The following is a 63,187-nucleotide window of genomic DNA, read 5'->3' on the forward strand; positions in this document are numbered from 1 at the left end:
CTTTGGCTTTTCCAAGCATGGCAGAAGTTTCCCAGACAGAATGCTTTGCTGGGAGTCAGGCAGCTTGATTAAGTACCGGTAGACTCCTTTAGAAAGTTGCAGTATTCCTCACAAATAGATCATATCTTTCCATTCAAAAATGGAAGTGACATTTGCAGGTTTGGTCAGACCTTTTATAGTATTGGGTAATTTTCACTTAAAATGTTTTCTGCACATTTCAATGGAATTTTTGTTTGGGGGGGGGGTGTTCAATACAGTCAGCATTTTCAGAAGAAAAGAAACAAAACCATTTTCGAAGGTTTTTTTCTTTAACTAATGTCAGCATTTTGGACTCCAGATTATATACAGGGAGTTGATCTGTGGAAGAAAAAGGTCTATTTTACCAGAGTAATTTTTTGATTAAGGTTACTGTTTCAATAATAATGGCTCCCCGTTGATACCAAAATGGAAATATCACTGGAGGATCTCCTAATAAGAATACACTGTTTCATAATATTTCCTCAGTTTTATTTGATTTTGTGCTTATTTATTATGCTCCGTATGATGGTTCCTATAAAACAAAGCTCCACAGCCAGCCTTGTCCTGCAATCAAGAACGGCTCACCTAAACTTTACGTTTAAATTAATCAAGTCCAAAGAGAGAGCGATATCTGTCTGCAGGTTTAAAAACAGGACTCGTTTCAACAACAGGAAAGGGTTTTCTTCTAAAAAAAAAGCAAGAGGTGTAAAAATGGATTTCCACTTCTGTCATGACTGAATTTAAGGAGAACAATCCATGAATGAGAAAGGATTTGTTCTGCTGAGGGAAGAGGTTGCTGCCAATTAGCAATCTGGGCTGCTGGAGTCCAGGGAGATAAACTGAAGAGGAAATATTTCATTTATTGAGAGGCAGGATTGACTGTCTGCGAATGCTTTTAGACAAGATAACGATTGAACCTGGCCTCTGCACAACTCTCCTCTCTTTCTACAGGGACAAGGGCAGAGCATCCGCGGACTGTCTCTCACTGCAGAAAGGAAGAGTAGCCTAAGACTTGAGATAATACAGAGAAAGGAAAAGACGTGGCTGACAGTCAGGCTAAAAGCCTGTTCTTGGAAACAACGAGGGCTTAAGCTTTGAATAAAACCCAGACAATTGATGGGGCCAAGGCTTGGTGTGCTGTGGGGGAACAGACCTGCCCATCACCGGCCACCTGGATCCTTCATGAAGGGAGGATGGCTGTACCCAGCACCCTGCTCCCAACCAGCCCCAGCTCATTGCCACAGAAACCATTTGTGCCATTTTGGTCCAGGCCCCCGTGTTGATGCTGGCCATTTTCTGACGATGTCCTGACCCCAGGTTTTGCTTTGGACCATTTTAAACAATGTCCCCATCATGCTGAAATTTCTCTTTTCAAACAAACACTCCATTCTTTTTTTCCTGTCCTTAGCAAAATGTTTTCCATCCCTCCAGGTCAAACTCTGGAAATTTCCCTTTGAAAAGTTGGAGAGTGGACAGGGTGGAAGGCAGGGATCAAACCTGAAAACATGGCGTCACCTCCAAAGACAATGTGTCCAAAGACAATGTAAGCTCGGGGGGGGGGGGGGTGGGAAGAGAGAAAGAGGAATACGTAAGAGGATGTCGTAAGGGGGTTTGCCTTTTTTAATCATTCACATTGAAACATTGGCATGATTTGCCCTAATTTCTAAGCAAAATATGTATCTCTGGTGCTAAGGAGAGACAGGTTGTCACAGATGTGGAACAAGCGGGGTAGAGATACTGGCGGTGCACATCGCTAACGGAGCCGCATTAGCATATTGGCATTTGGGCTGGTGCCTTATCTCGGGCTGACTTCTGAATTAAAAGTAATTCCAGGTACTTTCCTTCACCTGGAGCAGTTTGTGACTTTATTATTAGGATTGATTTTTGTCCTACTGAGCTCTGCCTTCCCCCGCCGAGCGGCCGGAGAGGCCAAGTCCTGCCCTGGGGAGAGGAGGGGGCGGCCGTGAATGCACAGCCTTGTCTCCCGAAAGCACCCGCGGGGAAGGAGGTGCGGGGCTCGCTGATAAGGGATGGGAGGGGAGCAGAAGAAAGACCCGATGACGAACCTGGCCCAGACAATGAAGTGCTATCCGGGCACGCAGGCTGGCAGCCTTGGAGTGCACAGCCCAGATAACGAAGCGCTGCGCACGTGCACAGCCTGTGACCACCTCCCGTGTGATGTTAGGATGCTGCTGTCCCCTCCATTGCTTCCCAGCATCCCCATTCCCAGCCATGGCTTCTGGGGGATGCCAAAATCTCACTCCAGCTCTGGGTCCCTCTCTCCAGCCCCCCCGTGATGTGCAGACAGCCTTCCTCCCTTCCTCCTATGACAGCTCTGGGATCCTGCTTCTACAAAGGGCTCTCGTCCCTCTCATCTTTAAAAAAAGAAGATTCCCATTAAATACTACAAAGCATTTATTGGCCAATGGGTAAAATGAACGGGTTTCTTTAGGACTGCAATGATCATTAATGAAACTTCAGGGTCCCTGTTGGGACCGTGGAGTAGAATAAATGACCTCTTGCTCATCATTGTCTCCCTGGTTTCTACGATTCTGCACCAGAAATGATCCAACTGCATTTAAGGAGAATCAGATTAAAAACAGATTAAAGTAAAAGCACCTCATGCCCCTGTTCTGATTTAGCTGTGATGAAAAACAGACCATGAAGTAACTTGATAATGGGAGGAAGCTCATTTAAATATTCCCCTCTCAACAGAAAGAGGTTTAAGAATTAAATGAATGAGGAGATTTTCCTTTTAATGAGATTAGCCTTTTATAATTGCTCCTTATGGACCACTCAAGAGATTTGGAAGGAAAAAAGTTATAAAACATACCTGGAAAACATTGCATTAGAAACCAGCAAACCCTGGCCCTTCACCATCAGTTCCAAAAAGTGAAATTCAAACTAGTTTTAACTTAGAAATCACTCATCTAAAGTGGCTGCAACTCCTCCAGATCCTCTCTGCAATTACATGGCTTTGTAAAGAAAGCAAAACAGAGGCTTGAGATTTGCAAACCTTAATACATTTGCTAAAAATTCTCCCCTTTCCCCATGGAAACACAGATTTTATTTTTGAGTGTCAGCTGTCTGGCAAGGCCATGTGATTTCATTTCATCTTTCCAAATTTCAGTCCTACCAAAAATAAAGACTGGACAGAGCCGTCCCTTCTGGGTTTGAAATGCCAGCTTGATTCAGAAGAATTACAGTGAGATTAGACTGGAAGTTTTGTGTCTGAACTTGAAGCATTTGGCTCCAAAGTCCCAGCTTTGGGCTGTGTAATAATAACACAGTAAGGACATATACACACATATTGTTTCATCCCTCTCAGATTGTGATTTATATTTAGTGTCAGGCTCTTTTGGATGAGCTGAAACTGATATTCAGAGCAGGCTTTTCTTACAAAGTGGGATTGAGCAGTTGCTTTCCCTGTTCCAGTTGATGGCAGCAGGCAGTAAATGAGATCAATAGCACTCTTTCTTAGCAAGCGTTTCTCCATGCGCTGCGTATTCACAGCAATCGTCTGGCTCCTTTTCTTTCCCTCTTCACCTGCAGCGGTTGCGATGAACCAGCATTGGGCAGCCGGCAGTACCGGGACACAGGCACCTCTCAGCCCTGTGCTGCAGGATGGATCTTGCACCTTTCACATTGGGATCCCTACATCCCGTTCCCAGCCATTCTCTCGGGATACACAAAAGCTACTAAATACAGGGAGAGACTCCGCTCCCTGAAATTTGGCTGCCTTGGAATTGAGCACGACATCTATGTGAGCTGTCCTGTCCTCCCCGCAGTCAGAGGGGAGAGAGGCGTTTCCAGAGGATGCTCTGCTCCACTCCAGGAGGGGGTTTTAAGGCAAGTGGGATGATGAGTGTGCCAGGAGGCCACTTTCTCCCATCATCTCCTGCAGGACCAGCTCGGAGCAGACTCCTCGCTGTCAGGGGCTGAAGTCAAGAGAGCTGGATCCCGACCAGGATCTGCTGGGTTTTGCTAAGGCACAGCCCAGTGCAACCATGCTGAATACTGGAAAGCCCCGCTGGCTGTGACACCGGGGGGTCAGGCTGGGTGACACAGCCATGCCCCACGGCAGCTGGTGCTCACAGGCAATGGCCAAAGCAGCTCACCAGGGCCATTGGCCGTTTGGCGCAAGGCAGTGGTCAACATGTCAGTGGCTGCTTACCCGTCTGCTAGAGCTGCTCAGCCCTTTTCTGTCAAACCATTAGACTTTGAAGAGGATTTTTCCTTCCAGTTTCATTTTGTTATCAGAAGTCAAGTGCATTTCTACAGCTGTTAGGATTGGTTTACTTTGATTTATACTTCCTTTCCATGTTTGCAAAGGCAAACAGACGCCATTTTCTAAGCGTCTCTGCTACCCACTAACTGCATTCTCTTTTAAATCTGTGCTGGTACCAGAACCAGGGTGGAAAGTGAAAAGTGCCGTTAATGAATCCAAAATTTCATCTCTGTTCACCCACCATCTGATGCTGTGTGCTCCCCCCTGAGCTCAGCAGGGCTTGGGAGACACTCTTAATCGTGCATCAGATAAGAGGAACTCAGCTTAACCATTCTTGGCCTTGAATGCATACCAACGGGCTTTATGTTAATATTTGCAAATAGCTTCTCAGAGGAGAAAGATATCTCCCAAGCTTCTCGTCTTCTGGGGTTCTCCAGGCAATGGAGGGGGACAGATGCAGCCGTCGGCTGTTAGCACAGCCCAGGGATGGGGGCAGAGGCAGAATCACAAATATTCAGCTTAATGCACCCAGCTGGTGGGGAAGCTGGGTGAGGTCCTGGCACCCCGGAGCACTCAGAGAGCACCCTGGGCAGTCTCCTGAGGGGAACTGGGTGACGTTTTTTTGGTGAATCGAGAGGGATGATTTTTGCTGAAAACCAGACTTTCCGGAGGGCTGGAGCTATTTGAGAATTCAGGTCAAATGCAGAAAGGAGTCTTGGTGGAGACGAAAGGAGGGTGTTTTTAGAGAGAATGTCAAAACATTTTCTCTCTTTTTTTTTTTCCCCTTGTTACAAAGTAATTTTTTTTTTCTTCAAAAATTGCCCTAATTTTCTGGAGACACTAAAACAAAACACAGACAAACAAACCCATCTGCACAGGATTGAGTGGAAGATGGGGGCTGACTGGAAACCACATTTTCCTATCTTTGTTTTCACTCGGGGAGCACAGGAGGCTCAGGGAGAGGAGGCTGCTCTAAAGAGGAAAAAACCCTTCTTTTTAGTTCACCCAAATCATTCTCCACAGCCAGAGTGTTAGTGAGGCAGCTCCCTCCTGGAGCAGATAGAATGGAGTAGCTGGGACAATGTCCTGTCAAAGAGCCCTATTGCTAGGACTCCGGGGTGTCCGAACAAGCAAAGTTTGGAAGCTCCGGTTCATCAGTTTTTCAGGAAAAAAGGAGGAATTTCCACATTTGTTGCTGGGGTGGCGGTGCCTGCTCCCCGCCATCCCCACTGAGCCGGCTGCCTGGGGAGTGATGCCTCCCCATCCCTGTCCCCATCCCCGTGGCACGGCGAGGGAGAGGCTTTCATTCCTCCCTTGCTGTCACCTCGGCACCATCTACCCCTGCGAGAGACTTGGCAATTAAACTAATAAACAAAGCAAGCAACACTGCGTGCGGAGGCTAATGTACCATAATGCTCTGAAACACAGGCAGCCGCTGCCTCACGCTGAGCAGCGAGAACGTATTTGAAAAATGTATCTTCCTCTGACAGCAGTTATTTCAACATTTTCTTTCTTTTTTTTACTTCAAATAAGGCGTTTACTTTCCCCCAGCTCATAATCTTGTTACGGAGAAGAGCAGAGGGCAGTGGGAAAAGGCAGAACAATTACACTTTTTAACACAGTCAAGGTTGGTGGGATTTAAATCATAGGAAAACAAACAGAATTTAACTGCCTGGCTGAAGTCACATTCATGCCGTGGGTATTTATGGCAATCATCACAAACAACAGGAGGCGATTAGATGTTGCTGAGAGCCTGAGTGCCAGCTGGGGAGCAGGGGCTGACTCTGCCCATGTGCTCTTTAAAGCAAGGATCGGGGGGCGTGCATGTGCATCCCTGCATGTGCCCAGGGGCGTGGGGTTGTGCTTGGTCTGTGCATTTGGTGGCTATCTCAGAAAGACCTTTGCTGGGCTGCTGGGGAGCTCCCCCTTTAGCAACCGCCCCATGAGCCAGGTGAGGACACAGTGTCCCTCGACGTGTCTCTGTCTGCACGCTCCGTCTGGCATGGGTCAAGACCCAGCTTACTCTTTCCCTGCAATGTCGATTTGCTAAGGGACACCTAAGTGAACCCGTTTCTGGAAGGAGGCAGCCTGGACACCTTTCCATGCAGTTTGGGTGGAGTGGATATGGCTGGGACCAGGACACAGCAGCCTCTAAATACTGACTGCTGGTATTTTACTTCCCTGAGCATCTCCCCTCAGCCATCCGAGCAGAATCCTAATGGGTCAGTTCCCCAGCAAAGCCACCTCATCTCCACTCCGGGAAAATAAACCCCATACAGCCAGAACCACTGAACTGTTTCAAAGGATAAAATCCATTTAGAAATCCCCCTTTTCCAATTCCCAAACAAACATGCCCATGTTAATAAAGCAAAATGCTCTCACCCAGAACAGCTCCGGCAGGGGAAAGGGTTTTAATGCACGAGCGGGAGGGAAAATCAACTTGCAAGAAGAAGAGCTCTGGCTGGGTCCCCTGGGCCTGGGCAGGGGCACGGTTTATACTCAAATTGCTCTTAAAAAGCAGAAAGAGAAAAGCTCTCTGAGAAGTCTGACCCTTGGGCACCTCAAAGATGGGGGCACAAACTGTATGATATACTGACTCAGAGGAAAGAAAAGGGGGTGGAAACAGACTGAGTCTCATTTTGGAGGTGGAAAGTAAAGGAAGGAAGAGGACAGACAGATCATCTGCTGGCTGGTGGAGTTGGATTTAAACCCATCTCAAGGCATAATGGCTCCAAATGGGACCCATAAGTCACCCCCAGTGGGAGCAGCTTTCAGCTGGACCTCAGCATCCCCTTAGCCAGCTCCCTGCTGTGATCATACTCCGTGCTTGGGTTTATTTGTGTTGGAGGCTCTGCAAGGAAGGACGAACATGAGAACTCACTGCACCTGAGGAACCAGACAAAATAATTAGCAACAACATCAGTGAAAATAAATTAAACGTGCACCAAAAGAATGGGAGCTCTCCATTCCCCACCTCTGTCCTCTAGACAACACTCTGCAAATGGAGATGTTGGAGACAGAGGCTGATGTAAAACTATTTGTTACAATGTGAATATTGAAATTCCAGAGGCACCAAGCACATCTGCACAGATGGGAAAATTATAGTTACTGCGCTTGGGTTGTATGACAAGTAATTTTTTGCACCCCGAAAAACAACTCAATTGTGGGAGGAATGTGTCAGTCGCAATTTTGTAACTTAATGAAATAAATCAACCAAATGGAAAGAAGACATGAAGATGAGCCCACACAGTCTCGTGGGAACACAAAGGCCACATGAAGCCAGCTGCTGGGAAGCCGAGATCTTGTCTGGAGGACTTCGGAGCCACCCTTGGGGTGATGACAATAGATTCCCCAAGTGAGGAAGCGTCTTTGAACTTTCTCCAGGCTGTGGGGCTGAGGTTTCAGGAATGCATGGCCACTGAGCTACAAAAAGGCCACTTGTTGCTCAGCTCAGCAGTGATCTCAGGGGACTCTGGATGAAGTCCTGCCCCTCCCGACCTGCTGGGATGCTGCTGTGTCTCCTAAGAGGACACAACAAAGCAGAAACTGAAAACCTAGGAGGCTGATATCTGCAGGATGAGCAGAGACTGACAGCAGGAAGAGTCAGAGCCGTGCAGAAAGGCTGGGAGAAACATCACGGCTTGACCCTGCAAAGATGAGGCGGCACTCCTGGCACTCATTTAAGTCCAGGTAGACTGAGTAAACCTAGAGTAGAAGAGTCGGAGCAAGGCTTGGCAAACCCCACGCTGCTTCCTTGTCATGTAAAGGAGGCAGAAAATGTATGGCAGGTACACAAGGAGCATCTTTCCACAGCAGAAGCCCAGGACAGCACATCCTTTGGCCAAGGATATGTAACGCTGCCTGCCTGAAATAATGGCCAAAGGCCCACAGCACCCAGCTCTCCAGAGAGGAGATTTTACAGCAGGAAATCGATTTCCAGAGGCTCCCTCATTAATTTTCATGGCACCCACAGTGTGGTTTTAGAACAAGAAGAATTATTAATGTTCAAAGTTACCCGAGCACTGTCGGGAACACAAGGCCCTCCGAGAGTCAAAGTGGGGGCTGGCAAATTGGGGAAGGAAAAGCCAGAATTGAGCGGGTGCATCCTTCAGGGCTCAGCTGGGCTTGTCCTCAGAGGCAGGCAGAGGGAGAAAAGCAGAAACCTTGGAGAAAAGGTCCCCTGCCCCCTTGATGCCTCTGCTGTTTGGAAGGAAATAAGTAGCATAGACATTTAGCTTTTAAAAGGGGAGAACATTGTCTAATTGCACTGGTTCGGGGCTGCCCTGCTTCTGAGCCACCCCAGGCTTCCAGGGAGCAGGACAGCAGGCAATTAGGAAGGGCTAAATATTCACAAGAGTAGAGCTCGCCACTGGCTGGCGACACTGATCTTGCCCTTGAAATCACATCTGAGCTTTGGTGACATCTCAGCTAATTAATGAGCAAACCAGCCCAAGTCTCCCAGATTGAAGTATTAGTTCTGGTCAGACATAAACCAGTATCCCCAAAACTGTCCTGAACTATCTCCTGGCTAACACAGGAGAGGGGATAAGAGCCCAATAGCTGTAAAGGCATCTCTGTCCGGCTGTCCTTCATCTGTCTTTGCACGTTCCAAAGCATCTCGGTGCTTTTGGGCTGCCCCCCGCCTGCAGCCTGCCCCTGCCCACCCCCAGCTATCCCTAATGCCAGCCACTTCCTTGCACCTCCAAACACAAGATCCAGGCGCAGCGAGCTGGATTTTGCTGTGCCAGGGGATACTCACTGGCTGGCACCGCATCGCCTGTGATCTCGCCCCGTTGGAGCAAGAGAAAATAAGTACCATTTGTTAACATGCCAATCGTTCTTTACACTGGCTGATTAAAAAATAATTACCCGCAGCCATTATTGAGCACTCTTGCAAATGAGCTGTGGGAAGCTGTGACCGTGCGCTTAGCACACAGTGTGTCTTGCTTGTTTCAATATTATTTTAATTAAGTATCTGGGTAAAAGGCCTTTCTAATGTAACTTTCTTTTCATAAGCAGAGAGCAGGGCTCCATGCTCGGCTGAGAGGTGCCGGACTGGTATAACCCGGCGTTGCTCCAGGCTGCTTCCAGCATGGCGGCACAGTAGGAGCCACCGCTGCTTCGAATTCAAGAGGACTAATCTTAGGCAGACCCACAAAGCAAGAGAGCTCATCTGCACCCGAGGGACACAGCCGCAGCAGATAGCTGGAAGGCATGACTGCCCTCGGACCGATCAGCTGGGACCACCTGGCTTGGGCTGGGATGAGGATGGGGTGGAGACGGTGGCCAAGGACATCTCTTGTGGCTGGGGTACTTTGGGCTGGTTCTCCTGCAGGCACAGGGGACCGGCACTGCCAAGGTGGGCTGGCCCTCCTGGCCAGGCGAGAGGAGAGGACCTCAGTTAGAAGAACTCTGGGAGAGCTTCATCCCACTGCAGGACCTCAGACCCCCAGCACAGCTTCACTTACCATGGACTTTTTTGTTCCTTCCACAAAATATTTTGCAAAAGAAAACAGAGAAGGGGTGGAAGAAAACCCGTGTGTGATGCTTATCCGTCCAGCTCCCGCAGCTGCCTTTGTGCATGACTCAAAGCAGTCGCATCACGCAATTCCATCTCTTTCTTATTTATGTGTTTTCCCCTTCCCGCATCCCAGACGGGGCTGTATTTAGCAGACCACATAGTCACCATCATTTATTTTGGGGGGGTTTTGCCCTTTCACATGTGCTTACATTCTCTCACGTAGCATTTAAGCTGCAGCATTGGTTTCAATTATCTCTCGTTTGCAAGCGAATTAACTTGGCAAACACATTTCAGATCCTCAGCTGGTGTAAAACTAACATTGCGCTGGAGAAATCAAATTACCGCACAGATTCAAGCAGCACAAAACAGCCCCAGAGGTTCCTCTTGACCTCTCAACTCCCTCTTAGCAGTCAAAATTTCCTCTCCAGTTATTTCTATCAGGATAAAAAGATACCCCTGAGTGGATGGACTCTGAAGTCCCTATAGACCTGGCCTCCCCATTGCAGCCAGGCTGGGGGGCGATGCTGAGCCCTGGGCTGGGTCCCTGCTGCAGGCTCTGTTTTGGGGGATGCAAAACCTGGGGAGGAATGAGATGTCAGGAAGGGTGCTGCTGTAACGGGCCATCATCACAAGAAGAGCTTGCAGCAGGGTGGATGAATGATCTCTGACTGTTCTTTCGCAAAGAGTCAGACTGGCCGTGCTTTACTCCTGGAGCAACGCAGAAATGACATAGCTTTTTGATCAAATGGACACTTGCATTTCCCCAGACAATTCTTCTTTGTGAGCTGAGAAATGTACTAATTCCAATAGATGCTCCAGAAACCTGAAATCCTGAGCTTCAGACTTTGAACAGAAAAATAAATAAAAATTGCAGGGGTTTTCCCTTGCTTCAACAAAAACATATGTTCTCGCCAGACTTTTTTTGATGGAAAAAATAACACATTTCCCAAACAGCTCTAGTTACTGCAGATGACTTCGTTTCTCATCTCAGACACTGCCGTGGCAGGAACGTAGAAAGCAGAATTGATTAGAGCAGGTTAGGTTAAATAGGGAGCCTGGTGATGAAAAGCTGCTGCCGCTCTCTCTGCATCCATTCAGGGCCATTAGCAACCCTCTCAGCCAGGGCTGCTGCCCTGTTGTTGAATTCTGCTCTAAGGAGCCGCACCATGTGTCTCAATTTCTTCCTGCAGCTCAGTTTTCAAGCACATTTTGCCCCTGCGTGTGCTTCCCCTGCCAGAGGTGGAGCTCCAGAAAGAGAGGAAGGAGTTGCCGTATACATAATTTGGCAACGCACTTTGGAATCCCTTGGGATGAAGCTTGCTGGATCAGTGCACTCTACTGTTATGAGGATGTTGATGACTCTCCTATTGTCCCCTGAAAGCCAGGCTAGCAATTTCTAAAGCCTTTTTCTTTTTCTTTTTTTTTTTTTTTAAATGCAATAACCCTTCCCTGTAGCTTCCTCCAGGCAATTGCTGTTCCCAGCATAGACTCACACTGGGTCACCCAGATAACCTGGAAAGAGCCCTTTGCCAGTCCCTCCTGTTCTTTGACATAAAACTACTATATCTTATTCGCCACCACATTAAGCTGGCTGAGAGGGGAACAGGGTTGTGGATGCAGTGCAGTTTGCTCTGACAGTCTCTTTTTTTTTCCTTCCTTGGATAATTTCATGGTCCATTGGTTTCCTGCAGCTGCTCCCCGCAAACGCACACACATCGCCATGGTATATGAGCTTCCCTCTCGCTAGTACAGGCACGGGGCAGACTACACATGTAGGGGTCACGCTTGCTCTGGGGGCTCGGGAAAATCGGCTCACTCGTGTCCAGGGGTCTGCAGATCAGGATCCCCAGGGATGCTGATGTCGCCCTCACTTGGTACATGCTAAATGCAGGTGTGGAAGTGCTGACCTGAACCAGTGGATGAGGACTGGCCCCAGGGCTACTGCAGGAGCTAAAGCATCCCATCACAGCCTCTGGGCTGCCCCAGCTCACAGCAGCTCGCCCCGAGCAGCCAACAGGTCATGGTGCCTGCAGCATCCTTCCCTTGCAAGGAGAGCAGCTGAAGCATCTTATGAGGCCCCTGCCCTGGAACAGAAGACGCGATCTGTCCCTTATTTTTAAATCATCTAGGGTTAAAAAAAAAAATAATAATCTGTGCAAGAGGATTTTGCGGCTGTATTAGAGTGGTCAGTTCTGAAACTTGCAGAATTGAGGAGCTGCTTCCCAACAGTGCAGTCAGTGCTCAGAAGCTGCGACCCTGAATTTGCAGGGACAGGCTGTCCCATCCCTCGGGGAGAGGCTGGGGGCAACAGGACAGGCAGTCCCTCTTCTGTGGCCTCACCGGACGGGCACAGTGTGGGTGGAAGGGACTGATAAGACTGATGTCTCTCCAAAATGACAGCTTTTGCTTGGAGTTCGCTTTCTCTCCCTGACAATTGAACTTTGGGAAAAAAAAAAAAAAAAAAAGGCCAGAGCAGAATGTGAATCCTGCCTGGAAAGGGAAAAAAAAACCCAACAAAAAAAAAAAAAAAACAACACACAAAACAAAGGGAGGGGGGAGATTTGGTGGATGTAAAACAAAGAAATGTTATTCATGGGCATTATTGATTAAGTTTTCCTCACCAACACATACGTAAATACTTATCTCTCAAATGAATAAGAGGCTCTGTAATGCCGGCGGGAAGAAGGGAAAAGATTATTGAAAACGTGAGGGTCAGAGAAGCGTCCGGCTGCAACGGATGCATTGAGAAGATAAACGAAGATGTCTTTGTCAACACATCGGTCTGCCAAAGACCAAGTATGATAGAAGACAGCCATTTTCGGGCACTGGAAGCAATGCTTGGGCTTTGATAACAATGAAAGAGAGATTATGGAGCAGATCCTCACCTAGGCTAATTCGGTGCCAGGACCCCAATCACAGGGCAACTACACCAATTTACATCACCTGAGGATCCTGCTCGCTCTGGACAAAACAGCCCATCAGCAGAAGGGCAGAAGTGGAGATTTATGGCAACCTCTGTAGGGCAGGGAGAAAAGGGAAGAGCAGCAATGAGTGGGATCAAAGGAGAAACAGAAGAGAAATGGGAGCTCTGACCCATGAGCACCACCAAACCTGCCAAGCCCCTGGATACCACACCACCCCCAGTGCTGCCCTGTCTGCTGCCTCTGCTCAAGAAGTGGGAGGGCACATGGGTCATTGCCTGCAAACAGCTCCTGCTGCGGCTGGCTAGGACACTGAAGAAAGGTGCCAAATCCAATGAGGCTAAATCTGGCCCGTGAGCCAAACCCACAATCTCGTGTAGCACCATGAAACCAGGTTTGGCAAGCAGAGCTGGGACCCCCCCACACCTGAAAGGACAGGAGCAGATGGGAAGGTTTGGTGCTGAGCATTTGGTGATATCAGGCCAGCAGCTCTTGAGCCATCTGAAGGCTGTGAGGGACCATCAGGATAATCTGTTCTGGCATCCAGCATCCCCATGGGATCAGCTTGTGTATCCTGCCCACAATTCATGGCTCCATCACCATGACTTTCTCTCAAGGCAGCAGGACTGTCTCAGAGACATATTCAACCTGCTCAGCACAGCTCAGGTCTTAATCTTTCTAATCTCTACATCTGCCACCATGTGGGCAACAAATGCTGGGCACCATACAGGCAGGATTTCCATTGAATGAGACATCGCAGCTGCTGTGCTGACAGATGCTGACAGTGGATGCCCAGCAAGGAGTTAAGAAGAGGGCAAGCTCCCCCAGCATGGAGCGAGCTTGGCAAACACCAGCATTGAGTTTGTAGGGGTGTGCAAGTGGAGGATCGAGGGTGCACGTGCACCAGGAGACACTACAGATCCCCCAAAGAAGCTCTGCTGCTTCAGGCCAGTTGCCAGCCATCAGGTCTGCCCAGCTGTACCCAGAATCAGGTCCCTCCAAGCTCTCTCAGCAGGTGTGTGGATTTTGCAGCTATACCCCACACACACAGGGTTTGCTCCTGTCCCCTCGTGTGGCAGCAGCCAGAGCCAGGTGCTGGGCCTGTCTGTGTTAACGTCCCACTCGCCCCAAGCTGCAGAGCTGGCTTGCCGTCAGCCAGGCCAGCCATTTCCATGCAGCTCCTTGTGCCTCAGTTTCTCTGTCTATGAGCAGGGACATAAGCTACATCCCTGAGGACCCAGGTTTGCTGCGACACCTGCTCAATCCACTCACAGTAGAAAATTTAAAAAAGACTTCAGGGCTTTTCCTGCCACCTTCTCTTAATGCCTAAAACACAGGCAGCGAAGCTGATGTTAGCCCTGATGAGCGAAGGCTCAGGAGCTGGAGCAGGGCAGCCTCTAGTGGCTGCAAGCCAGGAAATACGGGTCCCCAAACCCGCTTTTAGGGCATGTTTGCTCTCCAAAACAGCCAGACTGACTGAGCCATGGCCTGTGTTGCTGCTGCATTGCCCCGTAGCCCATAAACATTAGTCCTTGGACTCCCTCTCCCTGGTTTATATCTGTGCCTCCCTGCTGCCACAGCCATCTCTCACACACTGCTTCCATTCGCTCCTCCGAACGCCTCCAGCCCCACGGGCTTCTGGTCTGCCCATGCAGCCACAGGTACCAAGAGACACATGTCCCAGACCTCATGAATATGCCACACGACATGTCCACAGGGCTTGTTAGCACCACTGAAAATAGCTCCAGTCCCAGCACAGATTTGGCCACACAGCTGATTGCGGTTAGCCATCAGATCTGCGGTACGGTCTCTAATTGCAGGAACTGACTATTGACAGTGGATCCATCCAAATTCATTAATGCCCTGTCTGGAGAAGCAAGGCCCTTTCTGCTGCAGGGTGGTCTGGCCCTAGGGGATGCACAGTGGCCTCCATTGCATGGGAAGAAAGGCTCCCCAGGCCTGCCCTGGGAAGGGATGGTCAGGACATGAACGACCAGCCCTACTCCCATCATTGCATCTATGGCCAGAACTACCAATGCCTCCCCTTTTCTGTCTTGATCCCCTTCTGCCAACAAAACTTTGTCTTCCAAGTCAAAGTCCCATGCTTTGCAGCCATCCCCCAGTTCCGTCGCAGGCCTTCAGCTTCCCCTCCCACAGGACATGAGTAGAACAAGCCAAGGGAGACAAAAGTCCTCCTGGCTGCCTCCAAGAGCCATTTGGCTTCGCCTCAGCACATCCCGCTCCCTGCCTTGTCCCAGTTCTACTGGTGTGAGTCAGAGCTCTCCAGCTAATGGTTGAGCACCAGGGTGGGGATGAGATAAGGCAAGATGTAATAGCTACAGCTGCACCAGGGACCAGGCTGTTTGTGGGACATATCAGAGGACAGACACCTAGACAGACATATAAATCAATTGGGCAGCTGATGAAGCAGAAGAGGAGCTCTTTACACACCACTGTGGGATGGTCACTTGCCACGAGTTGGACAGAATATTTTCCTGCCCCATGTTTCGGGGCGATGACCAGTAACACAGCACAGCATCAGCACAACAGACTGGCTAACCGCTGGCTGCTGATTCATCAATTATACAAGCAACTTAAACACAGTTTAGGTCAATAATTCAGGCAGTGACTTTACTTTTAGAATACCCTAAAATGAAAAGGGGTGGGGAGAGCAATCAAGCAAAGAGGTTTCTGCAGCAAGGAGCCCCATACTTCATCCTAAGTACACATCCCCCTGCCGTGCTCCCACTGCGGCTGCTGGGGAGCCCACATCTGCCATCAACCTGCCCCACTACGTTTTTGTTGGAGAGCTCAGGCTGTGGTGTAAGATTCAGAGACAGGGCAAGGGTACATCCAAAAGTAGAAACAAGGAAATGCCTCGAGGACTGGAAATATGGCAGATAAATCCTGTTCATGAATGCAAGAAGGTTTTTCCTCCCCACCTTCAGCTTTGACCATTTCACTAGGAGATGCAGTCTCCTAGCTAAGCAGCACTGGCCCACATGCAGCCATGCAGAGCATCAGAGATGTTCCTGCTGCTCTGGACATCACATGGGATGTCCTTAGCTGCAGCAGCGCCAGGCTGTATAGCTCCCAGACACTCAATATTTAGATTATGGGATGAACAGTTCCCAGTCTACACATTTTTACACATATTGTCATTCCCTAACTACAGAGGAGGCCCTAGTCTCACAAGGGGAGTCAAGCTGATTATCAGTTGGGACTAGATTGTTACAGGGCTGGGAGCATCCCCTGTTAGAGGCTTAGAGAACAGACAGACTGAATCACATCTGTGCAGCATGAATCACGTGGCCAAAACCAGCCAGGGAGCATGGACATATCAGAGAAATTTTTGCTTCTCCCTGCTGAATATCACCTTGCTCCTTTTGACCATTTCTCCCTTTTGTCCAGACAAAATAGAAGCTGGGCATGTCCCAAAAGCCTTGTAGGATTATTTCTTAAAACCCCAGATCCTGCTCTTTGCTACTCTATAACTATTCTTTTCTGAAATCATTTATGGTTTCAAAGGTGTGACACTTCAGAGTGACAGATTACAGCCACCCTCCTCAGAAAATGTATCATAGGCAAGATAAGGCAGGACAATGGACAAACAAGCCACTGAAGAAGCCAACGAGGTTATAAGGGAGGAGATAAGAGTAGGACAGGGACAAGATACAAACTTTTATCCTCTGCATTCACCAAGACATTTGTCCCTTCTTCATTGAAGCAGACCTTCTCCAACTAGCAGCATCTGCACCAAATGACCTGAACCTCTGCCTGGACAGTGTTGATGAGAAAGGCAACAAGCGGAGGGGGAGGCCGTTTTTCAGCCAGACGTCTGCGTTCTGCCCCCAGGAACGCTTAACATTGCCTGTGCTGGCTCTTTGACACTGAGGCATCAGCAAAATTAATGGCTGTGCTTCTGAAAGGGATTTAAATGTTAGTAATGAAGAGGGGACATTAACAGTCATTTGGGGTTTCATTCACCTTGGATGATTACAAAATGCCATGATGGGGACCCATCAACTGGGAGAGGGATGGAGATGCAAGAGACCCTGGGCCAATCTTATCTTAAGTGTACCAAACTGGTTCTGTCTTCCCTTTGCTCCCTTTCCCCAAAACCATAGTGGGTCCAGATATTTGGTTTGTCAAGAGCATGGAAAGATTTTGTATTGGACCCATATCTCCCCTGATGTTGCACAGCTTTCCAAGTCACACAGATTACCTGATCTGTCCCCAAAATTCAGTCTCCTGCCGAGGCTGTATGTTCAGCTGTTTGAAAGTACAGAAGAATTTCTCTTGATCAAAACAGGAAAGGGGCCAATGCAGTTTTGTTTCCATCAGAGAGGCTGTCAAAGCTGTTCAGAGGAGGAGCAGGAGCTGTATCCAACTCACCTCATTCATCTGACAACAGTACCAGGGAGGAATAAAATCAGAACCCTGGTGGTCATAGGGTCTGTCAGCTCCCACACCATCTTGCCCCGCCATCAGTGCCAACTCCTTCCCCCACTCAGTGAGGCAAACCACCCGTGCATCCCGTTCCTCACTTCCCAGTAAGCTCAACCTGCAGAGATGCTGCAGACAAATGAGCTTCCCAGGAGGCTGGTCCTGTTACGATCAGCTCACGTATCCAACACCTGGATGTCTCCAGACGTTGAGACACAGCATATTTGGCTCCATGTTCATTGTCTGTACTGCACTGTGGGCAGAGGCGTTCGAAGACAAGACCTCCTGGCCCGAATCAGAAGATGTGTGCCCTCTGAGTTCTCCTCACTCACTTTCTGGTTGCTGAACTTCTGGAGTCAATCTCAGGCCACTGTTTTCAAGCTGTTTTCCATGATTATAAAGCATAAAAAGTCCTTTTCTTTACTAAAAGCTTAGAGTCGCAAGAATCCATCTGAATCCGGAATCCGAAGCTTTAGAACAAATGCCCATTCTTGCAAACATCACAATAAAATTATGTGAGCCAGCGATACTTGAAATAACACCCAATTTATCTTCCTATTTCCCCTGTATGATTATGTCTTTCATTTCACTGGGGTAAAGAGCCTTGAAAACAAATGAGTCCGTTTGATTTTTGTTTTGTGGAGAAGTTCATTTCCTGGCTCTTTTGCTTGCTTGTGATGTTTGGCTGACAGTCTATGTGTTTTCTGAAAAATGGAAAGACTTTTGAAACTTTGGGCTTTGTGAGCCAGGAGGGCGAGTTCCCTGCACCCTCCTGCCACCTTCCAATTTCACAGTCTTCCACCATGCTCCCAGCTTTCCTTCTCACAACCTTCCCGTCACTGAACTCAACATGGCAGATGACTGACAGCCTTACAGTTTGGCAAGATTTGATCTGATAGCAGTACTTTAAAATGTCAATAGCAAATAAATCACTCTCAGCATCACATGATCCTGTGCTATGGTGGTGGGAGTGGAGGTTTGCGAGCCCTTCCCTAGGAGGAGGGGCTGATGCCAAGGAACCAGCACAGCCAGGACACAAGCACAGAGGTTTACCCCCTGGAAATAAAGGGACTCAGACCCTTTTACCCCATCCTGAGGAATAACCTTGCATCCTTGAAGTCAAGCCCCTTGACTTGCTTTTTGAGGTGACTCCACCAGGTGATGGAGCAGTCCAGGGATTGTTGAACCTTTCCCTTCACCCAGACCTTTGGGTATTTTCCTCCATCCCCTAGGTCTGTCCTGCAGATGGGAGTTCATCACCCTTGCCAGAAGGTTAATTGTATCTGAGGGCATCCCCAAAACTTGTACTCAGCACCACTTTCCATATCTGTGGGAGAAGCCCTGCATCACTCCAATTGAAAAATCTCAGTCTCCCCTTCAGCCTCTCCCAAACCCTCAGCACCTCATCTCGCCCATGCAGCAGCTACCATGCTCTCACATACAGTCTTCTCCAGTCTCACGAGGAGATACGGCCAATTTAGCAGTATAATGAATGTACCTACATAAAAGTTCTGATTCAAACACTTTCATTAGATTTAGTCACTGGCTCCCAATACAAAATGATGGTGACACCAATTCCTCCTCAGCCTGAGTGACTAATTATGACACAGAGGCAATTAGGCTTGGTTAAATGATCCATGTCCCTTCAAAATAATGGTCTGTCAAACTGCATTTGCCCAAAATAATCTAGGATTGACTTGACAATCAAAATATCTGTTTCTTCAAAATTAATAAAAACCCAGAGCTCCTCGTTTCTCCGTGGTGCAGCTGCAAAATGAAAGGGCTGCCTCACTGCACATGGGGGAGGATGGGCCACCCCAAGGGAGGTGGGAACAAACATTAAAAGGCTGGATGCTGTTAAAGGCAACAGCTGGAACATGGGAAGATGGGACAGGCAGGGGTCTCTGGTCATCTGCACCAGGCTGTTACTGCCAGTCTCCTCATCAGAGGCCCCGAGCCACCAACATGAGCTTTGCTGGTTGCATCCTGAGGGCAATGCTCCATCTCTGGGAACTTCCATCTAAAGAAGCCCTGCAAACAGGCATCTGTGGCCCATGAGGTGATCCTGCAAAACCCATAGCCCCGTGGGTCCTGGGAAGTGGATTGGCCACCTCGTAGGAACACCTTGCAGAGAACACAGTGCTCACAGGGACTGCATGACACTGTCCGCCTTGGGGACAGGGACACTCAGGAGATGGGACCTGAGTTTCTCCAGGACTCAGACAGCAGATCCCAGAACACCCTGCACTTCCCTATTCAATATCCTAACCCAGAATTAATAAGGACCAATCCTCAAGTCTGTTACGTAGTTATCTGCCTCCACACAGGGCTCTTGCTAATTAAGCACAGTGGGTTAATTGGAAGAACCCACACAGACCTCCCTAAGGAGCAAGCCCCAGGAATGAGCACCCCCTCATCCCTGCTGCCCCATCCCACCCCATGCTCTGCATCCCCCGGAGGGTTCATTAACTCTTGCTGCACACCCACTACAGTGGAGGGCACCCGCCTCCGTGGGACCCCACCGAAGGATGCCCTGACAGCTTAGCTAATTTCTACATCACCCCCAAATTGTGCCAATGCAATTTCCATCCACTCTGCACAGCTCACCGCACCCAGCTCTGAAAAGGGAATTACAAAGCAATTACCCACGTTAATAGAAGCAGATACTCTGTCCTGCCTGCCTTGCTGCTGTCTTTCCACTCCCAAGAGCTGATGGCAGGAAGGTGCCATGGAGTCACCTAAGCACAGCTTGTGACCTGCCTCCATCTGCATCCCACGTGTTCACGCTCATTCTTCCATGGGCAGAGTCCACCAAGGTGGCTTTTCAAGGACTTTCCCAAGTGGATTCTCATGTCTGATGCTGGTGAGTTCTCCCCTTGGAGACATCAATTTGGGTCTTTCTCCTCCCCCTTACATTGAACCGAAGAGGAACTTAACATCTTTGAGACTCTGCCCCGTGACAGCTTTGGCTGAAATGGGGCAATTGGCTCAAGGTGCCTGGGGCTGGGGTGAGGGACAGGGACCCAAGCTCCTTGTCTCATTCCTGGGACATGAAGCTGGAAAATGAGGGCAAATTACCACCTGGGAAACAAGAAGTGGCACTGCCTCCTCCCAAAACACTGGTCCATCCCACACAATTTCCTCCTCCATGCAACTGCTTAAATCAGTGTGGACTGAGGGCAAGGGTCCGGGGGAGGCTGAGCCTCATGCTTGCATGCTAGACAAGCCCTTGCCGGCAGCAGAAGATGGAGGAGGGATCCCTAAAACTTATATGATTTTGTACATGTGACAGGAGGGAGTCAGAGCTGACGGTGCCATAGGTCTCTAACCCTGTGCTCCACGGTGAACTCAGCTGCACAGTCAGAACGGACAGAAATAGCAACTTACTACTGGGAGAGATTTTTCACCAAACTGTCATTTCATCTGTGACTGTCTGGGCTGATCTGCAAAAGACGACTGTAAAATACCTCCAAAGATGTGGGAATAAAAACCACAGTCCTCCACCAGAAAACTAAAAATCACTGCTCTTTTAGGGATAGTGGTTTATTCACATTAGTGGTCAAAGCATGTTATAATCTTTTTCCCCCCCAGTTTCCCCACCATGTTGCAAGGAGATTAATTACTTGTATTCCTCATTTTCCAATGAGGTAACAGGCCTATCACTTCTGCTCTAGCTAAGCCTCTCTGCTCCAGGTACCAGTGGCTTTAGCTCTTAGGCTAAATGGATCAACATTTCATCAACACTGAAACTCAGGGCAGTTTCTTTCAATTTATTCCTAATTTCAAGGCTTTCTTCTTCTGACAGAATGACCCAGGCAAGTCTCCTAGCCCTTGGTATCCAGCCCCTGACACCCTGGGGCTCCCTCACACTCCCAGACTCCAGCACGGAGAAGAACCACAGCTCTAGGCATGGCTGGAGGTGGGCAGGAAGGCGTTAAGTCTGGAGCTGCACTAGCTCTCCCCCTCCTGCAGTGAGGACTTCATCCTTTATTTATGGGCCAGCCTCCTCTGGATAGGAGACATTTAAATTTTTCAGCAAGGTCTCTGTCCCATCACCCAGGGCAGTTTAAATTTTCACTCGTTTCATCATGCACAGACATCAGCGCAGGCATCAGCAGGAGGATAATAATTATAGCAGGAAAAGGATAAAAAAAAAGTCAGTTCTGCAATGATTATCCCCTATGTAAAATAGAATTATGTATATTTTACAAGATGAAAATGATCAGCCTGTTGCACCACTCAGCCCTACCTGCACACAACAGAACAGGGACATTGAAAGAGCATCGTTAAGGTGTTGTCTCAGCCAAAGGACATTGGTGCTGAAAACAACCACTAAATGTGAGAAAGCCCCACGTAGCACTCAGCTGTTTGAGCACGATGTGACCAATAATGTCCAATTGCTCATCAAAAGGCAGCTCAAGAACAGAAAGTTGTTTGGCATAGGAGTCTCCAAAAAGACAGAGTTGTAACATGGGATGTTTCCACGTAAGGTGCTGACATCTAACTCTTAAGGGCTCTGATTTTCAAAGACTTGTGAAAACCCAGCTTGGAGACAGCAGGAGAGTTGTTATAGTCCACGGGAAGTCCCCAGGATGCCTCCTGTCACCAACCACACAAAGAGCAGAAGCCACCACTGCCCCAGCTGCCAAAAGAGATGCTGATAGGGGAGAGCTCATCTCCTCACCAGACCGGGTTTGATCACCAGGCATGCTCAGAGAGATTGGTTTTATGTGTCAGAAAAAGTTCAGGCTCCCAGCAGAAGCTCCTGGGCAATTTGCACAGCTCAATATAACAATTTGCTCATGGGTAATGTTAGGGGAGGGAGAAGCAATGCTGTCTGAGTGCTAAAAAGGAGAGCTGGTCATTGCCTTGCCATCAAGGCATTACTCCGTGATCATTTTGCCAGATTTGATTTAAACAGCTAATTACTGCTGCAGGAGAACAGAGAGACGCTGAGCTGCACAACAGCAGGAAGACCGTGTCCAGTCAAAAGGAAGGGCAGGAAGCGCAAGTCGTCCCATCCCTCCTCATTGCTGGGGAAACTGAGGCATGGAGAGACAGTGACTTGTTTCTGGTCACACAGGGAGGCTGCTGCAAGGGCAGAAATAGAAATCCCATCTCACAACCCCCAACCTGGGAAACCCAACTGCTTTGCCTTCCCTTCCAAGCCACCTACCCCCATCCGCTGGAGCTGTGCATTTGCCTCCTCCCCCCCCTCCAGGCCACTGCCCCACTTTGGAGGGCTGCAAATGGTCAAGTTTTGTGGACTCAAGTTCCTTAACAGCATAGCAAAGAGGTGGCACAGCCCAGGGCAGTCCTGCACAGAAGTCCCTGCTTCCAGGCCACCACAGCAGAGGGAAAGGGAATACCCCTGGGAACCTCACTTGGCACTTCTGGAAGGGGAGGCAAAAAGTTTGTTTGTTTTCTTCCATGCACTGGAAGCTCTCTAATTACACTAGACTGTTTCTCATAGAAGGGTGTAATTAAAAGTGAATGGCTCCAAGTCCTTTATCATCATGAATATTAAAGAAAGATAAACACTACATCAATATTCATTTAAGCAGAAACAGAAAATGAAAGGCAGGACTCGATCCCGGCTGGCACTCCAGCATTTTATAAATGAAATTACACAGCTAGGGGAAAAAAAAAAAACAAAACAAACAAACAACTCACAAACAGTAATGACCTTGGCACAAAGCAGCTGGGACAGGCTGCAATCAGCAGCCACCCCATGCCATGTCCTTCCTCATCACCCTGTCCCCAAAGTTAGTTGCTTCAGAGGAAGGTACAGGACATTCCTAGGTTGACAGCTCCAGCACTAAGTGGTCCAGGAGCTGGGACTCATCTCATCTTTGCTCACAGTACTCACGCACAAGTGTTTGGTGTAGATGTACAGTTCAAAGTGGATGCTCTTATTGACTACACCAATAGTCCATCGTGCTCCAGTGCTGCCATGGGTGACCCAAAACCTGCTGAGTGAGCCATCCCCTCAGTCCTGTAACATGTTCAAGATTTTCTCACTGGGAAATAGATCTAAGTCACATTTGCTGTCCACCTTCTCCCCCTCCACCCCCAGTTCCCAGTTTTGCTTCTCTTCTCCAGTGCTCCCCCAGCATTGATGAGACATGAAGCATAGCTCACTGCTAGCAGCTACTGCAAGCAACGAGGCTGGATGGTCCTTCAGTCTCTTGTTAATGGTGCTGGAGTCTCATCAGTGACCTGTTTGTGTGGGTTTGGTATCTTTATCACTGTTTATAGCATGGTAGCACACAGCATCTTCACCCACCTACACTGGCTATAGATACAGCTCATCCCCTGCACATTGCACCCTCCAGCCTCCAGTCATCACAGACCAGCTTTCCCCAGGGAGCCCAGACTGGGAGCTGAGCAAAGGTTTGCATATCCCAGTTCAGCCCTCACAAGCATTATAAAGATACCATTAAGGAGAAAATGGACATAGCTGGCTTGCAAGAAAATCCTCCGTGGCAAGACAAGCCTACATCCTTCTCCTGCAGGAGGTCACAGGTGTCCCCACCCACACCACCAGGCTTTCCTAAGGACCAGGCACACCCCATCTCACCCAGAAAGCATCCCTCAGCTTTCTGAGCTGCTACTCACGCTCCTGCATGCCCTGAGCCTGGTGCCAATGGAAACAGCAGAGGAGGGAGAAAGAGCACAGGGATCATGGAGAAAGAAAGCCCTCCCAAGGCTCAGTATAACAACACAGCCCCCAGCTGCTCTGCAGCTATTTATGCAATTTCCAGGCTCCCTCTAACTGGTCCCCAGGCAAATCCAGTGCACCTGAGTTAGACCAGTGAGCAGCATTAACCCTCCGTTTCCAGTCACCCTCAGCACCCTGCTCTGCGATGGGAGCACAGTCCTGAGCCATGCCCCGAGGCTGCAGAGCTTTGTCTGAGGTATAAAACTGATGTTTAAATTTCTTCTATCTGTAAGCAAGGGCAAATGTGTGTCTGGGTCACTGCCTGATGGTGTCTCAGACAGGCGCTGGCCTCAGACTTCTCCCCGCACCAGCCTGCCCCCGTTTCATTTCTGCACTTGTAATGTGCTCTTGGTACCTGTACTCTGCCCCACGAGTGGCCGCATCCTGACAGCGGGTGAAATCACCTCTGTGAAAATCATTTTGTGATGCTAGAAATATTTGGTATCAATTTTTGTGCTCAGATACACCCCCAAAGAGCTCACTCATGAATGAATAATGCAGAAATTGCTCTCCACAAATACAGCCCAGGGCACCATCCCTCTCTGCCCGCTGCTGCCCTCAGGACTAACAATCTTCTGTTTCTCCCAAACCTCATCGTCAGCTGAGTTTTTGTGTCTTGGAGGGGTTGGTTGGGGCATGAGTAAGAACCGAAACGTGACTTGAATGACATTGTAAATGTGATTGTGTGCAAAAACACAAGCCACAGCAGATTTTGAAGATAACTAATGGCCCATTGCTGGGTCTTATAAATGCAGGTGGGTTGTTAAAATCCACCCAGCACTCCTGTCTCCAGCTATGTGATCTATAAGCTATATTTCCCCTCCAGCCTACAGAACATGTTGTGGATTGCCTGCCATTCGCGAGGTCTCTGTACATCTCCTAACGACAGGCGGCGGATGATTAACAGGTTGTTAATGAGAGCAGAGCTGGTGTTTGTTGATAATACTCCACAGCGAGACCCACGCAGCCCACATGAAGAATGACTGCTCCCGGGCTGCTTTGGAGTAATGCACAGAGGCAGGCAAACAGCTTGCAGTCCTCTCTCCGCATCCCTCCTTCGCCGAGTCCTCTCCTACCCCTCTGTCTGTGCATTGCCATGAGTTTCCAGTCTTCATATTGCTGCTCCAAGGGATGGTCCGTGGAAGGGTTAAATGTCCAGACCTTCCCTGGATGAGGGTGCTCAGAGGGCTGGGACAGCTGGCCCTTCAGCTGGCCACATTAAAGGCAGCAGCTCTGGGAAGCATATTTATCAGTTAGCGGAGCATTGACTTCAATGTTTGTATTGCCATTACGACTAATGGCTCAGCCCTTCCAACGCCAGAGCATCTCACGTGCCTTGACAGTCATCTTCATTGTGAGAAATTGAGGTAGGGGACATTGGGCCCCCACCATGGATACCACACTCTGTGTGAGGTGTGGCTTCTCAGGTGAGGCACACATCCAGCTGTGGCCGTGGGGACCAGTAACAGAGTGTACACTAGCATCAACAGTCGAAGGACTTGTCTGAGACACCTTCTTCTTGCCACCCCCTCCCCATACATCTGTATTACCTTCCAGTCTTAGCAGCTCAGCCGCCATGTCCCACCCCCAGAGGTGGCCACATGTCAGAAGCAGGAGGGATGATTCCTGGAGCGACTGAAAGGCCCTGCAAACATGTGGCTTTCCATGCTGGCAGCAGCAGGGGATGTTTCCACTTCTGGCTAAGTGCAAATGAGTCACTTGGCACTGGTGCCTGTATAGGATGATCTGCCTCATTGCTGAACCAGTCCAGAGCCAGGGGTCTGCCATCCGTTTTGGACTCTCCAAGTCCAGAAGTGCTGGATGTCACAGTGGTCTTTCTCCATATACCAGACCTTCCTTGGGTCTTTTTCTTTCCAGGCCATGTTGCTTGAGGTAGCCAACATCGAGGGGACAACACCACCAGCCTTGAAAATATTTCCTACCAAGGACACAGACAGGGGCCTGAAGCATAAATATGCATTGGTCATGGCACACGTGGGCACAGAGCCCCAGTGACACACAGCAAATTGCCTGCCCACCCCAGCTCCACCGAGGACCAAATGGCACCACCAGGAGCCATCACTCATAGTAAATTGCTCCCTGGTCACCATCCTACCTGGTGCCACCATATTCCAGACCCCAGCTTAGGTGGACCCAATGCATCACCTGCTGGGACAGGATCGTTCATCACTGCAGCTAGCAAAGATCTGCAGGCTTCCCTATCCACCACAGCCTCACCATCACCATGTCTAGAAATGATTGCTGTAACCCAGGGGAGAGGTCTTCCCCTTGGGGAAGCTTTGAAGGGTCTACTGGGCCCAAGGGAAAATGGGCATCCATCTCCTCTGGTGGCAGAAAGCTTTGGGTTCCTCAGGCTTCCCAAGAGAAGGAGGCTGCATTTAGGGCAGAGAGTTATGCACCCAGAACAGGGGCTGCAGACGCAAATGCTGGGAGCTACGAGCTACAGGAATCACAGTGAACCCTGGGCGTGTGAGCAGGGGCTGGTGCTATCAGGGCCAGCAATGACTCACATCGTGGTTCAACACCCACCAGCTTCAGCCAGGCCAAACTTCTGGAAATTAAAAAAGAGAAGGAAACAATGCTCTGAGATTTTTCTGGGTCTTTCTTTTTTTTTGCCCAGGGAAGCAAGGTCCTGCAAACAAACTGTTGATAGAGCTCAGCCGGCTCACGTTATCTGTGCTCAGGAGCATGGCACAGCGTGCAGTCCCCTCCAACGCCACGGATTTGCTATCATCCCCTGCCACCCGCGTAATCACTTCAGTCACATCACGCTCTGCCCCCGCTGCAATTTCACGGCCGCTCGGTCAGGGGGAAATCACAGCAATTTGGGCTTGTCTGAAAGCATTACAACTGCGCACTGCCTTTTAAAAGGACACTGGTTTGCACGGAGAGGGATTGACCATGGTTGGACCCTTATAGGGTCCAGAGCTCCCCAGTGATCTACTTGCCACCACGAAAAGGGCTTGGACAAGTAAAAGGGTGCTGGGTCTGGGCACTTGGGGATGGAAAGCAGACCCCTTCCCATGCCAAGACCTCCCCTGCACTGGGGAGGGTGTGGGGCATCAGGCTGTGAGGCAGGACCGTAGGCTTCAAAGCCTGTCGCTGCCCCAACTTTCCTCTGGACTGCTCCAAAAAAGTTTCAGAGGTCTTTTTCTCTCAAAGGTGTACACGGGATGCTCTGCTGCCTGCTTCCGTGGGTACTAAATGCCTAAACCCTTCACAAATCTTGTGCCTGTCCTTCAACAGTGGTGTAGGCACAGCCAAGCCTGTATCCCATCACGGTGGATGATGCTTCAGCACCTCAAATCTCACACTTTCAAAAGCATTTAGGGGCTTCCCTTCCAGCGAAATACAAAGGTGAGCAATGCCAAAATACCCATCGAAGTCAGGGCCAGTACACATAGTTAAATACCAGCACAAAATCACAGCTCTGGGAGCTGTCAGGTACCAGTGATGCAGTGGCTGGGACCCAGCAATAGGAGAAGATATAGTTGACTGGACCAATATATGACACAACATCCTGATTTCTCTGGTTTTGTTTCAGTGTTATATGCTTTTTTTCCTCTGTGCACCTTTTTGGGCTCCCCCAAGCATCCTCCAGGCTCAGCAGAGGAGGGAATGCCAGGTTGCTGAAACAATCCAGATCATCTCGTATCACTTATGAAGGTGCTCTGACAGTCAGGGTGCATCCCGTGACCTGTGTCTCACCATATGCATGTAGGGCCAGAGGATGGGGCCGAAAAGGGGAAAAAGAGGGCTCAATATTTCCATCCACAACATTATGGATCTGATTTTCTCTTGCAGCCAAATGAAGCATCGATTTATTGCAAATAGCCACTGGGCTGTGCTGATAGTGCATTAGATTTTTTTTTTTTAGGTACCTTCTAGTCGATGCTGGTCCTACCTCAGCAAGTTACCTCTGCAAAGGGCTGTGGCATGAGCCTTACCGCAGGGCAAATGCCAGAGGAGGCCAGCGTGGCCCAGGGGCAGGGAGGGAAAGCTGGGTGCAACTCATCTGTCCCAAAAAGCCATCCCACCTCTAAAATTTCTCCTTATCCAGCCCATCTGGCAGAATTACCCGTGAGAGCTGCCTGCAAGGAGCAGTTCTGAAAGCCCCCCGGAGGCCCAGCGGTCCCCGAGCTGCCCCGGCGTCCCCGGGGACCCCCGTGTCGCACCGCGCTCGGGCCGCTGTCCCCGCCAACCTCCCCAAGCAGAGACTCAAGTGCCATCTAGTGGCACGCGGGGCCCCGTGGGACAGACGGACGTCCCCACCTCCCGGGCAGCAAGCCTTCCCCTGCTCACAGCCTCCGGGCACGCTGCCTCTAAGCTGCTCTGCCCTCTTCTCCGCAGAGCCTCCCTTTCCCATCACCCTACAGCCTCCTTTTCCCACCTCTGTGTAGCCTCCTTTCCCCATCTCTATGCACTTTCTTTTCTCCATTGCCATATGTCCCCCTTTTCCCATGCCCATACATCCTCCCTCTCCATCTCTCCCGGTCTGGGCCACCTCTGCCTGGGACCGTCACAGCGCACCGTGCAGCAGACTCCAAGGGCAGGGGACAGCAAAGCCTCTGAAGGATTTGTCTGATCCCAAACTCACAAAGCAGGGAGGTGGATTTGCAATGGGACTATCAGCCCTGTTCAGTTTCCTGAGTGTCTCTGTTGTCACCTCCATGTTCTGTCCCCCAAAGACAACCCCAAGGTGGGTCTTGCTGCCTCCCTAGCACTGGGGCTGCAAAGACAACCTGCAGCAGGGTGCTGTGGGCCCCACCAGCAGCCCCCCAAGGATGGCTTTGGTGGGACCTCATCAGTGGTAAGAGCCACGAGGGGGCTCCAGGAACACATCTGAACCGGAGGAGAGATGCCAGGAGCAGAGCTTGCATCTCCTGGAGGATGGAGGAGAGATGCCAGGAGCAGAGCTCACATCTCCTGGAGGACAGGGTCTCCTCCAGCATCCAGGGCGGAGGAGAGCTGGAGAGATGTTACAGGGTCTGCCATAACTTTTGTCCCCATCACATACATCATGCCAAGGAGCTGTGCACATGTTGCAATGTGCCCAATACAGGGCCTGAGAGAGGCTGTGGTGTGGGCTACGCTGGCCTGCCCCAGGGGGCAGCAGGGCCACAAGCTCTTGCCGGACACTGGTGCTCAGTGTATGATCATTTACACCAGCTGTGGATTCATCCCACAGTCTTATTCCTGCAGGTCCACATTTATGCCTCACAGCTGTTTTTTCCCTGTCTGTCTCCACTGAGTGTAGGGGTATTATTTCCAGGAGGTGAATTTGACCCCAGCATTAAAGAAATGCTTTGGATAACACTGCTGAGCTCACTCCTTGGCGAGCATCATGGACATGCAGAAGTAACTCCAGGGATGACCTCCTCAAGTATGGGAGACATATGGTGAGAAAGCAGGTCCAAGTCTGTCTGCTGGTTTGTCACAGTCTGACTCCACTGTCCCATCTGCCCTTGGGGAAGAAAACACTCACCATTAAAGACTTAGCATGCCCTCTCCTATTACTGCATGGTGAGGCCTCAGATAACATTTTTGCACGTCCCCAGTAAGGTGGGGACAAGACTCAACACCCCTGGCATCACTGAGATAGCTATGTGTTAGCTGGATGTTTTAGGTAAAGAGCAGGTAACAGCGTACCTGAGACAAGGTGACCCTTGCCCGGCACCCTGCCTGGCCAGCACCAGATCCTCCTCTCAGTGACCTTTTTTTGCCTTTACTCTTGGTGGACACTTCACACAGCCGTGTGAATGACCAGGCCTGGCCACAGTGGACCCTATTCTGGGACAGCTGGGAATAACACTGGAGAAGGCATTGCAGCCGGAGCAGATTCTCCACCATCTTCCTTTTGCAGGCCCCTGTCTGTCTCCCCACCGGCAGACTCTGCAGCACAGGGTTTATATTGCTACAGAGGCTGGGGACAACCTGGAGTGCCAAGCCCACACTGCTGCCAGGTGGCACCATGGCTTAGTGGGAAGAGCCCGGCACGGCAACCCCAGACCCACGGCAGCAGTGGGGTGCAGAGTCCATCAGGGCTGATCTGCTGTAACCGAGGGAGGCAATGCAATTACCCAGGCCAGCTAATTAGAGCTCCAATAGGACTGGTTTGGAGTCCTGAGCCACTTAGCAGAGGTCTGGGACACTGCGGGTGTTGGGGCTGGGGTTTGGAGCAGGAGGGAATGGGGATGCATGAGGCTGCAGATAGCTTTAGACACTTGGGGACAGCAGCAATGAGGCTGTGGCCATTCAGCCACTGCCTCCCAACTTTCTTTAGGAGCCCACACTGTCTCAGGTCAGATTTGGCCAGAAAAACCCTGATTTCTGAGTTGGTCAGCGTGAGCCTGCAGGGAGCTATGATTCTGCACACCAAGGGGTTTGGGAGGCTGGTGGATGGGGACAAGCACTGGGGCAAGGAAAACCCCCAGAATATGGCAGTCTGGCAGGGAAATCAGCTCAGAGGGCTTCTGATGGGATCTACAGTGATGCCTCTTGGGCATCCTCTCCTGCCCTCCAGAGCCTACAGGGTCAGCATGGATGCTTTAAGTCCATGCTACGCCCAGCAACATGGGCCGAAAACATGCGGAGCTTCTGTTGCTGCTTCACGTGTCCCAGTCCAGCCTCGCAGTGTAAACACAGACTTTGACCCTCGGTGATCTGGCTTGAAAGAGGCATCAGCAGGCAAAGAAAATGTCACTTCAGAATTAAAACTCCTCCTGAATTAGAGGAGCTGTTCCAAAAAGCTATAGAAAGCTGTCGTGATGGAAAAATGAGTGTATGAAGGACCCACCCTGCAGAACAGGCAGGGAAAAAATAGATCACAATGTATTCAGGGCTCAGACAAGACCACACTTGCCTGCAAAAATAAAGCCTTGCATTTGACACATTGCTTACATATTAATTAGTTTGATCAGCTTGCCTGGGTGTGTTAACATGAGTGAGAGCTCGTGTCTGTACAGTGATGAGCTGTTAAAACTTCCCAAATAGAGCTACAAATAATGGCAGACTGAGATCTTCCCTTTGACCAGAGCCTTTCTGCTATTTCCCTAGTGCTTTTCCACTCATATTTTTCTATTTTACTTGACTGAGTCTCCGAGGTACCATTTCTTCCCCAGCACAGAACCAGAGACCCACAGGAGCAAGAGAAGTGGCTTCTGCACGGGAACCGTCACCCCCCGGAGCACAAAGACAAGAAATGGAAAATGAGGAAAACGCTATTTTCTTCACTCTATCCCCTTCCCTCCCAGCTTCTCCGGGATGGCTGAAGGGGCTGCAGCCGCCGCAGAGGCTGGAGTCAACGTCGCCCCTTTAACGGCGGCGCCGCAGCCTGACATCAGCGAGCTGGGGAGTCTGGGGAGGGCTGGGAGCTGCTGCTCCAGGAGTGGTGCCAACACATCCCTGTTTCCCTGCCTCTTCCCTCTCTTGTTTGTGCCTTTTAACACGCCGCATATGTATCCGTGCCTGCCAGTGGATGTCTGCAGGGTTTACATTAACCAACTCAAGCTGAAGTTGGTAAACAGCTATTAAAGTTTTGCTCTTCATGTCTCCAAGGGTGTCATTTCTGGATTCGCATCCTTTGACTTCCTACGGGCTGTTCCCTTGTTTGCAGCCCAAATAGATCTTCTTCCCGCTTAGCTATGCAGACAAGAGGGGTTTGGGTTGGTTTGTGCCTGGCACGGGGAAGGGAATGAATCTCCTGTGGCTTAGTAGGGAGTGTTCATGTTTTACCTGTTTCCTCGACAGGAGGGAATCAGGCTCAAAACCTGGAACTTCAGTGTTTAAAGTTCTCACTCCTGAGCAGAGTCCGCAGCTAAAGCTGCTCTTTTGCCCTAGGACAAAATGCTGAACCCAGCAATTCCTCAGTTCTGCAGGAGGCTGCAAACTAGGTCTTGATTTTATTCGGACTGTCACAACTCAAAAGTTTCTTGGAAACCAGATTCCCATCCCAAACGCTGCGCAGCACTGAGCGGAGAAGCCAAAAGCAAGTCCCGAGCGCCGTTCCCAGCTGCAGCACCACCACTAAAGCTATTTATCCCCGCACAGGTTTTTTTTCACACGTTCTTGCCTTCTGTTTTTGCTGGAGCCTCCGACCCTATTGAGAGGCAAATGTTAGCCATCTGGCAAAGCAGGCTGTAGGGGGAAAAAAAAAAAGAGAGAAAACACAATGTGCATGGGCACACACACACACACAAAACTCTGGAGATTAGGGAAGACAAAAACTTCGCTGAATGCCGCGGCTTTTGCTGGAGCGCACGGGCAGCCCCGCGGCGGGAGAGGAGGGAGCGGCGGGCGGGCGGCGGCGGGGAGGACGGCTCCAATGCAGGCAGGTCTGCCTGCGTGCCTGTGGGGATGTGGGGAACGGTTGCAGGCAGGGGAAGGCGTGACCTGCATGGAAAATGCCAGACAACTCCAGACGCACACACACATAGGCGCGCACACGCTCGCAAATCTCCGGACAGAGATAAGGCGGACGGCGGAGCGTTTGGAAGGAGGCAAAGACGTCCCCCGCAAACCAACCGGCAATCTTCCACGCCAAACCCACCGGCAAACCCTCCCGGCAGCAAAATGAGGTGAGTACCTCCGCGACGGGCTGACCCTGGGGTCCCGCACACTGTGGTCTCGGGGCACGGCCGGGCAGGGGGGCCGTTCTCTCTGATGACGGTAGCTTCAGTTTCCCCATCTGCCAGTGAACGAGGCGTTGCTCATGCCTCAGCTTCGTGCTGCAGCCCGGCTTGCGTGCCGGCATCCCGGCAGAGCCAAAGGGAAACTCGGGTGACGGGCATGCAGCCCGGGCGTACCGCTCTGCCATGGTCCATGGGCGAAAGGTGCGAGCGAGGCTGGACGTGCTGCATGGGCTGCAGGTTTCTGCGCACGCCACAGTCGTTTATCACTTTTACGTGAGGTTAAGACTTTCCTGGCATGGAAAAGAAGTTTGATGTTGTTTTGCCTCCCCTGTTTAAAGGGAAAGCAAAGAGTTGCACCGGCAAACGGCCCATTCAAGTCAAGGCGGTGATGCCCATTTACACCAGCTGAGCATCCAGCCCCGTGCATGTACTCTGACCAGCGGAGAAACAGATTTTCCCTTCACACATTTTTGTGGTTTCAGACAAGCTGTCAGAAAAAGGCATGTTCAACCTCACTCTGCTTGAAAGAAAAATCGATCCAAATTTCTCAGCTCCCATTAACTTTGCTTTGTAATGAAGAACTGGGAAAAGTGATGGCACTACACAAATGAGCCCCAGAAATCTACTGCCCTGGTTTTGAAAGAGCACAGACAGGTTAAAAATAATCCACTTATATAGCTTCAATTTCCTCACCAGCAGACCTAAATCAAGCCCTGATTTTGAAACCGGGTGTACGTGTACATGAGAGTAGTTCCAGCGCCTGTAATACACACCTACAAGCCTTTGCCAGGCCTTAGTACCTATTTTAGAAAGCGGAAATTTTTGCCTCTAATGGCTCTAATTTCCTGCATGTTTCTTTTCCTTTGTGCACTCCACTGGATGTAAAGAGCCTGAGGTCTGCTCCTCTTTCTGGGTCCCATGCAATGGCACAGGCTTTTGTGTTTGCACCTCCAGCACAGGTGGTGTTCTCCCCTTGCACAGAGAAATACTCAGTTTATGCTCACTTTCGTCCCTAAATGGAGCTTGAGGCTGGTGGAAGGTCAGCTGGACTGCCACTGATTTACCTGTCCTCTCTGCCCTCCTCTGGGACAAACAAGTTGGTAACAAGTTGGGACAAACCCTTTAGGCTGAGATTTTTTTAAAAGCTGAGTTTGATGACAAAAGATCTCTAAGGATCTCAACCTCTGTGTGCTTCTCCATCTGGGGTGAGCGGTACCCGAAGAATTGAAGAGAAAAAGAAGAAAGGAAAAAAAAGCAAAAGGAAAAGAGAGCAAAAAGTGATGGGCAGGGCAGGGCAGGGCAGGGCAGGGCAGGGCAGGGCAGGGCAGGGCAGGGCAGGGCAGGGCAGGAAAGGAAAGGAAAGGAAAGGAAAGGAAAGGAAAGGAAAGGAAAGGAAAGGAAAGGAAAGGAAAGGAAAGGAAAGGAAAGGAAAGGAAAGGAAAGGAAAGGAAAGGAAAGGAAAGGAAAGGAAAGGAAAGGAAAGGAAAGGAAAGGAAAGGAAAGGAAAGGAAAGGAAAGGAAAGGAAAGGAAAGGAAAATAAGAAGGAAGAAGAAAAGGAGCGGAGAAGAGACGAGAAGACAGAAGAGAGGAGAAAAGAGAAGAGAAGAGAAGAGAAGAGAAGAGAAGAGAAGAGAAGAGAAGAGAAGAGAAGAGAAGAGAAGAGAAGAGAGAAGAGAAGAGAAGAGAAGAGAAGAGAAAGAGAAGAGAAGAGAAGAGAGAAGAGAAGAGAAGAGAAGAGAAGAGAAGAGAAGAGAAGAGAAGAGAAGAGAAGAGAAGAGAAGAGAAGAGAAGAGAAGAGAAGAGAAGAGAAGAGGAGAGAAGAGAGAGAAGAGAAGAGAAGAGAAGAGAAGAGAAGAGAAGAGAAGAGAAGAGAAGAGAAGAGAAGAGAAGAGAAGAGAAGAGAAGAGAAGAGAAGAGAAGAGAAGAGAAGAGGAGAGGAGAGGAGAGGAGAGGAGAGGAGAGGAGAGGAGAGAAGAGAGAAAAACAGAAAATAGTGGAGAGTAACATGCTGGGCTACACTGCTGGGGCCCCGGTCCATCCTTGCCCAGCTGCAAAGTCGTGTGCTGTTTATTGAGAGTCAACAATCGCAATTTGGCAGGATGAGGCTAAGCAGTAATAATAATAATGATACTTAGCAGTTATTGCCATGATGCTTTCATTAAACCTATTTAGAAAGCATCATTATTTTATTAAGCGTCCTTATGTTTATTCTTCCATTAAATGAATATTTGCCCATCAGAGCCCCATTAGTTAAAGGACGTGTTGCCAGCGGCTGCTGCTCCCAGAAGCGTGAGAAACACCGAGCTCCTGACGGCACCCGGAGCTGGCTGGGAGCTGTGGAGGTGCCTTTGCATCGCGCGTGGCACCTGCGTCACCCACCTTTCAAAGGAGCTTTCCCCTCCTGGGAGCCACGTGCAGCTCCCACCCTCACCTCCACCTCCCCGCGGCTTGGCAGGGGGTTTGCTCATGGTGACACGGTGCTGTACCTCCTCTCCCACCTTACACGACCCACTTGGGAAAAGAGACTGAGCCTCAACAGGTTTTGGCATTGCCAGAGTCTCATTTCATCTCCTCACATGTGTTTTCCAGGTACCCCCTGACCTGGTCCTTTTGTGCCTTCCTGCTCTGCCTGGCGGATGCAGTCGAGCTGACAGACATGTTTGGGGAGATCCAGTCTCCCAACTTCCCCGATTCCTATCCGAGCGACTCGGAAGTGACGTGGAACATCTCTGTGCCTGACGGATTTAAAATCAAGCTGTACTTCATGCATTTTGACTTGGAGTCATCCTACCTCTGTGAATACGACTATGTGAAGGTGAGCTGTGATATCACGGGGCAGATGGTGGGGTAGACAGCAGGCCTGTTTGGCCAGCTGAGAGAGGGTAGGGCTGGAAAAGCTGGGAACAAGCTTTTCCCCATTTGGGGAATGTTTTTCCCCATTTATTGGGCACAGGAGTTGTCAGTCCAGTGGACAATGGGGGGAGCACAGGTAAGCTGACAACATCCGTTGGTCTAACGGTGAGTGGGACACCAGAGCTTACCCACAGAGGACCAGATTTCTGAAAGTATTTGGGCACCTAATTCTCATTGGACCCAATGAGATTTACACACCTAGGGGCTGATGAAACCCTTGTGGCAAAACCCCCAGTGCCACTCTGATGCCAGCCGCACACAAGGAGGACCCCTGAGCTGGGCACCCTTTGCCAGACCATGGCCATGGGTGCACCTTGCAGCCAGCCTGGATCCCTGGCTGTGGCTTGCAGGCTCTTGGGACACCCTGTCCAGCCCTCAGGGAAACAAAAGGGAAAGGTTAGACCTGAGCTTGAGGCTCAAGTTAGGGTCTGCAAGCAGAGCCTCCCCCAAGCCGCAGGGCACAGACCCAAAGGCTCCCCTGGGTTCAATGCAAACCCATTTCACATCTGAGATAAAATTTCAGGGCCACTGCTAGCAAATACCTGCAGCACAAACAAGCTATGGAGGTTCCCAGGGAGCTGTCACAGCCAAAACCACAAAAGATTTCAGTCTGCTTCATTGCCGGGCAGTAACCCATCAGAAACTGCGGTGGGCCACACACTGCAGTGCCACAGAGCATCCTTGCCTCTTGCACCACAGGTCTCTCCAAGCAGGGCTCTCCTTCACATCCAGGAGGCTGGGTTCTCCCTATCTTTGAACTTGGTCGGGTTTGGTGCTTTCTAGCAGACCAGCAGTAGCAAGCAGGTGCTTTCTAGTTTGCCTGGCTGAACATGCCTTACCCCACCACCAGGCACAAGCCTCACCCTGCCCCTCCGCACAGAGGCAGGTGGAGGTTGCACCCAGGTCTGGAACAGCAGAACTCAGCCCTGGTGCTAGCTGCCAGCTAATTGAAATTATTATTTTATTCTTGCCCTAAGAAAGCAAAGCAAACATTTGTGGTTTTTTTTCCTCTAGGATCTGTTGTTCACTGCTTTAATTTCCCCTTTGTGTTGGCACTCATTCTGCTACTAACAGCTCTCATTGAGGTTTGATTAGTTCTTTCTGCTTCTCCTGGATCTTCTCCAAGCACAAGGGCCAGGGACATATATAGAGATATATTGCTTTAAAAACCCAATAAGCTCAAGGAGCGGATTTCTTGGAAACTTTCCCCATTCCAAGCTTTACCCCTCCTCCCGCCCTTCACCCCCTGCTCATTTTTCCTTTTTCATAAGACTCCCTGTTATTTGGCCATGGTGCCAACTTGGCACCATAGCTCTCCCTGCCGCTGGATTTCCATAAGAAGGCGATATTTTTCACAGGGATTTAGATCTCAGCTGTATAAATTTGCTTGGGGCTGTAACTCAGCTTGCGGAGCCTCCACCACAGAATTACATTTCAAAAGTGCTGAAAATGGATAGATTACGGGAGATCCGTAGGCTATTCTGCTGAGTAGGGGTGCAATCTTGATGCTGCTGAACTACCAGCTAAGAAAATGTTAAGGAGAGCAGCAAATTACTCCATGGCTATTTTCCTCCTTGGGTCTGTGTGCCCAGCCCTGTCTGCATCAGTGCAAGATGTAAAAACAGCATCAGCCCGCTCTTTGACAGAGGCCAACAGTGCATGGCTATGGAACATAATTATAGACCCAACACATATAGGTGCTTCTCTGTAATACTCTGCCAGTCCCGCTGAAGATGCTCAGAAAGCCACAGGTGGTATCTTTGCGTTCAATGACTCTCAACGGATTCCCCCTCCATGAACTTGTACCATTGCTTTCTGAACTCATGGGTGACTTGAATCTCTGCAGCATCCTGTGGCAGAGAGTTGCACAGGTTAAACCTATACGTAATACGCCTCTCTGTGTGTGTGTGAAGAAACACCTTCTTGTTTGTTCTGACCATGGCTCTCCATCAGGGTCTTCATCATCTTGACTGCCATAAGAAGGAGGTCAAAATGGGGGCTGAACAACCCCAATGCAAGGTGGCCACCCAGCCCAGGACAGGCAGAAAGCCGCCATGCCCCAGCCCTTGCTTTCCAACCTCCTTGGCTGCCCACGCGCCCAAGCTCTCGAGCGGTGTAGAAAGTCACCCTGAGTGGCAAGCTCACGGCGAGCCGAGCTGTAAACTCGCGCAGATCTCTGCCTTCGGGGTGGTCTTCAGAAGGGAACAGTTTCCAGAGCTCTGAAACAATGGCTAATTAAAACAATAGCTGTTTATTTATATACATACACATATATGCGGGCGTGTGTGTATATATATAAAAAGAACATGGCTCCTAAAGAAACACTGACAGGCCAGGAGGCTTGTTTGTGCAAACGGGGATGGCAGAGAGGGGGAGTGGTACTTCAGTAAGAAAGTGAGCAAGGAGGACAGGAGGATATCCAAAATACCCACCCAAAGAAGCCCCATGCGGGTAGGAAACACCAGCCACACGCTGCCTCGGGAAGCCGAGCTCCGGGCCCCAGCACGTCGGAGACAGCCTCTCCCCGGGTTTTGGATGGCCGCCCTCAGCCTCCTGCCAGGTCCAGGGGGATGGGGAAGGAGCAGCCATCCACGCTGGGCTTTCGGCTCCTGCCCCCCGCTGTGCTCCTCGGCTCATCACTGTCCCCAGGGAGCTGATTTGGGGGTTCCTCATTTGCAGGGGGTCTCAACATGGTTTGCCCAGCTCCTTTCTGGGGTCACCCAGCACTGAGCACTTTTGCACACAAGTCTTCAGCCCTGGCCCGGGGCACCCCAAAAGCTACGGCCGTGACCAGGAAATCAGGTTAAGTGACTTGACTGGTGTCACTGAGGAGCACTGTGGCAGAGGCAGGGAGATGAAATCCCAGTGGAGGGCCAGAGATGGGAGATGAGATCCTGACTTCTGAGGGGCCTTCACGAATAAATCCCTGAGCTTATTAGGGAGATCTGAGCCTGGGGTCCTGTCCATGAGGTTTTGCACATCGCTCGGTCAAGTCCTGGAATGAAATCAGCCCCTGAGGGCTTGGCAGCCAGCTTGGGACCAGCTCCTTGACTGAAGTGAAGATGGGGCCTGTGGTGAGAGGATTTCCCCCCAGTCAGCCCATGGCAAGTCCTTGCTGGCTCACGGTCCTTGTGGGGTTACATCTCTTCACCCCAATCCCTACCTCTGAGTCCTGATTCAGGATGGCACATGCATGAGACCTGGCAGGTTTCAGCATATGCCACAGGGCTTTCCCTTGACTTCTTCAAGCCCAGGGGACATCTGTGATGGGTGTCTCCAACTGTGCATGGGGGCAGGAGGGCAGAGGAGTCCGTGACACTTTGTGGGTCCAGTGGGTTCCATCTCCCCTGACACAACCAAAGTCTCCCTTAGATGCAGCTCTTCATGTTGCATTCAGACTTCTGCCCACGTGTGGCACTTGGGACACTTTTTCTGCAGCTGCTATTCACACTTGTGTCCCCAGGAAGGATCTGTGCCATTGGGTGCTCACCCAGGCAGGACTCCTATTAACCCCATGTGTGGGTGCCCAGGAGCTGGCCAGGCATCTCAGGCCAAACCAGTGGCTGTAAATAAATTTGCTCGAGGGTGGCCAGGGGTTCAACCAAGCACAGGAGGCAGTTTTTGCTGGCCCCGGTAAGGGGCTGGTGAGGGGAAAACAGGGGTATGGGCCAAGCTGGGGAGGCAGGGCTGCAGGCACAGCATCAGCTAGTGCCACCACCCCGGGAAGCAGCACTCGGGGAGGGGAGGAGGATTGTGAAAAATTTGCGATGTGACGGAGCTGCGTCCCCCTGAGGTTTGGCACAGCGTTTAGGGTGCACAGCAAATCAGCTTTTCACGCAGCGTCCTGGGCTCGCAGTGTGCCATCCCCTCCCGCGGGCGATTCGCATGGGGCGGGCTGCGTGCTGCACCGTGCCGAGCACTCGGCGGCAGTGTCCCTGGGGACACCCTCGGTGCTCTGGCACTGGCAGGGGCCATGCAGGGCCGGGAAAGGAGCTCGATGCTATGTTCAGAGCAGTGCATGCCCAGCCTGGGGCTGCAAGAAGGGTGCACGGGACCCATGTACACCTTCCTCTGCTCAAAGGAGGAGGAAAAAGCACAAATCAGGGCTTGGCATGAACTGCGGGGGCAGGAGAAGAGCATCTTCTTTTGGTGCTGTCGGCCGACCTCAGCCAGGGGGTAATCCATGCCCCGGGGCTGTGGGGTCCCAAGAGGAGCACTTCAAATCCCGGGAGGCAGCTGGGAGGAAGGGAGAGCCCAGGGCTTTGCTGCACGCCTTTCCTATCCTGTTGGCTCTGCACAGAGGAGTCTGGTGGCACCAGCCACCCACTGCACCACTGGGGACCGCAGTCACCCCCCGTGCAGGGGAAGGAGGACCAGGCATGGGAGCCAGCCAGCAGCTCCATCAGCACCCCAGCATTCTGCCTGGGCTCTCCTTGCATGCCCAGCCCCCCCCAAGGAAGAGGCCTGGACCAGAAATAGGGCATGTGGGTGCAGCAACCCACGGCGGGGGGCAGTCTCCAGACGCCAAGCCAAGTCCACAGCAGGGGAAACCAGCCATCATTCCCTTTCCCGCATGGCACGGCTGCCATGTATGTTCCCATGGAAATTCAGGTGCATGTTTGCACACAAAAGGACCCTTAACCTATATCAGGGAGAGGATGCATGCATGTTGGGGAGAGGATCTCCAGGAGACTTAGGTGGAGGCTCCTGCTGGGGCTGTCCCATCCCTGCCTCATTTCCAACAGTCAGCAGCAGCAGCAGCATCAGTCATTTTGCAAAAAACCCCCGTTCATCTGGGTGTTGCCTTCTTGCGTGCACTCTAACTGCAAGGCGGCTCGGCAGGGGCTGTTTCATGCCCTTCCCTGTCTCTGAGCGTCTCCTCCCCATGTCATGTTCCCAGTGTCTTCAGCCCAGCGCTGCGATTTCTCTGCCTAATGAGCCATTTATATATATTACAAGTGGTATGTTTGGCCTTCATCAGTCCAATTAGTGCATTCCTGGAGGGCTGGCGGGGGGGGGTGGCGGCTGCGTTTCCGTATTGCCGGCTGCCTGCTCCTCTCCAGCGGCAAACACTGAACCGCCGGGCCAAATTCCCCTTGGTGTTTGTGGCATTTCGTTAACCCGCCTGCTGCAGGAGGCATCTCCGGAGCATCGCTGCTCCGGCATCCCCAGCAGCCCATGCCCTGGGGCAGCGTTTCTTTGCTGCCGAGCCAGGGCACCCCAGCTCCTGCCTCCTGCCCCAACGAGGGAAATCAATATGGGCAGAGAGGGGGCCACGTGGTTTGGGTCAGCATTTCTCTTAGCCACAGCCCAAGCCAAAATGCAGGGGGACAAAGCCACAGCCAGGGAGGGACCCCCATCTGCCTCCATCCAGAGGGGCAGAAATCTTAAGGAGGGAATGAGGAGGCAAGCAGAAACAAGGAAGACGGCAGGAGGCAGTGGCAAGGGTAAATTTAAGGCACGAGAGTGCCGCTATATTTTATTTTTCAAAGGAGGATACTTTCAGCGTATTTTTATAGGGAATTTCTCTGCGGCAATTGATATTTCCCTCAGGGACACATCTTCTCTAGTGAAAACGTCGACATCGTGACCCGAGAGGGAGAAACTCCAAACAAACAACCAGGATTTAATTACCAGCCTGCTCGCTGGATGTAAATGATCTATGAAAAAGTATACAGTCCTCAGCAGAAGAAGCAAATATTAACCAGGGATGATGACCTCTCTGTTTAGTTTACTGCTGGAGGGCTGTCTCTGCTCCCTGTAGCTCGGGGCATGGGACCCGTCACAGATAAGGGACCGTGGATACCTTCAGCGAGGAGAGCACGGCTCTCCCGGGCCTCATCCTGCCACTCCAGGGCTGTATCCAGGGATGCTGGGGCGGCGTTGGGGCTGGCCCCGTGGCGGGAGCATCCTTGGGCCGAGACACGGGGCACCGGTGAGGTTTTCCTGCGCTTCGGTGATGCTGTGCTGTCGGTTGTGCACCGGCCGGGGCTGGAGGAGAGGGATGGGAGCTCACACGGTGGCTCGTGTGTCCCTGTAGAGGTGACAGCCACCAGCCCCACACAGAGGAGCTGGCTGGAAATTGCTCCTTCCCAGGGCAATTCTTAAGCTTCCTTCTTAAGTTTTCCTTTAGAAAAAGCAGTTTCTGCAGAAAAGGCTGCGTGCCGCACGCTTGCGCAGTCAAGTCTGTGTATCGGGGCCGAAATGCCGTTTTCCTTCGCTTTTGGTGATGGCACTCCCGTTTTTCAGTCTGAAACACTATTTCATTTCAAAACAATCTTTCTTTGAGATTTAAAAGAGATTCTAAAGCACCACAATATATTTCAAAACGATTGAAACCAGATGGATCCCAAATTACTTGTTTTCCTTTTTTTTTTTCAGAATGCTGTTTCACAAAAAGAAAATAAAATTCATTTGGATTTTTGTCCCAATGCGGAGCGCGTGTTTTTTCTCCAATTTCTCAAAATTTATCATCGGAAAGTCTCTCTCTTTTCTGGCCAGCTCCAGCTTGTATGAGAGGATGGAAAATATCTGGAGGCAATGTCAAGGCATGCTGAGTTGCCATTTCCACGTTGGCTTTCCCTGGTGTGAGCGAGTTTCCGCCTGCTTGTTCAGCCCTGGGAAATTTCCCTTTCAGCCCCCGGCCGTCCCTGGCCGAAACATTCCGAGGGTCTCCAGGAGATGGGGACGCAGCCGGAGGAGGGTCTTGCCTCGCCAAGGCCACGCAAGCCGAGGACGGCATTGCAACACCTCCGGGACCCCGTGGGTCCCCGAGCAGGCGGCTCTTTTCCCCTGGCATGGGCTGGGGAGCTGCACGCTTCATCACGGCCTCAATAGCTTTGGCTTGGCATGACAGCAGGAGCTGGCGTGGTGGTGTTCATCACATTCCTCAGCCGCGGGGTTATTCATATTCAAATCTCCTGGGGGAAAACAGGCAGGGTGTTGGGAACGAGCTGGGAGAGCTTGTGGTTGTGACAGGGGCTGGGAGTGGGATTTGCAGAAGGAGATGGGGACAATGCTGAAATGGTCCTGGGGAAAACGGCGAGGAAGAATGAAGGAAGGGGGTTTCCATGGAACACTGGAGGGTTTTCCACAGGGATTACAGTGCTTGAAGGCACGGGCATGGCTGTGCTTTAAAGGGATGCACGTAGCAGCTAGTGAGCATGCTGACGTGACAACAGGGCACATTGGCCAGTTGGTCCCCTCCTGTAGCCCTCTGGGCATGTGGCTCTGTGTCCAAACAGTGCCTGGTACTGCAGGTTTGGAACCAGACAAGAATCCTGGGTGGCAGAGACAAGACCAAGCTTGTCCAAGCCAGCCCAGGGGACAGAAACACCATCCAAATTAAGGCTGCTGCATTGACCTGATGCAAAACCGATGGGCACGGGCTCCTCTGGGGTGCCAGGGCCCTTCCAGCAGCACAGCCCTCACAGAGATGCTGCTGCCTGGATCAGCATTTGGGCTGAGGGAGGAGGCGAGGGGGAGCATCTCAGGTACTGACAGCTCTGAGTGGGAACGACATGGCCCAGGGCTGATTTTCACACCCCTTCTTCGGCGCCACCTGCCCACGTCCTCACCCTACCTCCCAAACAGGCTCCTTCCCTGCATCCTCCCCTTCCACCCCCCAGCTCCTCCCTACATCCCAGATGCTACCTGCTCTCTCAGCATCTGCTTCAGAGGCTGACCACAGGCAGGAGCGGGCAGACCTGAGTCCCTGTGTTCATTTTGGAGAAACCATTTAATTGCTTTACTGCAGTAACGGCATCTCAGAAAGCCGGAGCAGTGGGAGTCAGACCTGCCATGCTCTGCGCATCCCCAGGGTCACGCTTGGCTGCAGAAGGTGAGGTGAATGCAGCGGGAATGGATGGAAATTGATTTTTAGGGCCAAGGCAGCTCAGGGCTGAGCAGGACACAGCACCCAGGGGTGCAGAGGTGCATCCTTAGGCTGTGGCCATCAGAGGCTGCCAGATGGACAGCCTGCCCCACAGAAACACTGCTGAGCCCTGGCAGGGGACAGGGGACAGGGGCAAGCGCGGGCAGAAATGCGAACTCTCAGGTGCAGATCAAGACTCCATGCCCAGCCTGACCTCCCCTAGGAAAGCACCATGGGCTCTCCAGGCTTGCAGACACCCTAGCCATGCCGAGCGCTCACCCATTCTTTCTGCTAACAGATTGAAGCTGAGGATCAGGAGCTGGCAACCTTCTGTGGCAGGGAGACAACAGACACAGAGCAGGCTCCCGGCCAGCAAGTGATCCTGTCCCCAGGGCCCTACATGGGGCTTACGTTCAGGTCCGATTTCTCCAACGAAGAACGCTTCACCGGCTTCGACGCCCATTACACCGCCGTGGGTAAGCAGTGGTTAAGCCTGCAGGACCAGCTTGCTACGGTAGCATAACAAATTTGCTAGGATCACATCCCAGGCCAGCCTTGGGGACCCTAGCAAGAGAAGTCCTTGTGTGCAGCCCTTGGGCCATATGGAACTCACTGGGTGCTCATGTGACCCACCACACGGGACAACAAATTTCTCAGTGTTGTGGCAAATGTCCCCACGAGGAGTGATGGGGGGGGGACGGTAGGGTGACCTCCCTTCCTTGTTATCTTCACCCTAGATGTGGACGAGTGCCTGGAGAAAAGCGACGAGGAGCTGGCGTGTGACCACTACTGCCACAACTACATTGGCGGGTACTACTGCTCCTGCAGGTTTGGCTACATCCTCCACTCCGACAACAGGACCTGCAAAGGTACCACCTAGGCACAGCTCGGACGTGGGGATGGTCGCACAGAGGGGTCCCTGAGCAGGCAACAGACCTACCAAAAACAGGCAAAACTGCCCTCTCTTGCTGCCAGGAGGAACAAGGTTCCCCTTGCCCTACAAACCAAAAGCCTGGGACTGGAGAGTGCCCAAGGCCTGCAGTCCTCTTGCATGGAAAGGAGATGTGGTTTCTCCATCTGAGCCCTATAGACCTCCTCACGTCAGAGAAATTAAAAGATTTAGCCTCTGCTCTGAATCTGCATCATGTAGATTAGCTGGGATTAGCTCTCAGGACCTCTATGCCACAGGCATATTTGGAGGTTAGCTGTGAGAGGTTCTCCTCACATGGACCCATATTCGGGGTCCATGGACCCACCCAGCAGATCCCACTCCACTGGGAGGGCTCCTGAGCATGGTCAGGGCTGGGATGTGGCTAGCGGGGTGCTGAGCGAGCCACGGCTGTGTTTCAGTGGAGTGCAGCGACAACCTCTACACCCAGAGGAGCGGGGTGGTCGCCAGCGCTGACTTCCCCAGACCCTACCCCAAGAGCTCAGACTGCCTGTACCGCATCGAGCTGGAGGAGGGTTTCTTCATCACCCTGAGCTTCGAGGACAGCTTCGATGTGGAAGACCACCCCGAGGTGACCTGTCCTTATGACTACATCAAGGTGAGCTGGGCTCTCCACACTCCTCTTGTCCCGCTCTCCTGTTGTTTCCCCGGTGCCCTGGTGATGGGACCAAAATTGCCCTGGTCTAAATGGGGATGATGAAGCCAGAGGAGCCCTGTGCTCAGTTGAACCCATGTCTCTTGCTACATCTGATTTTGACCTTCTCAGCCAATAGTGACCCTCTTTCAGTTCACATCCCCCCAACACATGGTGCTTAAGCCCCACTGACCCCACCGTAGCCCCATCCATTAGCCTCAGGGTGAAGCAATCCTCAGGGATCGAAGATCCCCCTCAAGCCACCCGCTCTTCTTTGCCTCGGCAGATCAAAGCTGGCCATAGGGAGTTTGGCCCTTTCTGTGGAGAGAAGTCCCCGGGACGCATTGAAACCCAAACCAACAGTGTGCAGATCCTCTTCCACAGTGACAACTCCGGAGAGAACAGGGGCTGGAAGCTGTCGTACACAGCAATTGGTAACTCCTGCTGCTTTCCCCTGTTTGCTGGGCTTGGGCAACGGGAAGGGCTTTATAAACCCTGCAGGTGGAGGTGATGAGTTTGGTGGTCCATGATCCTGTCCCCAGAAAGGGTCTGTTCCAGAAATCACAAGAAGAGAGGAATAAAATAATACGGAGCCCTCCCTTCAAAGGGTGCTTTTTTCCCCTATGCCAGGTGGGCCCTGAAACAAGACCACATTGCAAAGCAGAACAGTTTTGGGCAGGATAATTGCACGGGCTACTGTTATTAGCTCCCAGCCTTGTAATGCCCAAAGCCAGGGACAGCCCAGGACTGGGGGAAAGACCTCGAGCCTCCACTCCTTCTAGGAGAAGGGCCTGACTGAGCCGTGCCAGTGTAGGCTAATAGGAAGAGGAGGGCAGGAATGCTCAGACCCTCCTACCGGGACTGGGTGGCAGGGCTGGGACTCTTAATTTCCTCCATTTATTCAGCTGAGTTTTGTTTTGCTTCATTTGTTTTTTATTCAAAGGAAACCCATGCCCACTGGTGCAACCACCGATCAATGGGAAAATCGAGCCTTCCCAAGCCAAGTACACCTTCAAAGACCAGGTTGTCATCAGCTGCAACACTGGATACAAAGTACTGAAGGTATGGAGTGACAGTGTGGGGTTGGGCACCTGGGTAGGAAAGGGGGGATCCTTCCTCCCAAAACCGCTGCATCTCTGTTTGGGAGAGCGAACACAACCCACACACCATCCTTACCCCCTTCCCAGGGGCAGGGACAAAGCCTCCTCTGAGAGCCACCAACTTTCCTTCCCAAAGATGCAGAGGAAAAGAGGAGATGGCACTTTCCCGAGCCACCCTCTCATCATCCCTCCAGAGCCAGCCAGCTCACAGGATGCCAGACTTGGCACCTCTGCCAGAGAAAAAGTCAGCAGAGCTGCCAGGGCTCTGTCTGCTCCCCACCTCGGTGGGCACTGGCTCAGCCTCCTGGGCAGCCCCGCAGAGGCCAGCCTCCACAGACCAGGCAGTCCTCCGGGACTTTGGGACAGCTTTGGCAAGTCAAGAGGGCTGGGGTTTTGGCTGGGGTTTCCTCTCCGGGAAACAGCTGAGAACCACGGGCAGCGTGGGTGACTCATGGGATGGCTGTCTTCCCTCCAAACCAGTAGCCCGCTTTGACTTCCGACATGGAGCGGGGTATTTCTCTGATCTCCTCCCAGACTCATCCTTCATGCAGAACTGCCTCCTTACCCAATCCAGCACCTAGAACAGGAATAAATGTCTCTAGTTCTTTTGCACTCAGCATGCCACTGAGCTGCTGGCAACAAGAAAACTCTTCAAGTTTTTCATTATGATTTTATTGCATTTTTTAGCTAGAAAAGTCCTCTTCCAGGGGGGTCTGGCTATATCTTGACTAAATCACCAAGAAATTGACTTTTTATGGAGAGACAAATTTCCTTGCTTTGTACATTGATGGTGCTTTTTTGCTGGCACCTTCTGCACAGGATAACCTGGAAAGCGACTCCTTCCAAATCGAATGTCTCAAGGACGGGACCTGGAGTAACAAGATCCCTACCTGCAAAAGTAAGGGCACCCTTCCCCACCCTGCCAATGTCCTTTTCCTGCTGAAATCATTTCATGCTAAAGGGAGCTGCCCTGCCAGAGCAGAGTTCCTTACTCAGAGGCACAAACCCAGCCAGAGAGACTACGTAACTCTGCAAAGCTCTTTTGGCTCGTTCTTGGATAACATAACGGGGCTTGCTCCAAATGCCACAGGCAGGAGGTTGGTGCTTTTATTTAGATTACTCATATAACTTGATTTGTGAGCCGCTTTGCTGTCTCCCTGTCAAAGAAAGAGCAACCCTGGCTCTTGAGAGCTGCCTCCATTGGATAAATCTGGGACAATTCGGGATAATCTGGTTCCTGGCCCAAATTTCCTTGCCAATGGGAAGGCTACTAAGACCCAGGGAATTAGAGAAGTCCCAGGTACTAGCCCAAACGGGGCGCTGCTCAGCTAAGTGAAAGGGGAGAGAAAAGTTGCCCAAATATTTACAAACCTCAAAATGGGAGAAAAGGGGAGAAGGAAGGAGATGCCATTTGAGAGAACGGGTGACAATTTGCATCATCTCTTCTTTCATCTAACCCAGCTCCTCTCTCAGCTCAGGCTTGGGAGATGTACAGGATAACACCTTTTCCCTTTCCCTCAAACACCCTCAGCCTTCGGGGGGGCTCTCATTGCTGCTCAGCCTGCTGTAAGGCTGGCCCAGAGAGGAGAAAAGTAGCAAACATGCTCAGAGAAGGTCCCAAGACCTTCCAGGAGAGGCAGGATGAGATGCTCCCAAGGGATGTTGGGATCCAGTCCCTCCCCATCTGGGCAGATCCTTTTTCTTTTAATTATACTGTGGATCTTACCTAAGGAGAGTGTTTCTGGAGTTTTAATTCATGTTTTCTCACTCAAAATGGAAAACGGGAGGCTCTCAGACCTGCTAAATAGATTCATATCTGAAAGGGCTCCTTAGAAAGTGTGGGGTTAGTGATGCCTCTGCTCTACCAAGGAACTCCCCACTCCTACCACTCCCACTACCACAGTCTCCCATTGATTTTATGCAGCTTGAGCAGAGATCAGATAAAAATTGGTGATGCCTAATAAAAAAAGAACAAAAATCTAGGTAAATATTTTTAACTCCAAAAAGTATTATTTTTTGGAGAAAATTGAAAAGATTACCTGCATTATTCCAACTGGCTGGAACTGGTCCCTTCTTGTGTGATATGACTCACTACACTAAATTTTTAAGACTTTTTTTGGAAAGCCAAGAAGCCCCTAAATGGGCAATTCAGGCCTCCAAACTGCAATGCCTCCCACCTCCCTCGGATGTCTGGAAGAGGCAGGGCATGAGCAAAAATGGTTTTAGAAAGTAATGCAGAAAATAGAAATCTTCTCAGCCAAGGTGGATAAAATCCAGCTTCGTGGCCTGGCGAGGCTAAACACAACCCCATGACGGCTTTGCCCAGCTGCTGTCCCCAGGTCGCCTTGGCCGAGCAGAGCGAGCGGGTCCCCGGCACGGCCGTGACTCCGCCGGCATCCGCAGCACCCTGGCACGGCTTGCCAGGCGCTCATTAACGATTTCTGGTGTTTTGGGGGCTGGGTTTCCTGCATGCCTCTCTCTGCTCGTCTGCTAATTGGGCTTTCTCTCTCTGCTCTCCTCCTTCCCCTCTGCTTTCGGTGCAGCTGCAGATAGAGCCGACAACCAGACAGAGGGAAGAGCCGGCTCGGAGCAAGTGGCCGCGTGAGGCTGGCGCCGGCCGCGCCGCCCCGACGGGCAGCCTGTCTCGATGCCCCTCTCTGATCTGTCCGGTACCCAGGGCAGGCCCCCTTTGCTCCTGGCCCGGCTGCCAAATCCATCTCCGTGGCTTGTCTAACCGGCATGGCACTCTTAACCCCCCTGCACCTGGTGCTTTCTTAACTGCGTCTCGAGCAAGGGGAAGGAAATTTGGAGTCAAGCCCCCCTTTCCCACTGCCGCGCCGCCCCATGGGAAGGGTGCCCGGGGACCGTGCACTGCTGCCAGCTCCCGGCACGTCCTCCGCATCCCTCCCTCTCTGCTCGGATGCCTCGGCCCAGCTCAGCTCCCCCTCCAAGGCGGCGGTTGCGCAAGGAGCACGGCATGGCCGCCTGGTTGTTTGTTTGTTCGTTTGGATTCAGGGTCCCGCTGCCCTTCCTCCCTGGCCCAGCATCGCAAATAAGAAACACTCCTTCCTCTCCTCTCTCCGAGCGTCCTGGTGCCTTTTAGACCCTCCAAGCAAGGAGGCCTGGAGGATGGGTTGGCGTCACCAGCCCTTTCCTGCAGGCACCAGCCCTAGCACCGGTGCAGGGGGATGGATGCTCCTCCGCCTTTGCTCCCCACTGCTGGCCCGGCGGAGGTGAGGACTGGCCAACCTCAGGCTGGTTGCAGCTGAAGGAGGTCAGAGCTCGGTGTCTGGCTCCATCCATGTCCCCAAGAACCCCGGGCATACACCCTGGACTCCCTGAGGCATTGGGGGCTTCACTGGGAGGATCTGGGATGTGGACCGAAGGCTTGGAGAGGAGGAAGAGGTGTGTTTTGGGAAGCTCGGTCCAGCTCTGGTCCTACAAAGGCAGAGATGCTAAATGGCCCCTTTCCCAAGGCAAAAGTCTGGGAAGGATCAAGACACAAACTCCCTCCACTCACCCTTTCAGCAGGACCCAGGACACTGGTGGAGCAACACCTCCATGCAAGAGCCCATTCTCCAGGCATCAGGCCTGCCCCGGGCCTGTGGGACACACAGGGAGGGGATGGGCTGGGCATGACAGTGGGTGCTGCCCTGCAGCCATAAACAAACCCAGAGCAGCTGTGCAAGCCAGGCTGGTCCCCCAACACCTATTCCCTCCTTCCTGCAAGCCCCAGGATTCCCCAGCACCTTATAAAGGTCCCATGATTGCTGGCACCGTGGCTCAGGAGCGCTGTGTGCCCAAGCACCACGGGAAGACAGCAGGAAAGCTCAGGCCAGCCAGGGACCCCCAGGGCTGGTGAGAGGAGGCTGTGTCCCTTCCTCTGTCCCTCTGCAAGCCACGGATACCCAGAGCTTCCACCCAACCTGGGTGCACCCACACACCCATCCCATCACCTGCTGTCTCTACAGAGGGATGGAGGGGACCTTGGTGAACAGTGAGCTGCAGCGTTTTGCCATAAACCAGGCTTTTTTCACCCAAGCATTTAGCTAACCCTGAGCATTGGTACATGTCCCTGGTGCCAGCTATTGTTTCTAGTGAATTCTCTGTTCGTTAGCTTGGGTTCACTGCGTGAGGAGTTAGGGGTCCTGTCCTTGCCCCCTTCCCACCCTGGAGCACATGCAGACCCACAGAGTTCACATCATCCGTGATGCACAGGACCTGCTTTCTCCAAAGTCACCTATCCCCTACTCAACCCTTCATCTAAAATGTGGCAGAACCCAGCTCCGCAGCACTGCATTTCCCAGCAGGATCAGACCCCGGTTCCTGTCCTCCCCTGGGGCAGGTTTCCCAGGACGGGGCAGGAGGAGGCTACACGGCATCACTCAAGCGTGCTGTGAAATGCCCACGCAGTGGGGAGCCACAGCTCCCACAGGGTGACTCCTGGCTTTGGCAGATGAACCACCTTGCAGTCTGGGGTCCTTCCTGGGGTAGGTGGCACAAGCCCAATCCAGGGGACAAGTTGGGGAGGAGAGGCTGGGCAGGGCACAGTGAGGGATGCTGAGGAGAAAGAGGACCATGGACAGGCCATGGGAAAGGGCAATGGCATCCTGGAAATCCTTCTCCCTCCACCAGACCTTGAGCCCACACCAGGGATGGGTGAAGCAGAGCCAAACCTGCCCATGTCCTGGGGGATGGAGCAGGTGGGATCTCACCCACATCTGCCAGCCTTCACCCTGCCTGCAGACCAGCCAAACCACGTTCTTAATGTCCCCCATCTCTTGCTGTCGCAGGACAGCCAGGACCTAGGGTTGCTCAGCCTGAGCTGAGGACCTCAGCACTGTTTGGTGAGCAAGACCCAGAAAAGGAGAGATGGGGCCATGCTCTCAGTGAAGCCTTGTGCATAGAGGAGCACCCCTGATGCATGGGGTGGATTAGTGAATCACTGCCTGCTTTTTCCTGCCCATTGCTAAGGGATGCAAAGACATACTCCGGGAGCATCTCCCAATGGCTCTCACGGACCAGTGCAGGTTTCTTCCCCTCCCAAAGATATAGCAGAGAGATCTTGCACTAATGAAGTGCTCAGGACGGGCTCCCAGCACCGGGGTCTCCACCAGGGTGAGTGTGTTAGCTGCACAGCCTGCGGGCAAGCCGTGCCACTGGCGTCCAGTGGTGCCAGACATGTGCCCTGTTTTTGCAGGGTGGCCATGGTGGGGACCAGGCTGCCTCCTGCTCCCATCTGAGGCCATGTCGGGCTGTGCCCCCTGCAGCGCCCTAGAGAAAGGGGATACAGGACTATACAGGTCCTTGCTCTGCCCCATAGGACCATCATCACATGCCAAAGCCCAAGCATTACCTGCTGGCTGGACACCCCAAGAAGCAGAGCTCAATCCCCACTTCTGTGTTGGCTTTCAGTTGCTGACTGCAAAGCGCCACCGGAGCTGGAGCATGGCTTTGTCACCTTCTCCTCCAGGAACAACCTCACCACCTACCGAGCAGCCATCCAGTACCACTGCCAGCACCCCTACTACCACATGGCCCCCAACAGCACCGGTGAGCGGTGGGGCTGGGCCGCGTCCCCACGGCACGGTGCGGGTGGGTACGTGGCCGTGCACATGTGCATTTGCAAGCGGGGGGAGCTTGGGATGGCTGCTCCGGGATGCTCTGCAAGCAGCAGGCTGTGGATGTAGCCTACACACACGGTACCCTGCGTCTGCACTGCCTGGATTGTCAGACTGGCCGCATCCTGCTCCACAATGAGGTAGGATGGAGTTAGCACTGCCTGGTGCTTTGTCCACGTATTTTGCAGCCTCGGCAGAGCAGTGTGGCTGCTCTCCTGCGCTCTGCCTTCTCACCCTGCCATCTGCTCCCTGCAGCATATGAAATTTTTTGTGTCTCTGTGAAAGAAGCTGCTGCTGGAGAGAGCACCAGGTCCGGCAGCCCCAGAAAGGGCTCCACAAGGCTCCCCATCCCAGCACCCAAATGTCCAGAGTAGCCAAAGCTGAACAAACAGCAGACTGGGTTTCCACCTTATCCCCCTGGTCCACAACCACAGAGACACCACAAGGTGTTTTGCCAAGCACCACAGGTCTCCACACCCTTCGGACCCAACTCTGGGCAGCAGAAGGGGTGTGCACACACCCCAGCCCTTCTTCCTCCTCCTCCCTCAGCAACCAAAGCCAAAGGATTTCCTCACATTCCTGCCTCCCTGTTCATATCCCCCTGCACACCCGCTGGCCCCGTGCATCTGGTCCCAGCATCCGGGATGCATTAGCAGAACGGGCACTGGCAGCATTAACGGGGTGGCAGCTCCCAGCCGAGGCTGAGGGCGCAGCACAGCCTTCCAGAAGGCAATGAAACTGAGGATGGTGGCATGTCCCCCGCTGGGGACAGGGCTGCCAGGGCCCCCCAGGGAATGGAGTACAGAGAACGTAAAAGGGAGGTCACCTCCTGCTCTGCAAAAGGGTTCAAAGGGTCCTGACAGCTGGGCGACATCTCGCTGCAAAAGGCACCCCCTCATGCCAGGGCGACAGCCCAGCTAATGCTTTGCTCTCTTCCAGGCACCTACACATGCGACGCATCGGGGGTATGGAGGAGCGAGGAGCTGGGGACCAAGCTGCCGTCCTGCCGACCAGGTACTAGTGCTGGGGCAGCTGGCTCCCATGGCAAGGGGTGCGGAGCAGGGATGTGCGGGGCAGGGCGATGCCTCCGTGCCTGACTTGAGCTGCTGCTTCCCTAGGCAGGGACCCTGCTCCCTGGTGACAATGCCATATTCCTTGGCTATACATATCCAACTGCTGCAACGTATGGCCGGGAGGGTGATGGGGACAGAGGCCTCCTGCTATCCCGGCTGGCCCAGATGGTCAGGGTGCAGTGATGGCACTGGGCAGCAGTGATGAGGACATGTCTCCCTGGCAGTATAGAGCAGGAGTGGGGTCACAGCCATGCCGGCTGTCAGGGCTCCCCAAGCTCCCCGTTCCAGCAGACTCCAGGAAACCAGCAGCCCCAGAGCAGAGCTCACTGGCCATGTTCAGCCCCAGGCATCACTGGAGATGGCTCCAGCCAAGGGCAGAACATTACCTGCCCAGCGCCACTGGCTGTCAGCTCCCATTAGCAGTGTGTCCATATGCAGGAGCAATTAGCATGTCTCCGAGCCTTGCAGAAAAACCCAGCTGTTTTGCAGGGAAGGAAAAGTCCCAAGCCTTTGAGCAGTGGCAAAACTTGTTTGCAGCCAACAAGTTTCCAGTCCAGGTGCCCACTCGGGATTAAACTAAAGTCCCTGGGACATTGGCTGGCCACAGCCAAGCATGGGGCCAGGTCTGGCTGTCAGGCTGGGAGGCTGGGGGCAGCCTCTGGTGCGGGTTGTGGTCAGATGTGCAGGGACGGCTCTCCGGAGAGGTGCAGGGATTCGGCTGCCGTGCAGCAGCTGCAGCTGCAACAACCCCGGGTTTCGGGAGCTGGCTCAGCCCCATGGAGGGTATCTGCTCTCCAGCCATGCTGAGCAACTGCAAGGCCAGAGGAGGGACCCCCTGAGATTCCCTGCAGCCCATGGAGCTCCAAGAGCAGGGCTGTGGCTGCTCTTGTTGTGGCAACTGCTCCCTGCATCTCTCCTTGATGTTTCAGCCTGAACTAATTTGAGCTGGGAGCATACAGGGACAACTTTTGGGGCCATAGCTGCTTTCATGGGCCATTTCCAGGCCTTCTGATTAGTGACAGAAGTCAGAGAGACTTCAGGAAAATGGAAAATCCCAGAGAGAGGGTGATGCTCTCCCGAGATCGGGATCTGCAGGCAGCAGCTGGCCAGCTGCTCTTCAGATCTTCCCCCGTCTCTCACGCCACCTCCCCATCAATAGAAACTCTTCTTCCAGGCCATTCCATGCCTGCCTCTGCCATTAGTGGGAGCATTTGCAGCCTGGTCAGCGTTTCTGATATGTAATTTAATAGAATAAATATTTGGCTGGATGCAATTCACATAAAATCATCTCCCTGGGACGGCCATCAGCTTCGGTGCAGCAGACCAGCTGGGCTGGGCTGGGACGCAGGAATTACTTGCCTGAGCACGTTTTCTATTCCTTGCAGCACTGGGAAAGGCAGGGGAGCAGAGCAGACGCAGAGACACTCACCATGCTCCCTCTCTGCCAGCGTCGCAGTTTTCCTAGCAGCAGATCCCAGCCGCAACAAATCCGTGTTAGCAGCTCCTGGTGCTCCTGCCCTGGTTGCAAGGCTGACTCTCAGCCCCGACCCCATCACCCTCGGGGGTCAGGCCCTCTTTCTGTGAGGTTTTGCATCCTCCCCTCCCAGCACAGGGGGCATCAGGGCAGAGTCCTGGCACTTTCCACAGAGGATGTGGGTTCCCCTTGCAGACTCGGAGGGATGAGACCAGCACCTGAGCTGCTGTGATTCAGGACTCTTCCAGCTGTAGAAGGGCAAGCCCAAATCGGCTCCCACAACCTCCCAGTGACATCAGCACCCCTAAGCAACCTGGGAGTCCCCCTCCACAGTGCTGCCACACCAACCCCACCAGCCCCACCACCACCAACCATGTCCCAAGGCTTAGGTTCCCCAAGGGCAGGATTGTCCCTGCCCACCCTGTCCAACACTCTCAGAGCCACTTTCAGCATGCTGAGTCCCTCCTCTTCCTCACGCCCTTCCTCACGCCCTTCCTCACGCCTGGATAAAGCTCCTGGACGTAAACCAGGCAGCACGTCACGGCTCTTCAGACGTTAATTCTGGGGCTGTTGAGGAGCTGAACAGAGGGATGCTGGTTTGGCTGCCAGAATTGTGGTGAGGACTTGAGATGCTAGGCAACATCCCACGGCCGAGCCTTCTCCAGCCACAGCTCCTCAGGGAGGGCAAATGCCATGGCCATGAGACCACAGACCTCGTGACGGGTCTTGGAGCGAGGGGTGAGGCTGGGCTGATGTCAGGCTCCAGTCCTCCCATCGGCATTCCCCTGGGTTTCTTGGCACACTGAGCAGGAGCTGGACAAGCAGTTGGATGGTCTGGAAAGTGCTGAGCGAGCTCACAGGGCACGGTGAGGCTGCAGGATTACTCATTTGGCCTTTCTGCTTCTGAAGTGGTGTGGATCCAGCCAAATCACTCCAGAAACAGAACTGCAAAGTGAGGAATTGCAAAGGGCAGGGTGGCTCTCAAGCTACCTCCTTGTCCCACCTACCAGCTCAAGTGTACAACAACCCTTTAAGTCACAGCCCTGTTTTACTGCAATCCAGGCTTGGCAGCAATCATAGCATCTGCCAGGTCTTTGAGATAGCAGAAGGATCCCTCCACTTGCCTTCCCTAAGGAATCTGGTAGCACCATGGTCCCCATCTGGAGCACAGATCACATAGGTGTAAACCAAGACTAAGCACTTCCTAGAGTGCTTGAAGTCCCACCCTGGCTCACGTGTTTTGCTGAATCCATGCCTGACTTCAGTGTCAGTAGATCTGGGGTAGCTAACCCTGGATGAAAGCCTCCACGGCCCCATAGGGTGCTATACACAGTTCTGACTGTCCATATTCATTCCCAGTGGGCAACAACTCATTCTTTACATCAGATGAGCCTGTTATTTGCAGGATGAATCCTCCAGCCTCTCTGGAGTAGAGGTCCAACACACGGGACCTTGGCAAAAGCCCGCCCTTTTCATCAATGGCTCTCCACCTCCCTTCGTAACAGGGCCATATGTGCTGCAGCCCTGCCCTGACAGGTACCAAGAGTTTGACCCTTTCCAAGCTCAGTGGAGACTCTTTGGGCCTGAGACCCACCTGGGCTGGTAGCCCAAAGTGTGCCTAGAAAGTCCATGGTCTCATGGCCGAGAGCATTCACATTATCCTTTCACAGCCTCCAGCAACGATGGGGAAGGAGAGGGCAGCTAGGAGGCTACTTTTTTGGAGCAAACTGGGGGACTAACTGGGCCTTGACTGCCCATGACCAAACGCAGGATGGACTTCCGCAGAGCCCGGACAGCAGGAGCAGGGAGCTCCCAGCTGTGAAGATGCCTCCTTCCCTGGTCCAGCATGGGGTCTAGCGGCTCAACTTGGTTTCAGTCCTGTCTCATTGCCAGCAGAAGAATGGCCTGTTCTGGACAAGCTGCCATAATGGTGGGAGCCACACAGTCACACTCCAGGGTGCAGGTGCGCTGGGGAGATGCAAGGGGAGTTCGAACCTTCCGTCCTACCGTGAAGGTACTGCAGGCCCCAAAGGTGCAATGATGGATGGTGCTGAGCAACGTGCATTCATCACTGCAGGTAGATTATGCCAAAGGCCTAGCAGTACCTCCTGGGACAGCTGCCTGAAATCCTCCCTTGGGTGTCCCAGGGTGCCATGTGGAAGCAAATGTCAGGACTGGGGTTTCCATGGGCACCTGGGGAAAGGGGGCCCAAATCCTGGAAACCAACAGGTTCTACTGACCCATAGACAAGACACTTCTCTAATCTATGCCTCATTGTCCACAGCCACAGAAAGCATGGGACATCCAGAGGGCTTGGTATGGCTATTTTTGACTCTTGAAGAGCTGGAGCCAGTTGTCCTGGGGCTGTGAGCAAAGAACCATGCTCTGTGCTCCAAAAGCATTGCCAGAATAGCTCAGACAGCAGAGAGAGGGGAAGAGCCCAAAGTCATGTAGCAGGTTAGTGACAGAGGCAGCACTAGCACTGAGGTCTCCTGGTCTCATGTCTGAGCCATCAGGCTCAGAGAAACACAGGGTGGCTCCTACTTCACACAAGAAACTGGACCACCCATGCAGGCTTCAGACTGGCCTCTTTGTCCGTGACTAGCTTCACAAGGGCTGAACAAGGTTGCCCTGCCATCCTCATGGAAGAGCAATAGACTGCCCCTTTCCCAGGAGGGCAAACTGCTGCCACCAGAAATGGTTCCACCAGGCAAGGAAGACATGAAAGGAGTTGGGGCTGCCGTTAGGAAGCAAAATCCGTCAGGACAGATGCGTTCCTTTCCCAGACAAATCTCCAAAGACCCGTTAGCGTAGGGGATGGGGTGTAATGCCCAGCCTGCTCCAAGCTCTGAAGCACAATCTGCCAGGAGAAGGTGAAGATGGCAGAGAGGATGGGCTTTATCCACCGAGAAAAGAAGAGTTGCCCTCTATGGAAAAAAAAGACACAAGTGACCATGTGGTTTGAAGATAACCAGCCATGTGGCATAATCTACAGGGATGTCCCTTTTCGTTTGTTTCCTACGTAAGTGCTGGGAGTAACTCTCCTGTCCTTTTTGTCCCCAGTGTGCGGCCGGCCAGCTCGTCCTCTGCCTGGGATCATCAAGCGCATCATTGGTGGGCGAAATGCAGAGCCTGGCTTCTTCCCCTGGCAGGCCCTGATTGTGGTGGAGGACATGTCCCGGGTGCCCAACGACAAATGGTTTGGCAGTGGGGCCCTGCTCTCAGACTCCTGGGTGCTGACGGCTGCCCACGTGCTCCGCTCCCAGCGGCGAGACAAGACTGTCATCCCTGTCTCCAAGGAGCATGTCACCGTCTATCTGGCCCTTCATGACGTGAGGAACAAGATGGAGGCTGTTAACCGGACAGTGGAGAGGATCATCCTCCACGAGGAGTTTGACATCCAGAACTACAACCATGACATTGCTCTGGTCAAGCTGAAGGAGAAGGTGACTATGGGGAACTACGTCATGCCTGTCTGCCTGCCCCAGTTTGAGCATGAGCTGGAGGGTCCTCACCCTAACACGCTGGGGCTGGTGGCTGGCTGGGGTATATCCAACCCCAACATCACGGTGGACGAGATCATCAGCTCGGGCATGAGGACACTGTCCGACATCCTGCAGTACGTCAAACTGCCGGTGGTGCTGCATGCGGAGTGCAAGACCAGCTACGAGTCGCGGTCAGGGAACTACAGCGTGACCGAGAACATGTTCTGCGCCGGCTACTACGAAGGTGGGAAGGACACTTGCTTGGGAGACAGTGGAGGAGCCTTTGTCATCCAGGACCCGGGAACCCGGAGATGGGTGGCCCAAGGGCTGGTCTCATGGGGTGGCCCGGAGGAGTGCGGCAGCAAGCAGGTGTACGGTGTGTACACCAAAGTCTCCAACTATGTGGACTGGGTGGAGAAGAAAACAGGCTCTTCAGGGAGATGGACATTTCTGGAGCCAGAGCTGGAGAGATGAGTGACTAAGCAGCCTGCTGCTGCAGCTCCCTTTCTTGTTGTTGTTTTTTAATATGCTCCAGACTCTGGTCTTTCGCAAGCAGTAGCCACGATGCTCAGCGCACGCCAGGCCTTTGCCAGCCCTCCACGTCATTTGTTTCGCTTGGTCCCACGTCCCTTCACTTGCGCTCTTAGGAAAAGCTTGCTAGGGAGGTGGGGGAAGGGAGCGAAGGGCGAGATCTCAGCCAGCGTCCTCAGCTTGTGCTACCCATCTCCAAACCTCACCCACGCTCCCGGGGAACCCCCCTCCAAGCCAGGACAAAGGCACAGCGATGGAGGCAGCATTTCCCTGCCACCAAAGCTTTGGGCCGTGCACAGAGAATTTGGGTCATGCACAGAGAATTGCCTCCATCCCCAGGGTTCTCCAGCCGGATCCTCCCTTCAGACGACGCAACTGCAGGAGCTACAGAGGCTACGGACAGTGCGGGAAACCTAGCTGGGCAGGCCTGGACCTCACAGGTCCCCCGCCTTTTTTGTGCAAGGAGTAGTGAGAAAGCCCTGGGGGTTTACTACTATTTTTACTTGTAAACAAATGTCCCTGCCTGATGGCATCTCAGGTGATATCCACTTGGCCCCAGAGATGTGAGGATGCATCCACATTAGCCCTAAACTTCAGCCATGGCTGAAAAGCTAATGGTTGCCAAGACGGCACCAACCCAAATGGGTTACCCTTACCTCACCATGTGGGATGGGTGTCCCACAGAGGACACTAGGACAGGAAGCGGGGTTTGGACTCAGTGTCATCCTCACCTCCAGCCACCAAAACTTCTCCAGTCCTCCATCACCTCAAGCCCTCTCCAGTCCTTCCCCCAGACTAGCTCTTGGAATGGCTTCCAGCCACAGCAGACCTCCCAAGGAAAATTTTCCAATACACAAGACAGCATCACATCCGCTGTACCTAAGCAATACTTATTGTCAGCAGAATCATTTCAGATAAAATGCCCTTCCTCGGGGTTTCACCTCTTCTTCAGGGGCCTGGATAGTCCTGCATGGCAGTACATTCAGTCTTGCAAGAACCTAGTCACTGTTAAATGGCTTTTAAGGCCACTGATTTGGCCGATTTACAGGTTACGGATGGTGTTCAGTGTTTGTTCATGGCTCTTCTGGCCTATTGCAGGTGTCCAAGTCGTTCTAGACTGACCCCAACTCACCTAACACACCAGAAGTATTCATATCTTCCCAGCCTCCTTCCATGGCCCATGCAGACAAGTAAGCCCCACCAAGGAACAAAGTCAGGTGAGCTTACCTTCCCTGGGGATGTCATCTCCTTCACTTGCCAGCAAAGCCCTCCTATAGCTGTAAGCAACATGCAAAAATTGCCTGCTGTCCTCTCTGCATGCCTGTAGCCTCCTTTGGGCCTATCCTCCTCCTCCTCCTTTGGTTTTGCGGTGCAAGGAAGGAGACAACAGTGAATGAGCCACTGCCATTTTGCTATCATCCAAAAAGCCATTTGTAGAGCATGTAGAGGGGCAGAAGGCCTAAGGAAGGTTGAACTTGCAGACACACTACGACTGTACCCTTGGCTATGTCATGTAACTGCAAGGTATTTTTTTTATATATATATATATATATATATTTCTTTTTTGATACTATGTTCTGTAAAATACCCGATGTCACGTAAGGATGGTTCTGTGTAATCTTCCTCCTGAGAACAAAATAAAACCTTGATACGTACTGACTTTGTGCCCTAAGGCATTTATTCCAAGAGGGACTTGGTCAAGGCTGGTTGCTAGTGCCGCCTGTGCTCCCAGGGGGATTCTCACACTGTCCCTCACCCCGACGGCTGCTCAGCCATGGCCTGCACAGCTTCATGGGCTGAGACAGACCCTGACCGGCCGTGAATACAAATTGCAAAAAATGGCAACAGATGAGATCCTGTCCTTCAATTATTTATAGCCTTAGCACATCACTGAAGACAGGGGCGGTGGCAGGAGGAGAGTGCAGCAACCTGCATGCTGAGAATAGCAATGAAATCTGAGTTCAACTGACAAGTGGAAAAAATAATAGGTATGTGACTTTTGCTTTAAAAGGGGTGAAAAATCAGCCGGTCCCCGCTAGCTGTCGGACTGAGAAAGCACGTCTTCACGGCAGAGGCTTAAGCACAGCACAGATGGGAGCTGCGGCAGGGACACAGCTCTCCCAGGCATCTCTTCTCCACACCACAGGCTGTGAAAATCCAGCCTTTGGAGAGAGCTTAAAATCATGGGCACTGTTTCCTATCATGTGCCTCGATCCAGGGCTGAAAGCTGGGTTATTGATCACTATTTTCCTGCGGCACAGAACTGAAATAACTGCGCCAGGCTCCTCTGGGTTGGCAGCGGGGAGGAGGGCGGTGGGTTTGGCTCGCTCGCTTATGGGTCTGCTAACATGTCCAGAGACATCAGAGGGATGAAGGGGAGGAGAGAGAAAAAGCAAAATCAAGGCATGGTCCCCTGAGCATTAAACCATCAGCTGTAGGATCTGAGCCTAGACAGCTCCGGGGCAAGTTAAGAAATATTGCTGCCCTATAATAGATCAGTCATGAATACAGACTCTCCTCCGCCTCCCGTCGATAGCTCTGCCGGGAAATCCCTGATGCAACCCAGCCCTCGTCCCCTGCTCACCAAGCCACCGTGCTGCTGAGTGCCAACCCCTCGTGCCCCGCGGCCGCTGCGGCTGGCTGCAGGGAGGGCTGGGAATGGGCAGCAGAGGAGAAAAGCGAGAGCAACGACAACGGGCTTTGCATTTGCTGGCACCTCGCGACCTGCCGGAGTGGTGAGAGCTTCTCTCCAGGGATACAGGCGCGGAGACAGCAATTTATCAGTCTGGCTGCAGTGAAAGGCCAACTAAATGTCCCTGGGTGAGGTTTGCCCGTCCCTGGCTGTGTGTGAGCGCCAGGCGTGAGCTGAGAGTTGACTGCAGCAGAGCCTAACCTCAGACAGACCAGAGGGGACAGCCGGGACCTGCCCAGGACCCATGGGGAGAGAGAGCATCCTTCATCCCTCAGCCGCCTTCCCTGGGATGGGTTCACTGTCCCCATGCCAGCCGGGGGCCTGACCACTGCTCACCATCCATAGGAGCTGAGCTGAGCCGTGGGGGCTTGCTCTGGGCTCCAAAAGTGCCAAGAGCCATGAAAAACAGCACTTTGAGGGCAGTTGGCTAAGAAACAAGTGGGAGATGGGCACACTACACATTAGAGAGGGGCATCCTGGAAGGAGCCCAAAAACGAGGCCGTGGCTGAGAAGCTCATGTATGCATGGGTGTCACTGAGCAGTGGGGAGGGGATGAAGGGGCTGCATGATGGAGGGGACATGCACGCACAGCACGAGGAGACAGGCAGGCAGACAGGCGGCGGCTGGGAGGGGACCAGGGAAAAAGCAGCATATGCGTGCAAGGCCATGGGTGGGGGAGCGCAGGGTGTGTGCAGAGGGCATTGCAGGGGGGTGAGGGATGGCTCTACCCTTGTAAAAGAGCAGAGAGACCCAAGCAAGAAAATAAGGACCCCTGCAGGGATGTGGTCTCCACCAGATTGGCTTCCCAGGCGGAGGCAAGGGAGTTCCCCCTCAGCAGCTGGGTGGCTGGGGAGGCTGCAGACAGCCAGACGTGATGACTGGGGCTGGGAAAACCTCAGCATGGAAAGAAGAGGGCTACGGGCAATGGCAGCAAGAAACTTGGCCATGTCTCTTCTTCATGACATAACGCCGGCAGGGAGAGGGCGGGCTGCTCCCAGCGCGGGGAGAGCTGCGCAGGAGGGAAGGGAGTTAGTCCAGGCTGCAGGATCAGCCTCCTCCTCCCCAGCAGAGCAGCTCAGCCCCAGCCGCCCCGAGCAAGGAAAGACCTCCTGCAGAAAGACAGGTCCATTCAGATACGAGACCTTTTGGGTCCCAAGCACTCTCTCAGCCACTGTTCCCCTGCCAAAAATGCTTGGCACATCACTGATATTCACTCCAAGGGGGACAGGTCATGCTGGCTCTCCTTCCTGGGGAAGTCCCTGCTGGTGGTACCAGGCTGGTCCCCAGCCCTGCTGCCGCGGCACCACTACCCCCAGGCAGAGTTGGGGTCAGGAGGGGTTCGAGACCCCGCGATGTGCATGGCACGGGCATCTCCAGTGCTCCGAGACTGGAAAATCACAGCGAGAGACCAGCTCATCCACAGACCAGGACCACATCCACGTAGGGGGGGACCACGCTACAGGGAAATGGCTGGGCACAGGTATGGGGGAAGGGCTTCCCCCATCTGGAGAGGGCTGGCCCATCCCAGTACTGGCGGGTCACTGGTCCCAGTGCTTCCCAGTGCAGTGCCAGAGATCTCGCAGCTCCACCTGCTGGCTCCACGGCCAGGGCTGCAGAGCAGGGAAGATGCTGGGGAAGAGAGACAGTTGATGGGATGAGCAGGACAAAGCACTTAAGAAACAAAATCCACATGGCCCCCGGATCACACAGGGTTTTCTTGTTATTTTGATTTTTTTAACCAATAGCCTGCAGGTCACATGTATGAAAATACGGAAGAACCTTAAACCAGCAAAAAAACCAAACCCACAGGGAACTGTGTAAAAGGCCCCGCAGGACACAGCAGGGAGGAGAGCACCTGGGAAGCTGCGTAGCCCGGGCTTGATGCTGTGCAAGCTGCACCAGTGACGCTGGGTTTGGTTAATGCCTTTCCTTCAGCCCATGTTTCTTCCATTAATTCAGTCATGAAATCTTTTCTACCATGTCCATCTTCAGCATCAAATCATTTGCAAAGTCAGGAGGGGACTCTGCAGGTCTGGCCTTTGTTGGAGTCATTTGCCAGTCGACAGTCTGAAAAACAATTTCGGTTTGGGGGTTGTTCACTTCAGCTCTCAGTACTCGCGGTGAGCAGCAGGTCCCCCAGTGTCTGTGTTTCTGCTCCTCGACCACCCAGGCAGTGGATGAACCCCAGAGCACACGACAAAGAGTGAGCGATGCAGCTCTGTTTGGGGGGTGTTAGACGCCCCCACCCCACCCCAGCAGCCGGCATCCCAGCGCAGTCGGGTGCCTGGTGCCACTAAAGCAGAGCAAGCTGGGAAGTTGATGTAGTTAATAAAAG

General features: G+C 52.3%; 1 protein-coding gene across 1 annotated transcript; it reads left to right on the forward strand.

Annotated features, from left to right (window-relative positions):
• Positions 1 to 31,805: 31,805 nt before the first annotated feature.
• LOC142085344 (mannan-binding lectin serine protease 1-like) lies at positions 31,806 to 59,819 on the forward strand. The gene is given in 12 exon segments (XM_075157121.1): positions 31,806 to 32,242; positions 32,244 to 32,452; positions 35,097 to 35,322; positions 43,592 to 43,769; positions 44,031 to 44,162; positions 44,644 to 44,840; positions 45,163 to 45,310; positions 45,820 to 45,938; positions 46,796 to 46,874; positions 51,392 to 51,529; positions 52,537 to 52,611; positions 57,208 to 59,819. Coding segments are annotated over 12 exon segments (2,529 nt in total). The 5' UTR covers positions 31,806 to 32,110; the 3' UTR covers positions 58,104 to 59,819.
• The last annotated feature ends 3,368 nt before the right edge of the window (positions 59,820 to 63,187 follow it).

The sequence above is a fragment of the Calonectris borealis genome, chromosome 9 (genome assembly GCF_964195595.1).
Source record: "Calonectris borealis chromosome 9, bCalBor7.hap1.2, whole genome shotgun sequence".
Taxonomy (NCBI): domain Eukaryota; kingdom Metazoa; phylum Chordata; class Aves; order Procellariiformes; family Procellariidae; genus Calonectris; species Calonectris borealis.